Source organism: Cynoglossus semilaevis, chromosome 7, assembly GCF_000523025.1.
Source record: "Cynoglossus semilaevis isolate Cse_v1.0 chromosome 7, Cse_v1.0, whole genome shotgun sequence".
In the NCBI taxonomy this organism is placed as follows: Eukaryota; Metazoa; Chordata; class Actinopteri; order Pleuronectiformes; family Cynoglossidae; genus Cynoglossus; species Cynoglossus semilaevis.
The window spans coordinates 6,214,257-6,273,112 of NC_024313.1; the positions used below are offsets into that span (position 1 = coordinate 6,214,257).

Genomic DNA, 58,856 nt, shown 5'->3' on the forward strand with positions numbered 1-58,856 from the left:
CTGTGCAATCATAGATGTCTGGGAGATATAACTCTGGCGTGCTAGTGTTTCCAGTTTTCATAGACTGTTTATACAGTTACACAGTTTCATTTAAAGAATGAATGTATCAACATACACTGAGTGATGTGTTGATTCGCTGTAAATCAGCACGTGAGGTGAAGCGTATAAAGTCCCAGCTTGTATTGATCTGCATCCTGTTGTGCTAATAAATTAGCTGAGCCGTGTAATGTGGTTAAGTGTGTAGTGGTGGATGTTGTGTCATTTTATGAATTGTTAAACTGTAGGCGCTCACATTCACTCGCCACATTTTCTTCACTGCTGATGTACGTTAAAACCGGTATTTTCTAAATATAATAATCAACGTTAATAAACGTTGGGTTTGAGGAGATGCAGATCATTTCTGAAATCGCTGAAAAGCCGAGCTTATATTTTTAATCCGATAAAGTGGCAGTAATTCAAGATGTTTAAGTCAGTTGTTCCCAAACCTTTTTGGCTTGTGATCCTTTCTTGTTAACATGTTAAAACGCTTCAGTCTGGCTGTTTTAAGGCTTTTTCTTTGCTGCCCCCTTCTGTCCAGGCTCAATGCTAAAGCCCCAGGATGTTTCCTCTCTCCATGGAGAAACTAAAAAAATGTATTTAACTTTATAATCAGAGTTTGGTAAAGTCAAGCCAGTGATTCCTTCATGTGCGTCTTCCACCTGTGTGCTCTTTTAAATCTGAATACAATTCACAGCTAGTTTTACCTCTTTTTTTTCCGTCCTTCTTACCTGTGAATGTATCTGTTCTGCTGATTCTGAAGTAGAAAACCACCGGTATCAAGACGTAGCATTAAATGCAAAATCTGTCAAACCAATTCTGTTTGTTCAGTCTGGCTTCAGTCCTTCAACAAACATTCTGCTACTCAACTTTTTCAATTTATTTTCACATCTAAAACCTTCAAAAGAGGACAGAACATTTGTACAGAAGCTGTTATGAAGTAACAACAGTGAGCACAGTTCAGTGGATGTTTACAGAGAACTGCTCTGTGTTTCCAGTGTGTTGTTGTCCAGTTGTTGTTTGTTTTTTGGCATACAGTCATCCCAAATTGACAAAAAAATGTTTGTCTAGAATTGTGTTACACCTGACTGAGAGTTCTTAAGTGTAATGGCAGTAATTGATAAAGCAGCAACAGGACTCTCAGAACTACTTTGTCAACACAAATTATTTACAGAATATCAATTAGAAAAGCATCGAAGCACATTAATACAATCAAACCCGACTTTTCCCTCACTAGGGCAGTCTCAAAACTGATTTTGCATTGGGTCATGTTGAAAAGAAAATGTCAAGATTCCAGAGGTGAATAAAAAAAACAGACAGTGGTGACATATCTCTAACATATGTTTCTCTGCCATGACTTTTCTCTGATTCTCACAGACTCATTTCGACCCAGAGACACTGAAATATGCTGCACTACAGGCAACTCAATTAAATTAATTAGTACATTTGAACCATGTTGATCCCATATTTGGGAAATTCTTGCAGATATGCTGTTAACAGGCTGCCCCAAGCAGGAACCAAGCGTGTGGTTCCCCTGGGAATCAAACCCAGGACACTCTGCTCGCTGCTTCCGAGGCAGGCATGCTAACCGCTACACTATGGAACTGTTAGTCTATGGGATGAAATAGTATTTCACAACACAGCTGCTTAAAATAGACAGTGGTTAGCCTTGCCTTTTGTTCCGTTGCTTTCTGTTTCATACTGAAAAGGTTGAAAAGACATCACACAGAGACAGTGACAAGGGAAATAGAGTTGAAGGTTCATAGAAAGTAAATGGATTTCCTCGCAGTAGAATTTAATCATATGCCTCTGTGTGGTAGTTTTTTTCTTTGAGGAAGAAAAGTAAAAGATATGATTATAACATTGTATTCATGGCTTTGTAAAAAGTGCATTAGTGAATGTCACAGCACACGTCCCTGGGGTAAGACTGGCGCTCCAGAACGATGGATGATTCGTCCTCCGTATCATCAGCCCCCGTTGAATTAGGCTCCATGTTCACATAGTTCGGGATGTTGAAAGGAGACAGGGAGGCACACTCTCTGTCTGTCTTACTCTCATCCATTATTTCCTTCAGAGATGGGTGTCCTCCAGCTGCCTCGACATCCTCCTCTATGTCATCCATCCCAGAGTAGCTGGTGCCTCCGTTTTGGCTGCAGGTTCCCTGCTGGGCTCCTCCATCTTTGTGGGTCTTCCCCACTCCTGTGGCTCCTGTGTTTCGCTGCGTCCCCTCAGCCTGATCCTCCTCTTTGATGTAGAAATGAAAATACGAGTGGGGTCCCATCAGCAGTGGTCGAGAGAAGGCTTTTTCATTTCTTTGCTGTGACACGGTGAAGTCGACCATGCAGCTGCCAGGTTGTTGACGTTTTTCAGCCGAGTCTGAATTTCTGTTGTAATGAAATTTTAAAAAAGTCTACTGTGATTGATGCAGTGATAAGGAGCAGGACGAGAGTAAAAATAATCACTGTAAGCATCATTGAGTACAGTCTGTTATTACTGGTGTTCACAAGATGAGGGAAAATAGGAAGGGTGCAATTAACATGTTTTTGCCCTATATTTTTTTTACCTCATGCTATTTAATGATACATAATGTTGCTTGTTATTGTCAACCATTTCTACTTTAACCTCCATGTATTTACTCAGTTTATCACAACTGCTCAATTATCACGTTTTGTTTCCCCCCTGCTCCTGTTTCTGTTAATTTGCTAATGCTCGCCACAGTGCTTCATACACGGAAACGGGAAAACGGGAAAACGGGAGCTCCAGCTTCTTCCTGTTGTTACTCACTCTTGATGTGGAGCTCCTGTCTTGGTGAGCAGCGTGAGGACGAAGAACATGAAGATAACAAACACAGCCAGTCCCACCCAAAAGCCGATGACGATAGAGTCTGAAATATATATATATAAAAGGAAGCATTAATAACATGTAAGAAAATAAAGGTCTCTGGAAAAATTCCAATCATCTGACTGAGGTTAGATCCTAAAATTTTGATTGGAAGAAGATCCGGGTTGCCCTCTTATCTGGGATATCCATTTTTATTTGTATAAAAGGTAAAACAGTACAATATTATCCCCTGTTTCTCAGACTTGGATCTTAAAGAGTGAAGACTTTACTCCACTTTTAAACCACTTTAGACTCGGCCCAGTCAGCAAAAACCTTTCTTTTCTGACTTGACTACGACACAGTTTCAGAGCTGGGGAGGGGGTGGGGACAATTGCAGCACAAAGTAAAAATTAAATTTAGGGGTTGGAAGTCCTAGGACCCTGACTTAGTCTGTGATATGACTGTAGATTGAGCCTTAACCAAAGGGTATTATAATTAGCAGGGTAAATTATACAGGACCAGGGCATTTCAAAGACCAGATGTCAAGGCGTCTTAAAGAACCTGTGACACGTTTCTTCTGTTATTCTACAGCATTCCTCACTGTGAACTCCTAGAAGCTTTTTTTGTGGTCACTCATTACAGCTCTTTGTTTGTAATAACAACAGAGCAGCAGTGTTCCAAAGGCCGACTAATGACGCCAAAACATCATTAACTTGGAGGGGTCGGGGGGGGGGGGCATTATGAGTTACATCATGTCATTGTCATTCAAACATGAGTTGTGCAAAACAAAAATAAGGGGCTGCATGTACTGCAGTGGTGACTTGGTGGTTAAGGAAGCAGACTTGGGGCTGGAAGGTTTCAGTTTCGACTCCACCAGCTGACAAGTTACCACCGGGTGATTAAGGTGCTGCCCCCTGCTGACTTAGGTGATGGGTAAAATGCAGAGGTCACATTCCGTTGCGTGTGCAGTGGTGTGTTATAGTTCACTTTTACACATGTGCATATATTTTCATCTTGTTCTGGTAGGTTTTGGTTTTAGCGTTTCCTTATAAAAGATACTTTGGATCAGTGTATGTAAATAATTCTGAGTGATTTTTGTTTGACTCATGTCCTGGACGTAACTGGAAACACTGTTGCAATGTTACTTTTAAAATCTTGAATTGTGATTGTGGTTATTTTCTAGTCTGGTGTCTGGTCTGACAGTAAAACACATTGAACCATCCTTTACACACTGACACTCTGAGTAAATGCTGCTGCAGAATAAATAGTCCATCAATGTACAGACAGCCCAACAGTGCTTGTTATTCCTGAGGTTAGAGGCCGTTCTGTCTGTGATGTCCCTCATGACACCACACATCACTGCCTGCAGCGCTGCATCACTTCACGGACACCGTGCTCCTTAATGCACTGGAGAAAGTTCAGTATATGTTGGAGACTTGGAGAAAAACTGTATTAAAAATAGAAATTAGCAACAGAATAAATATAACACACGGAATCAATGGAGTGGAGTGTGAGGGTTCAATAATAAATGAGTGTAAAATTAGAATTAGACATGACTTATGCACACAGTTGTTCTCTGCCCGGATCTACGATCATACAGATGACACAGGACTTTGTTTTCTAACCTTAAGGAAGAAGAAGAAGAAGAATCACCTTTGACCTCTCTCTCTTTTTTATCAGGGGTTGCCAAGGTGGTCTGAAGTCTGAGTTTCTACACCCTTCCTGATGCACCCCTATCTGAACCTGGAGACTGTGAGGTAAAATCCATGTATTCATATTATCGCAAGTGGCGCCCCCCTGTGGAGGTCCCTGTGGATGGTTGTGGTCATCCTTGTAAAATAAAGGTAAAGATAAAGTAGGTGAGGCCATACGGAGCATTCTCACATAAAGCCTGAAAAAATTTGGTTTACAGAAATAATGAGGCTTGAATTATTTTATATGTAAATGATATATTTTCATGTATTTTCAGTTTATGTCACTGTTCCATTTTAAGACCCCAGTCTACAATCCTATTCATATAAATAGACAACAGCTCATTCACTCAGGGATCATACCATGCTACAATCCTATTCATATAAATAGACAAACAGCTCATTCACTCAGGGATCGTACCATGGATATTCATGCTGTAAGGCAAGCGCACTGACCACTCTTCCACTGTGTGGGCCCCTGTGTCCATAATTGTATAAAATACAAACACCAACATTTGTCCTAAATACATATTTACTTGAACTCGTACCAGAACCTATAGTGACTGAGGTCCCACTCCTCAGCAGGACCAGAATCTGATTCTCACAAGGTCCTAGAAAAACTATCAGTGAGTCATCAGGAGTGTTCTTAAATAGGTACCATAACAAAACACCACACACACAGAGTCACTACGGATTTATCTGCTTACATCTGTGCGCTTTCAGACCCTCAAAAGACACGGGCTCCTCGTCATCGTAATATTCGTACTGCCACACGTAATCGCCGCGTCGTGCGCTGGTTTGGCTCCGGTTGTGAAGGTCGGACATTTCGAATGTATATGCCTCGCTACAGCAGTTTACATCAACCCCGGGGAACACATTTCTGTTGAGACAAAACTACTCCAGGCTGCAGATGGCGCATTAAGTTCTTTTAAAAAAAAATCCAACCCGTAATTCCCTCCAACGACGCGTGTTTCCTGTGCGCAAATGTGGAAATCACTGGATGGAATTCTTGGATGTTCCTGCCCGCGTTCTCCCTGCTGAGCCTCGGAATTTAAAAAAGGGTGATGAGGAGCAGGATGATCGATGGCTTTACTCCCTCCGGTTCCGGCTTTAAATGATGAAAAGTCAGTGAGTTGGCGATGTTCAGTGCGCGTCACCGTCTCCATTCATCTGCACCGAGACTGAGACGTGCGCTCCACACACGCTGGCTATGACCGAGCCTCCAGTGGATGGAGGCTCGTACCCTGACCACGTGACAAAAAAGATAATTAAGACTTCTTTACTTCAGTTTACTCAGAGGAACATACGAACATACATATTTACCACGATTTTCATCGATTAATCGTGATAAATTGATTAGGTAGCACCGAAAATATGATGACAAAATGTTTATCAAATGTTATAACTTTAATGTCAAACAAGTTGTAAGTTTACAGGAATATATTGCATATATATATATATATATACAGTATATATATATAAATATATATATATATATATACTAGTTATTTCATAGTTTTATGACAAAAAACTTTTTGAGTTTTAGATGAAAAATGACTCTATTAAATTGGAACTGTGTTATAAATAAGGTATAAAATTCAATTCAGGCCACGGCCGGTGAAAAATGTGTACAGTGTGATAACACCGTCACTCCTGCAGGGCCCAGTATACAGTACTTAGAGTGAGGAGCATTTACACTATAGATGTGAAAGGTAAGATTTGGAGAAAATGTGCAGCCGACCCGACACAGAGGGTCTGTACCAGTTTCTTGGTTGCATCGAAAATGTGCAGCCGACCCGACACAGAGCGTCTGTACCAGAAACTCGCCTGAAACACGCCACAGAATAATAATAATAATAAATAAAAAAAACAGATGAAGAAGAATTGATCCAGTTAGACGTTTTACGTCACTGTGACTCTGCACTGGCCTTAATTAAGGAGGAGATGAGTTTGAAGTCTGGGTTCCTGAAAGGCTCTCCACAGTCCATAGTTTTTGCCCTGAAGATTCTTCAGATCAATAATGCATAACTAATTGGCACAGGCCAGACACGAGCCTCAGGGATCCTCCGCTCTCCTTCAAAGTGTTGCTTTGTTCTTCTGTGAGGACGCATCGAACACCATATCAGGAGCACAGCACCTAAAATAAAATAAAATAAATAAGTACTTCAGACCCACCATCACCGTCACAAACAGAACCAGTGTGAATATACTGTAGAACAGCAGTGTATAAAACAACTCAAAGACCTACTAACCCTGTTGGGAATGTGATTCCCCTGTGTACCACTAGAGGGGGCTCAAGTGCCACCAGTTGTAGGCGTACCCTACTTTGAAAACCACTGCTTCAGTGAAAACCCAATAAAAAGGTTTTGGCGAAATGAAACAAGTTCTCCAGTTTAATGTTGTAACGCATCATCATTCTGGCTGCTGGCCAAAAGTTTATATTATTTCATTCTCTAAAATATTTTTTTTTTCTGGCTGATGTTCATCCACCAATAGGATTTGTCTTGATTGGTGGCTTCAAGCCTCTGCAGGTTTGTCTCTGGCAGCCAGTATGTGTGTATGAGTGTGTGTTTCGATACTGACTGTAATTTGCATTCAGTATTCACCGCTGGTTAGACTGACAGAGCACACATTACGCAATCATTTAGTTTTAAATATGCATGTAATGGATTAGTTCAGTCCAACTGTTCTGTCGCTCCGAGGAAGGTTAGAAAACCGGGGAAACAGTCGCTCTCTGAGCTTCCACTGATGTGATAATGGAACAGGGTAATGGCTTGACATAAGAGGTCTTCAACAAGGAGCTGGAACAAGCCCTGCTGGTCTGTGGAGGAACTGCAGGGTGTTGTGTTTTTTTTAATGATTATTATTTGAGTGTTTTCCAGCCATTCTCTTTTCTACATAATTAATTGCACTTAATAACACATTTATTTTTAATGGCTCAAAACAACACATCAATTTATGCATAGCAGCTGCGCCGTCATTAGTCATTTCACATTTATACTTCAATTAAAGCCATTAATTGGATTGGCTTGTGTGCCAGAGAGTCATGCAGGTGACAGGTGATCTTGGCTACTGCAGTGGTGTTCTGAATTTGTATCAGTCACAATATTTTTGGCTTAGTATTGAACGCAAAATAACAAGGTTCTGTGTTATTCATGGTACCAGGTCCAGTTGAAGTCAGTTTGGGCGTCCTCAGCCCTGCAGAATGTCGATGACTCCTGCTTCACATTATTAATCCCAGGTTTCAGGATTTGACCCATGGAAGACAGTAGTATTGAGTTTTACTCTAACAGGCAAAAACCTCTGTCCTGCACGTTGGCTGTCGTCAATATGTGATGCTGAGCGCGACCTTTCACTGACTGTCTTCAAACTGTGAATCAAGAATTAACAGAAGTTAGCTTTCAAACCTGCTGCGAAGAACCCGCGAGGAGCTGATGCTGCTGGTGCTGGATGCTGCACTGGTCGACTCCAGAACACATCCACAGTCAGACTCCACAGCCGTCTGCCTAGGGATGGGATTTGTTTGGGTTTTTTTCGTCGGTTTTTAGAAATTATAATACTAGGAAGTCCTTCCAGCAGAGCAGAACTGTCTGAAGAACGTAAGTGTTCAGCTGCTTTGGACCGAGGGGGGAAAGGATTTTATCTGGAGGTGACAAACAGAAACCAGGGCTGTCTCTTTTTACCCTATATTTAAATATCCCTTCAAAGTTAGGTGCTTCCAGTACCAAGGCCACATGGGAAGAAGAGTTCATATTTTAACATGTATTAATCTCCACGCGCTCTTATGCTTCATGTTCATGTTGATGAAGGTGAGGATAAAAAAAACACTGAGTTTCTCTCCATAAACACAAACCGTTTGACTCCTGGTTTTCCCCCCACAGACTTTACCCCCGTGGCTCGTGCTATCTAAATTGATTCTCAGATGTGCTGTGATATTTTTCCGTGGTGAGGAGCCTTTCCTGATCTGGGTTTATCATCCCACACCAGAAGCAAGGTTGATATTAATGCAGAGGGAGGAAAAGAGCAGGCGCTCGTCTGTTGATCTTTTCCTTCCTTTGCTCCTGAAGTCTTTGTCCTCCACGGTCCCTGACTGCAGTGACTGTTAATTAAAGAGGCGGAGAGGTTGAGATAAGGTGTTTAAGGACTGGTCTGAAAAAACCCCAGCAGGGATTTAATAACAGACACTGGAGAACATTTGGCATTTACTGTGTATTGTGTTGTGAAATGTTGACCTTTACAAGTTTACTAGTCGCTTTATTAGTTATCCAGCTTTTTAATGTTAATGCTGTTGATGCACAGCATTTTCTATGATAATATTACTATAATTTTTCACTCCAGCTCATGTTTGTGTCACATTGTGGTATTTGTGTTGGTGCCGTAGTATCATTTAAAAAAAAGAAAAGCTGAAGGAAGTTTGTTTCAGGGCATTGATTTTATTAAATACTCCTTATTAAATGAGAGAAAACATTTGTTGGAGCAACATCTAACACAACACACAGAACACTGGCTAACCTTGTTCCACGACACCCGCGCCTCAAGTTAATGATATTATTTTTAAAAATGATTGAGACCATGTTTTCCTCCCATCCGTTTTCCGTAAATGATCTGAGTGACCCTCTGCACAGGGCTGTCCATTTCAGATTTATCAATTTCATGGCTCAGGTCAAGTAGTACTGGTCAAGCATTTTGTGACATTACTTTTAATTTGTCCTCTGTATCATGTTTATCTCCCCCCACCACCGGGAAACGGTTACCAAGGGAACACTCCAAACTTCTATTAAACCACGATGTGACTCACTCTGACTGAACTTCTGTGAATCGTACCAACTGGAGTCATAGGTAAGTCAGGACTCGCTCACAGAAGCAGCAGCAAAAACATATATTTGTTGAATCAAAAACACTGATGCATTCCTGATATACTGACGGAAAACAAAACAAGCCAAAATAGGTTTATTAATATCCTGAAGATCCGAGGCTCAAAACACACGGTTGACAAATCCCTCAGGCTTCTGTGTTAAACATCTGTATCAAACACCTTGACTAAATGACTGTATTATAAATCCTTTGAGAAGATGCTGTTTCCTTAATTAAAATGTAAATTAAAAAAAAACCCTCATCAGTTGGACTTTTTCTCTTACCTGCGACTGTGTTTCCTGTTAGATAACCTTCATACTTACTCATCAATGCAGCTGCTCAGAGGTCAAGGCTGCTGTGCCCTGGAATACATTGGAGAAATAATCCTGCATGACAACAGTTCGTTCGATGTGTCCGCTTCTAAATGACAAAGTACACGATCAATTTAAACCTAACCTGCCGAGCTCATTGGTCAGGGAAATATCCACTGTTTAATATCCACTGTCATTGGTCAGGGAAATATCCACTGTTTTTGTAAATCTGTATCAAAATCAGATTATTTCTTTTCCCTGATTTGTTACATCAGTAAAAAAGTCCCAGAGAGTTTATAAAGAGATTATGTTAGATTAAAACAATTACACAACACTTAAAGCCTTGGTTGTAGTCGGCTAGAGATAGATGAGGACGGGAATAGTCGAAGGTTGTGCAATAAAGTAGTTCAAATGTATTTAAAATAGAAACTGCTGTTACAGTATCTTCCATAATGGAAATAAAGATTGATAAGATACTCATTAAGTAGACGAAAATGTTTCATTTGGGAAACTGAGTGGCATCCAACTGCAGTATGTTTGTGGAAAGCTGCAGGAGTGTGATAACAGAGGGGGTCGGGAGGGGGGGGTGTTGAAACTGTTTTTTTGTTTGTTTGTTTGTTTTTTCTTGCCTGTGTTGCCATGGAGAGAGAATTGTGTGACATGACTTCAAGATTCAGAGAAGAGACAATCACTTGAGCAGAAGAGGGGGAATTAAATAGTAATAGACAACTGGACATGTTGAAGATGAAGTGAAAGTGGTTTCAGGGAAGGGTTCGTTTAGAAAAAGATGGGATTTGACCCATCAGACACTCCAGCAAGTCCAGCTTTGTGTTTTGGTGTTGACTCTAAAACCCCAGGATTTACTTCCTGTCTAAAGTCAAAGAGCTGGAATCAAACTCCTAACCTCTTAGCTGTGAGGCAGCCCCCAGCCCGCTGTCCTCTAGCTGTTCAGTGATGACGCAGCACCATCAAGCACATCCATTACAGTATGTGCAGGAAGGTAAAGTGAGGGATGTAAAAGGCAGGAAGTGACTGTAATCTGAAGACGATAATGAACGAGAACAAAGACCAATCACAGCTGCTGATGAGTCATGGCGTCATTTTCAACCACACGGACTGATTCACTGCAGGTTTATTATACTTATTTTTAGCAGGATGTAAAGTCAGGGATTTATTTGGTTCCTGAGGAGTCATTTGTCAAGTTTCTCCAAATCTAAATGAATTTTTAATTCACATTTGATCGTGGAAATTAGATTTGGTATATTTGTTTTCCAGCCAATGTATTTGAAAAAAAAAGTGTCACTTGATGACGCTCCCTTACAGTGGTTCCCACTTACATTTGTGTGTACGATGTATTATTATGCGTATTTACAGTGTCCTGTATGTAAAGAACATGAAGGTACACTGTTATGTTTCTTTTAAAACAAATACTTTAATAATGTTTTATCATCACATTCATTTTTTGAATCTCACTCCTGTTTATGATTATTCTATATTTCACCATGAATTCTACACTGGATATAAATAATAAAATCAAAAGGTTTTACAGTATTGGCACATCGAGTATAACACTATTCCCTGTGCTATTATAGAGCAGCATAAAGATCCACACTGCCCCCTACAGGAAAAGCGTGAGAAAAGACAAACCTTTTTCTTCAGTTAAAGTCGTGTTACCCAGATGACAAACTTTTGGACTTTGTCTTTGTATTTCTCTTCTTTTTGGTAAATTTCTTCCGTTTCTTCTTCTTCTGTTTTAATTGCAACAGTTTATGTTGCGTTTGAGGCGCTTTAGGATCTGCAGTTTTGTTGTTATTTGATTTTATTTTAATTTATTTAATAATTAAGTATACTTTCTATTTATGGTTTTCATTCGTCATTGCCATCTTTCAAATGCAATCTGTGCCCCCATCCCCTCTCCCCGACCCCTGGTGTTGGATAAATAAAGGGACTGACGCGTGTCGACCCCTCCCCACACCCCCACGAAGAACACGAGCCTCCTTCGTCAACACGACCCAGCGGGCACAGGCATCAGGGCACGTGTTTCTTCACACCTTGAGTCCAAATGGTTGGAGACAGAGAGTTACTGAAGGGGAGGGGGCTAGAGTTCAACCACTGTTGTTATTATTGTATTTATTTCTGATGGACACAATAAAGCATGAATATACAAAAGGCAGCATCTTAATATTTAAGTTGAAGTTAGTTTAATAATATATCTATATTTATAATATATCTGGGGACAAAGACAAACATATTTTCTGGATCTTTAGGGCTCAATATTCGTTATGTATGATATATATTTATTATTATTATTAATCCAAAATTAGAAACACGTGATATTTAAAGGCCATTTGACATTAATTCGTAGCAAAATCATTTTCTTGTATGAAGTTTTCTGTATATCCAAAATGAAGGAGTAAAGTGACCAAATGCTCGAAGTTTGCCGACGTGTGACTTTGCACCTCACCATCGTGGCGCATGGCGACACTTGGAGACGTGTCCAGGCGCAATTTGGCACCACAGCCCCCCTCCCGGACTGGGCTCTGGTATAAATAGAGATGTTTCCTCCTCTGCAGCCACACATCCTCTCTGGGACTGTACTGACTGACAGCAGGAAAACTAACTTCCACCAGGAATCATGGAAACTCTAACTGCGAACGGATTATCCTCTGTTTTTACTGGAAACAAGGCGGTTACGCAGCAGCGTCGTCTGTGGAGACCGTGGACCGTGGAAGAGGAGAAGAGAAGTGATTCACATCAGGTGGGTTTACACGACTGCTCTGGGCATTTGAAGGTTTTTAAAAATCTGAGTTTAAAAAAAAATCTAACAACTTCCTTCTCTCTGAAATTTCCAGATTCCTTCACTTCAAGGTGACTTTTCTGACGCCAAGTTTTCAAAAACGCTCCAAATCTCTCACCCAGTGAAGTAAGTCTGCTTTATTATTTACCATGAAAGAACACACGATGTCCAGCTGTGATGACCTCGTACTCATCGCTGTTTTCCTCTCTTTTTATAGGCTGTACTGGCCCAAGTCCAAATGCTTCGATTACCTGTACCAGGACGCCGAGATTCTCCTCCGTAACTACCCGGTCCAAGCGACCATCTGCCCGTACGAAGAGGGCAGCAGTGATGAGGAGAGTGATGATGAGGAAGAGGAGGACATGGACAAGGACATGGACATGGACTGTCAGTGAAGACTGACTGCGGACTGTTGTAGCCATTTAAAATCTAAAATATTTGTCTTAATTTATTAATTTCTGTAAATATGTGTATATAGATTATTTGTTTTTATTTCTACACCAAAGAAGAATGTAAATGTTTAAGTTATTAACCTCACATTTCTACCTCTATTTTGTATTTTGCTGAGCTCTGCAATAAAATACGTAAAATATATTTCCTTGTTTTGGGTCCGTTTGGTGTCTGGAGTGAAGTGAAAAACTTTTTTTAAATTTTTGGTGTCTGGAGTGAAGTGAAAAACTTTGATTTCATTTCATTAATTTATTTTTAACTTTAAGAGTCAACTTTCTTAAACTCCATCTGCCTGCTGTTCCCAGGGATAAGTGCAAAGCCATAAACGCAGCATTTCCTGCGCTTTAGCGCCTTCAGTGTGGAAAAACCGTGTCATGTGGAAGGTGCTAACTGAGCACATGTTGATCTGGAGTGTGTCACTGACAGGGGGAGGTTGGTAGAGCAACAAAACCTCCCTAAATGTCAAAAATTCACAATTTTTTTTAAAATATCCAGGATTGAATTGATGGCTAGTCAAAAATTACTAAAAATAATAAAGGGAAATTATCTTAAAAACAGCCAATAATCCAAGGGCACTAACGAAACACAGCCAATAATCCAAGGGCACTAACATGATTATTTCCCTCAAGATATTTATGAGAAAAACAATAAACACAGCCAATAATCCAAGGGCACTAGCGTGATTATTTCCCTTAAGATATTTATGAGAAAAATAATAAAATGCTAAAAAAAAAAAAAAAAAAGTAGCTAAAAGCTAGCCAGAGTAGAAAAGCTAAAGATTGAACTGGTCAGATTTTTTGAAATATCTAAATAAGGAAGAAAAAAGGGGAAACTGATTGTTTGAATGATTATTTCCCTCAAGATATTTATGCCAAAAACAATAAAATGCTAAAACATAAATAGCTAAAAGCTTAACAAGAACTTTGTTGAATTTTAGTTTAGTCAAGTCAAATTATTATTTTTTTAAGTACATTCATCCTGTGAGAGAACGATAAAGCAAACTTTCTGTCAAAAATTGGCTAAAAGTTAGCACAGAAGTCCTTACTGCACAGATGAGGCAGTGTAGATCCAGGACTTGACCAAAGGTGACCTTAAATGACCTGATTTGACCTGGAAAACGGTTTGATTGGTGCAAAATAAAAAATATAAAATCTAACCCAGATACTGAATCATGAAAATAAAACTTAAAACAGCAACAATTAACATTATATCATACAAGTGGAAATGTGTTTCTGTACACACTGCATTGTCTTCACAGCTCAAAGCCTCTAATTTCTGTGATGTCAGTGCGTTGTGCAGTTCTGACCCGTTGACCTCCTCACCTGACCCTGGTGTAGAGCCTCTACCATGGGAACCTGTAGCACCACCTTCAGGTGTTGTTCAGGGTGTAAAGCCTAGACACCTTCATGATGGGAGGACAGTGTGGCCCCAGACTGACAGGGAGGACAGTGAACTGCTGCTGACCTGCTGACCTCCACTGGGCTCACAGATTAAACCGGACTAATTCTCTTCGCTGACGTGGCCACTTTGTATAAAATAATGTATTTACCAAAGAGCAATCAATATCGAAATGTTATGTATTTATCAGACGTGAAGTGAAACCAAACCCTGGTTGTGCCTCACGGGGCAGGGGCAGATTTAATGGTGACTCAGGGTTACATTAAAGTTTTATTTTCAACATCACTGTGACTAAATTATCGTCCAGATTATGTTTCTAAGTTGTAAACAGCTGAATGAAGATCAGATCACCTCTGGACCCTGGTCTGGACTTTCCCAGCGTCTGGGTGACAGGGCTCAGAGTGTGTCACTTACTGAGGTGTGAGTTTTACTCACCTTCAGGGTTGAACATATAACACTTGGTGTGCACTGAGGCCCAGCCTGATGAACTTCTAACCTCTGCTGACCTGTGGTTTGTACATCATTGTTGGAAACAAGATCATGTCCATTAAAAATAATGTTTCTACACAAGTTATGAACTGAGTTACAATATCAGCAAGTAAAAATAAGTCTTCTCAGCTACAAGTTTATAATCACTATACCTCAAAGATACTAGGTGGTTAAGTGTGAAAATACTGGAAGAACAGGTTCAATCCCCTGTTGCCTAATGATATGTTTGTAAGGTGTGATTAGATTAAATTAAATTAGATCAGATTAGATTAGATTAGATTAGACTGGATGTGCTCTTTCTTTTTACTGTTCCACACAGCTCAGTGTAGTAGGAATATAAATAGTGGACGTTCAGAGTACACGCCAAAATATTATAATTATTTAAATTCCACACTAACAACTATTCAACCATTTATTTATTTATCAACAGTAGACCTGACCTGACCATGTGATCTTTGACCGGGGCAGATGGTGTGAACCCAGACACCAGAGGAGGTGGTGGAGTGTGACTTATCTGAGCTGAGCCTCAGCCTGACTCAGTGCCTTCCCACAGTCACACCTCTCCTAGTCACAGTCACAGACCTGGTCGTCAGGGCAACCGAGGTTTTCACTGTTTTATTCATTTCTAAATGGTAACAGTTTTGGAACCAGCATCGTGGTTTGTTTTCTGTATTTGTCAACTCCCCCTGTTGGTTTGTCTCAGTATGTTTGAAATGAAAAGTAAGTAAATTATTAAACATGTCACTTAATCAAACACCTAGTTTTCATTTCCACGCTCCTTGTAATTTAACAGAGGTGTAGATTTTTATATATACCTTTATATTAATATCAGAAACGATTTGGTTGTTTTTGTCTCTTGACTTAAAAGCTGAGCAGAAAAGTTCATTAGTTCACACACGGTGTTACAGTTTGACCCTGGAGGTGAGCAGGATTCACACCTGAGTCAGTGACACTTAACAAGTTGGGTCAAAACCTTGGGAAAGTTCAGACCAGGACTGAAAAGGTTATCAGAGGAATCACCAGGTCATGTATCAGTCTGTGTCTGGATGTTAGGACCGCCTTTAAATAAATAAAACATATATATATATATATAGTTATATTAATAATAATACATCTCGGCCGATCTCGACATATTGTTTTGTGCTTCAAAAAATATCTTCATAGATCCTTAACTACCAGGCCAAATGGAAACAGAGAAAGAAAAAAGAACACATTGATTAGCAACGTAAATCAGATTGTATCACAATAACAGTTATATCTTGAAACGTTCGACGAACGTCCTTTAAGTTTCATATCTGTCGTGTTATTTAATTTGTTTTTTTGTTGTTTTTTTGTTTTTGTTTGTTTTTTTATGGATTCTCCAGCTGTAGTTCAACCTTAAACCAAAGGGGACGCTGTACTCCTGCCTAGGTACTGTACATCTTATCAAAGATAAACACGGTCAAAAGGTAAACACGGACCGGAAATACTATTGGTTTACATCCGTGTTCTTCATGAGCTGATCACTGACGCCAGAGTAAGTAGTGTTTTATGTTATAAAATATATGTAATAAGAATAATGTTTCGTAAACACAATGTGAATTAAATTTTAATTAGTGCACTGACAGATTTTCGTCTTTCAATTTTATCGATAATATAAAATGAATATAAATGTGACCCAAACATTTAGCCTCCGGTGTCTGTTAGTTGTTCACAGTAGTTTTACCTCACGAATATAGCTTCAAATACAATGGAACAGATCAATAAGACGTTTTTTGTTTTGTTTTTTCATTTTAACACGGTTTATTAAGAGACACCTGTTACAAATTTAACGTCACAATAATCACATTTACGACACCAGAGCAGTAGATGGCGTAAGTTAGCCAAATATGGAAAAACACTTTTCGCCTGGCGTCTGAGCATGCAGCTTTGCAAAACGAAGCCACTAGGGGTCAGTGTTGCGTCTATGGAACTACCAGGAACAAGTCCTGGTTTATAATAACTAATAAACGTCAAAGTATTAAATACAGTAAAAAAGATTTCAAAGTAAAAATATAAATCTACACTATCTTATTTTCCTTTTTAAGTGTATTGCATATTTAATTGTTGTTGCCTTTTTAACTCTTAGTAGTAGGCAGTACCTTTGAAGTACAATAGATATTTTAATGTTATTTCTTAAAAAGAAAATTAAATCTTTCAATGTTTACTTTCTCAAACATGTGGGTTTTTTGTTCATTCCAGGAGTAGCTAAAAATAACATCTGTGGACTTTTTTGTCATTTTTCTAATATTTTGACAGTAGAATAACCAGCTAAATAATGCTGTATTTCACAAGAATATTAATCTGTATATTGTAATTTAAATCTATTTATTTACATTAAATTTTAATGTTTTTCTTGCATTTAATCTTATCAGAAAACCTTTAATACTTTAATATGTACTCTTAGTACTGTGTTGGTGTGTCTGTGTGATGCTGCAGCACAAACAGGTGGGATAACAGTGTTAGACGTGAGTCAGTCAGTGAATCCCATAACATGTTTCATCAGTGGAGGCAGAGGCACAGTGTTGCTGCTCCTCCTGCTCCTCCTGCTCCTCCTGCTCCCCGTCGGCACATAAAGATTCCGTCTCAGTCTCAGAGATATAGCTGTTGTGCTTTTCTACTCCTTGTTATCTCAACCCTCCACTTAAATAGTTAGTTTGGTCTCCTCTCTCTGAGATGTGTGCAGTGGAGATAATTACAATTTCAGCAGCGTTTGCCAGGTGATTACCTCATAATCCCCTATTTCATTTGATAAGTCACGCATTGATTTAACTCTGAGTTGGACCTAATGGAGTATCTTTTCCACTGCTGCACTGATTTGTATGCCGGGGCGAAGGACAACGGTGGATTGGAGGCAGAAAAACACAGGCTAGGCCGTCCCTGCTCGTTCTGCTGCCTCTGCGTGAAAGACGAGCAGCGACGGAGTGGGTTTTAATCACAGCCAACTGCATGCAAACAGTAAATGACTGCAATGGCAGATACAGTAACCTGTGGCTGCATTTAAAACAGCTCCTCTCACATAAACAGTCTGTTGGGTTTTTTTCTCTTTCTGTTTCATCACCTCCTCCTGGAGGCAGGGAGGGGAGAGAGTGATGAAAATGCTGGATGAAAGATAAGGCGAAGGCAGACCTGCTTTGTATTCACCTGTCTCTCTGGATCAATAAAGGTAATTTGGGCTGATTCCTCCCTGTAGGCCTCTTAGCAGACAGAAGGGGAAAGGGTCAGCCACTGCTGAGCTGCAGGAGCTGGAATAACTTAGAATCTCACTGCAAATTACAGGCTTGTTTGAGAATCTCTCCTCCTCAGCTAGTCGTCTGCCTCCACCGAAGATACAGTGTAATACAAAGCACACAAAAGGCCTGCAGGTCTACGCAGCACGGAGGGGTGGGAGGGATTCAGTAATATGAAATACCAGAGGGTCAACTCTCCCCCTGTGACACTCCAGAGTATTTGCTGAAGACTTTTGGCAGATTCTTCAACAGAACATTTCAACTTTTTTGATGCATCTGAAGTTGGAATGTGCAGGAATTTAGGACAAAACATATCACCTCCTCCCCATCACAGCCCTCTAGGGGGTGCTATAAACATTGTTCCAATGCCCTAAAGTCTTTACAGCATTGAACATATACCTACCTACAAGAGAGCATAACAAATAAATACATTTAAAAAAATAAATTAACTCATATATAATCTCATAGAATACAATCTGTTGAGATAATAAAATTTTGTTTTTGCCACAGAAAAACTACTTTAAATAAATTTAAATTAGAGCTTGTCAACGGAGGGTTCGTGGCCTGTAGGAGTTCCACAAAACTACTGCAGGGGGTCATGTCATTTTTGGTTGTTTAGTCAATTAAATTATAAAATCACTCTTAGCCTCTCACTTATAGCCTTTAAGATAGAAATATTAATATATGAATATATTATTTAAATATCTCTCACCTTCAGTTTGGGGTCCTTGGCCTGGAGAGAAAGTCAAGACCCTTGCTCATAATTATTTGTTAAAATCTGAAGAATATTTTGTTTATAGTGCAGCAAATATGTTATAAGTAAAAAGGCGGCGTTACCACTGTGTTTGAGTGGAAGCAGAAATTGTCAGACTGATGAAAACAAACAAATGAAACTTGTTTCTCAGTAATTTGATAGATGTGACCATTCCTCTCTCTGACTAACAGCCCACTTTCTCTCCTCCAAATCCTCTAAATTACAATTGACACTCCAGCCTCCATTCTTTACTTCCTCGTCGCCTCAGTCCTCGGTAAACAGAAATCTGCCTGCTACCTGCTAATTACATCTTTCTGCAGAGGAAAACAATCCAAATTGTTCATTTTGCACCATTCAGTGTTATTTCCTCGCTGCCACCTTGAAGAGTCACAATCTCATTCCCTTCTGCTGAATGAAGAGATTTTCAGCAGCAGCACATCAGAGGCTTCCAGTAGATCGGAGCCATGCTATGGTAATCACATGCTAATCACAGTTAACACCAGCGCAGGGTCCTATACTCTAGATTAATGCATCCCTCGCATATTCACGTTTCCATTAGCATAAATCAGGTTCACCCTGCCTTTGTAATTAGTGTTTTCATGTGAATGATAATAAGATATGGTGATTAGGTCAGAAGTAGGAGAATGGAAATGACTTCAGCAGTTCCGCGCATGTTGGACTTTGAATGAGCTTCCTGCAGAAACAATTAATCCTGTTCAAAGATAATGGAAGTTTGATGAAGGAGCCGGGAAGGAAAAATGAAACTATTAAAAACGTGGGGTTTTTTCTTTTTTCATCTGCAGGACACTTGATATTTTCTCTGTTGTCTTGACTGTTGAATCACACCGAGGTCCACAGGCTTCAACACAGTCAAATTTGACAAAACTGCACTTTAAAAAATGTGCGTGCGTTTCTAAAAAAAAAAAGGAAGAAAGAAAAGCACTAATGCATAAAATCTGTTATTTGGTGGAGTCTTCTTAAACGCATCAATATTTCAAAAAGCTTTTAGGATTTAATACTTTGCTGGATTTAGATTTGTATTTTTTAGGGTCAAGAATCTTGACCAGGTAACTGGCTATGAACTGCATTTTGCTCAGTTCCTACACTCATTTGCTGTGTTTTACAGTTTTTACACCAACTGTAGACAAACAGTTGTGTTGACAAATCAAATCTTCTTCTGTTCCAGATGGCTGGCAGTGAACTACAATTTCCACAGCCGCTTAATTTATTATTTGTTGATTATTTTGTGCTTTATAGCTTTTAATACCTCCTGTTAATTAAAGCGTTATTTCAAAAATCAAAATGATTTATTTTCGAGGGTCAGACATCGGATCTTATAAATGTAACACAGCTCAGAACTCAGTCAGAAATACAATAATATCATTTGTCAAAGATGTGTAGACGTCTGAGACACATGTCTGAGACATATTTTAACACGTTTTAGTGATTACAATCTGTCCATTTTTTTTAACTTAACAACAGTTGTACAAACTCGACAGGTTGTGAACTGCTGTGAAAGACGACCCTTTGACCTTTTACTGTTTTTTTACTTTAGTTTTTACTTGTGCCTGAGCCACTGGACAAACGGTGACACTGCAGTTTGTTTCCTGTCACCATGGGGTTTTGGAGGATGATGTTAAGTTTGACTGGACTGACATCCAGTAGCTACAGCCTCTGCATCTTTTCCAGTTTGTCCTGTTAGCTTTAGCCGCCTCGTTCCAACTTTATTACTAAATTTTATGGATGTTTTAACAGTAGATTCTTTAAGTTGAAACCAGCGTACCATCTTGACTGGAAACAGTAGTTTTGACTTGTGATTTGTGCACATGCAGGTGCAGGACACACCTGTGTTAAACAGAGAACACACTCTTCAACACTGGATGGAAACCAGCGTTTGGAGTTCACTCCCTCTGTTGGCTTTGTTTCCCCGGGGACTTCACCTCACGCGCTGACAACCCTGACAGAGAGAATTCCAACCAGACTGGTGACCCCGCATGACGGACGACATCCTCCATGCCTATAACCAACCGATGAGACCGAGAGGCTGAAGCAGCGATCAGGAATGTGAGGTGAGTGGAGGGGAGGGGGAGACGGGGTTGCAGGGGTGGAGGGCTGGGAATAAAAGTCGGGAAAACTCACAAGAAAAAAGCCAACGTGGAGTAAAATGGAATTAGATTACATTTAAACTGCAAAAAAAAATCCTTCATTTGTTTGTTTTCTGTAAAGTGCTGAATGCACAAACTACCCCCCCACCCCACTCCCCCATTTCCAGCAGACAGTCCTATTTCCAGGTTAATTTACGAGGCCTGACCTGTGAGTCGAACACTCCCACCTCCAAACCCCTCCGTTCCAGGGGTATCTTCACCCCACTTTGAACTTCTTGGTCACCATCGCAGCTTCCACAGAACCACAAACATGAAAACTGATATTCATGACGAAAAACTTTTGGTTTTCCTCTCGTTTTTTCCTGCTTAGGGACAAGGTCAGGGCGAGGGTAGAGACCTGTTTGTTTCTTTCCTGGGAACGTTTCATATCAGTCGTGAAGATATAAGGGAGCGGTTAACACCAGTGTGTCATGTGTCCACGAGCCAGGGCAAGTCTAAAGTGTGGGTCTGGGGCCGATCATGGCACCTTGAATTTTTTGATGTGGTCCTTGGTTTTTACTTGAATCTTTTTATTTCATGTCATTCGGGTCGACATTTTAAAACAAATATCTGTGTTGCTTCTGATTTTCTTGGTTTTTATAAATATGTTTTCTCAGACTTAAGAGTGTGTATTTGTGTGTGCAACATTGTTGAACCAATTTTTTTTCTTCTCCAGTGACTTGACCCCACCTGACCTCTAATACACTCCTGTCCTTTTTTGTACTTTTACAGACAGTGTTAAACATTCTTTCATCTGCCATACTGCCAACTATCAAGTTTTTTATACATTACACTCTCCCCTTCTATGGGAACAGTTTAAATGAGGAGTTGCATCAAGAACTAAAACATTATTCTTCTGTCCTGCAGTGGCACTAATACACTCATCAAGTATATTTGCCTGGTGTGTGTGTCGACTGTTGTGGGCTTCATCCCTCTAACCCCGCTTTGATCCCTCCATTGAAGGGACCCAGACGTGGCCCTCTCCTCTCTGCGTCCCCTCGGCTTGTGCCTGCCTGGATTGCTGGGGATAGAGCGTGGCACGACGGCACCCCGACATGACACTCAGCAGAATGAGGCTATTGACGAGGCGACAGATTGGCTTTGAGTGTACCTGATGGTGATCCCCCCCCCGTCCCCCCACTTCTGCCTGCTGCTCCCTCTTCTCTCTCCCTCTCTTAACCAACCAAAGACAATCCCCCGTCTCCTATCTTTCTAATACAAATTGCCAATGTGTATCTGTATCCAAAAGGAGAGCTGATGTTGAGTGTGCTCCTTTTCTTCGTCAGGATTAGGCCCTGGTTTTCCCCTCTGAGCCCACTTTGGGTGATGGGGCTGATGGCGTTGGCTTAGGGGCTGCCTGGCAGAGATGGGGTGGCAGTTGGTCATGAGAGCAATAACTGGAAATGGGAAGATAAACAGTCACAGAAACAGTAGTGAATCACTGTGTTCCTTTGTCAGTGGTGATGTCAGTACTGATGGAGTGTGGGACTGGGTGGTGTTACGCCTGGAGCCTGCTGGTGGTCCGACCCCTGCAGCCCTGTGGACCCCTGAAAAAGTTTGCTGTGTTATAACATGAAGGTTTAGCTTTTAGCAGCAGTCTTGTCTAATTATTAGCTAACATTTAGCAGTTATTGGGTTTATTGTCAAAACAAAAAAAATGATTTTTGTGCAGCCTCATTTTATTTTTATTTTAAGACTTGTAAAGCTGTTTGTAAAATGCGTTCAGTGAACTGTAGATGTCTTTGGCTTCCTTCATGTCTTTATTTGCTTTTTTTTAGCTCTCCTCTGAATATTCTGGGATTTCTTTGAAATAGAGTTTTCGGAGTAAAATTCTAGTTTGAGAAGTCATGTGTTTGGATTGTGATCCAGTTCAACTGGAGTCTTTACAAACAGAACCAGTGAATGATCAGATTTAATAAAAGCTCTGCTGGCTAATGTTCACTCCCCCCCACACCCACCCCTCCCTTGATGGAACTTCTTTGAGACACTTTGTTGATGTCTTTCTGCTGTAGGATGCTCTGTGTGTGTGTGTGTGTGTGTGAGGGTGTGTGTTTGTGGAGGGCAGCGTTTCATCATTAGCTGAGCACGGGGTCATGTGTCTTTAATAGGTGTTCTCAGGTGTTGGTTCTGTCGTCTGCAGCTACGGCGATGTTTGCTGTTGGGAATCAAATCCTGGCTCTTCCCTTCCCCCATCGCCCTCCCTCTGCCCTGCTCCTGTCCCTCTGCAGCCCAGCTAATACCAGGCTCATTACAGCGCCATCGATCGCACCTCGCTGCACACCAAAGGGCAAAGAAGTCTCCTCTCGCTCCGTCCTCCCTCCTTCTCTTTTGTCATCCTCCTCTTCCTCTTTTACCCTTTTGTAATCCGCTCTCTTCTCTGAGTGCCCTTTCCTCCGCCGACATCTTGTGTTCCGCTATTTCCTGTCTGTTGATTGGCTTTGTGCCACAGAGAAGGAGATGGACATTTAAAAAAAAATGTTTTCTTCCTGGTGAATGTTACAGCAATTCAGCAGAACTAAGAAATGAGGAAATTATAAAAAAAAACCAACAACAAAGAAACGTGGACGTATACAGCTGCAGAGAACCACTGCCTTCCACAACATTTTCTCCCGTTCCTCTCTCTTCCTCCCTCCTTCCTCCCTCTCTATCCTGAGGTTTGGTGTCCTGTAAAAGAAAACCCAATTCATTATCCAAATCACCGTGACTGTATTGTGAAGGCTGTAGTGTCAACAACCTCTGAGGGACTTTGAAGGAACGGAGAGGTGTAACGTGATAGTTTCAGTGGATGTCGTCAGATCTGATCCCTGCTCACAGATGGCCGTGTGTTTTCTACATTCTAACATCAAGTGTTGGGGCTAAAACTTAAGGAGAGAAACTGGGGTTTAAAAGTTTCAGATTAGTTACATCCTCAGGATACTGTGAACGTCTACGTCGCTGTTGATATTTCATACTATAGGTTTTATATATCAGGTAAAAGACCCCCCCCCCCCAAAAAAAAAAAAAAAACGCCTTCACTAACCCTACAAAAAATGGGGAAAGATTATCGCTGGTTCACTTTTATATGTTTGACCTGAGGACACTTTTAGATTAGATAGAACTTCATTAATCTGTCGGAAATTCCCTTTAGGAATTTTTATTTTATTTTGTTTTTAGATTAGATATAATTTATAATCTTTCAAAATTGTAAAATTGTAAATTGTAGCCCTGGACTAATTAACTAAATAAATAACAAGAAATGAAATTAACTATCCAGTTACCTAAGAAAATAAGTAATGGAGTAAAGTTATTCAAAAATGTATCAAAAATAGCAAAAAAAGAATTACCCTTTGATTTTTAAAAACAACTGAATATTTGCATGGAGCCTTTGAATTAGCTATTATATAAAAATAGCATGAAAATGAATATTAAATATACTGTATATGATATAAAATCTATGTTAAAGTTGATGTTGGTGAAGTTAACCACACACCTGTTTTTGTCGTGCGTTTTTAAAGTGCTTTCATGTCTTGCAGCGAAGCACTTCCTCTTTGTTTTGACAGAATTTATTTGAATTTCTGCAGCTACAGTAACTCAGCCACGGGGTCGTGCGTCCTCTGACCTCCGACCTCACAAACTGTACGCCAGGTTTAACCATAATTGTTTGCATACCGTCATACAGCATACTTCTCCGCTCTCAGCGCGGTTACATATATATTTGTAGCCCTCCGGGCGAGTCAGCCACTGTCACTGTACACTTTGATACTCTGTGGAGTGCCAGCGCCACAGAGGTGCTGCTGGGTCTCCTGTTGTTAGCCAGGTTGGCTACCTCTGACCCCCCGCTACCTCTACATCTTTGTTTCACGGCTGACAGAAGGAGTGCCAGAGCTCCTCCAGCTCGGGTGATTTATGACCAGCAGCTGCCTTTGCAGCACACGGCCCACACAGCTGGGTGTCAGATGTGGGCTCCCTGTAAGCAGAAACATATCTGGCAACCCAACATCAGTCGAGAGCTGTGGACTGAGTGGAGAGGGAGGAGGGGGAGGGGGAGGGAGGTGAAAGTGAAAGAAGAGCAAAGAGGGAGAGGGAGGTAAGACAGATCATGGGAGAGAAATGTATGAAAGAGAAAGAGTGAAAGAAAGTTTTTTTTTAAATTTACAGTTGGCTTCTAAAGCTGCCTTAATATTTTTATTCAATTTTTCAATTTATTACTTTCCTTTTTATTTTCCTTAATTTAAAAAACATAAAAAATTGTTGTTTATAAAATTTAAGACTTAACACAAGTAACTATTTTTTAAGAAAAGCTCCAAATTAATAAGAGGTTTGTCAGTTTTAAGTGAGGCAAATGAAGTCGTCAAAATATAGCTAAAGGTTAGCCCCGAAGTAGCTCACTGTCAGCAAAACTATTATATAAAAAAAAAACCTAAAAATTATATCCATAATTTGTTTCTGTGTTGCAGAAATGGCAAATGGCCAAAAAAAGAAACTGCTAAAGGGTAAGGGACAGTTGAAGGTAGAATAGAACACGTTCTCAAACGTTCTACAGAGGCCTCAGCACCGAGCCTGGCTGAGAGAAGGTGAATGTTCTCCTCGACTCCTGACGTGTGTTTGGAGGCCATTGATTTGGACGCAGCAGCTCAGCTCTGGATTGATCTCTGCTGGTGTGGAGAAAACAAAATGTTTGGATTATGTCATAAGCCAATTAGCTGCAAGGAGACTTCTCTCCCCCTTTGCGCAATATTGACCCGCAGTCTGTGGCTGCAGCTTTATTGTCTGGGGGAGGGCGCTCCATAAAAGATCAATAACAGGCGAGTGATTGGATTATGGGCCAATCAATGCATTGTACTAATATATCAGCAGAGTGATTACAGAGCACTGGCTAATCGGGGGCCTTAGAGAGCTGTAATGACATCACACTCCTGCTGAGGAAAGTCTGCGTGTGTGTGTGTGTGTGTGTGTGCAGGTTGTTGTATTGTAGGGAGATGATTGGTTGGTTCTTCGGTCGCAGCCCAGGTCATTTGTCCTTGGGCCAAGAAAGTTTTAATAAATAGGAAATGTGTCCAATAAGCACAAAATATGGCAGTAGAAGAAAGAAAAGATGTTGTCAGAAAAAGCAGATGAGCAGGAAGTGAGCTGAAAAAAATAAGCTTGCACTTTACTGTTAAAATAGAAACAAAACGTTCATAAAGAAATTGCTAATTAGCAAAGAATGTGCAAGAGTTGCTAAGATTAGCCTAGAATAAAATTATTTTTAATGGTAAAACTAGCCAGTAATCAAAAACAACATGTGAGCAAAAAAACTTAAAAATGTAATTAGCATCAATAATCAGCTAAAAGTGAAGAAAAGTCACTTCAAATGAAATTAAGCTAAAGTTCAAACCCAAACAGCTGCGTTAGCAGAATGATCAGTGGCTTGTTCACAGTTAGCACAGCTAGCTAAAGTTAGCTAAACGTACTGTATGGCCTTAATTGCTGTAAATGTGTGTGTCCTGGCTGCGTCAGTGCAGGTGCACGTCACATGTGCACACACTGCACGAGTGTGTGTTTACACTGCAGGAGGTCGTGTTGTGAGGAGATGATGGGCTGATTTCTCTGGTTCTTCAAAAAGATCTGAGAAGTGCTACCAGATGGAGCTCAGAAGAGGTCAGGGTCACGTGATCGCTGCTGTAACGCGGCGACAGGACTGTAGTACTGGTCAACATGTGTTCAAACTCTGTCTCAGATTAAATTAAAGCTTTTTTTTTTGCTGGTATTTTAGACTGTTGTTTTATGCAATATCTCTTTCCTCTGTTTGTGGGGGAAAAATTCAGGCCAGATGTTTCACAACACTAACAGTTTCGTAATCTCTGCTTCTGATTTTCACATTCTGGTGTCGTCCTGAGACACAGAAGTCTGATATTTCATATTCTCTCGTGTTTTGACTTGGACAATATTCTTAAATGTCTTCATTGGTTGATGTCGTACGTTGAAACCAGCTTTGAAACTGTTCTGTAACAATTGTTCCCTGGCAGTTGATTTTCTATTAGGGATGTCCAAAATCTGGCCCTTGGGCCACTGGGGTCCAGGGAAAGGTTTTTTATGGCCAATGATTTCTAGCTCGTCTTGTCTTTATATGTCTGTCTTTCAGTCGACCTTTGTCTGTGGATAGCTTCTAGGCACCACTGAATATTTATTTTTGTTTATATTTACTATGTTTGTGTAAAACATGTAAAACATATACTGTTAGTAAAATGGATAAAGGATGAAATTAGAAAGAATTACAAGCACATATACTGTTAGTAAAATGGATAAAGAATGAAATTAGAAAGAATTACAAAAAGTTCTAAATATGTATGTAAAAAACCAAACAATATTATTAAAACATCAGTGCTCTGAGAATGAGGTCAGAATTAGTTGCGACATGAAGAAATGATGCATTGTCCGTCTTTATCATTAATATTAATAACTAGGTGTTATTTCCTGTTACTTACACCTAGTAAAGTGGCAGCGGACTTTCAGCAGCGCCGGTGTGACCGGGTGGTGCTGATACTGAGACTTCATCATCAGGAAACCACAGCAAACAGCAGGCAGCTGCTGAAGTCGCCCATTGTCTGCGACACTGAGAGGGAAAACGTGACTGGCAGCCTAATCTTGTTAAGCACTTAGCACCAGAATGCCAGAAACTAATGGCGTAATGATGATGATGAACCTTTTCATGAGTAATTACGGCTGTGCAACACGTGTCAGGTTGGTTACTGTAATTGAGTGTGTGGTAGCCAACAGTCTAACTTCTTCCGTTCATTTAAATAACGCTGTCGTTCTGTTACGGAATTCGCCCACCAAACACTAAAAAAAAGTCTTTAGTGAAGGAGAAAGAAATCAGTGGCAGAAGAATCAGATGTGGTTAAACTCCTCAAATCCCCTTTTAAGGTGTCTTTGTTTGGTCACTTCTTAGCTGCTTTGTCTGCTCAAATACGGAGCAGAGATGGGATTTGGCCCTGCAGCCTTCCACGGCGGAGCTTTTCTGGAGTTCACTGTTTGCCCAAGAGTTTAGGAGGCTTCTGTGTGACAAATTGTAAAAGGACTTTTTAGTCCACACATGGAAAAGCTGCAGCTTAGGAAGACGGATGAGGGAGAGAAAGGACGGAGCTGTAGATGTGTTGAAAAGCTACAAGGAATAAGCAGGCAGATATTTCCATCTTCAAATCTAAACTTTGCTCCTACGATTCACTAAAGCCCCTGCAAAATAATTAGTTTTGGCAAAGGCTGATGGGAAAACGTCCAGCCAGGGGATAATTAAAAGTTAAACAGGCAAATACTAGACTAAGCATGCTATTGGTTAGCCAGGAATACATTCACATAACAATGACTGCATAGAGTAATTGAGAAGATACTCAAAGAATAGTTAATATGTTAATACTTTAGCCAAAAATAGAGAAAAATGGCTAAACAACATTAGCCAAAACAATAATAATACATTATAAGTAAAGAATCGACTGAACATTTGACCAAATATAAGCTATAAGATAATGTAATGGGAGAAAAGTTTAATTAGCCAAAAAGAAAAAAAAACATTCATAGTAGAATAAAAATCACATGCCGAGCTCGCTAAAAATATGAAGGGTGTTTTAATTATCGTTCCTAAAGGGATTAAAAACTGTTGATGAGGCTAAAACTTTTAAAAAAAAAAGTCGATCTAGTGTTCAGAAAACCATAACTAACTTTTAAAGTCGATCTAGTGTTCAGAAAACCATAGCTACTAACTTTTAGGTTTGAGTTAGCAGAAGAATAAAGAAACAATACTTTTGGTGCTACAAGTGATAAAAATTCAACCAAAGAACATTTTACATTTAAAGACGTTCAACATTTAATTAAAAACATTTCAATGTGATTGGTTAATATAATCAGGTCAATATAATCTTCTCTGTACCACCGGACTTCAAAAGTGTTCCAAGGTATTGTTGTATAGATGATTTTCCGACTGCACCGCCTCTGAGCTGTTCCTCTGTTGTCAGTTTTGTTTAAGTGTCCCTCCTGTCTCTGAGGACTTGTCTTTTACCCGTCAGTCCTGTCCTGAACACTAATCACCGCTCAGAGCTGAGGGGGAGCTCGCAGCGTCAGCTTGTTAGCCCCTCGTCCTGCTCCTCTGCCACGTCCCCAGCCTTTGACATCCACACGGCCACTTAATTCCCCTCTATTATGTCCTTATGTTTCTATAGCCCGCTAATGAGACAAGGACGGGGAGTATCAGGTTGTGTCCACTGGTGCGTTCCATCCTGGCGTGTGTTGAATGTGTGCGAATGCTTTTGCTGCTCGCACACTCGGAGCCATCTGTCCATCACAGCGTGTAATAACAGAATCATGACCGTGGAGATCAGGCTCCCAGCAGGGAGCCTTGTATTCATGGAGCTGAGTCGGACACGCCCGGCTCATCCCCCCTTATCTGCTGCTTTATGTCAAGCCCAAAACCTCCACGTACGTCTGCTTCCATCCCGGCGCGGGCCTGGGCCCCAGCCTCTGTGTGGACGGCGGGGTCAGGGGTTTCTGGTTGGAGGTGAGGTTCAGACGGTGGGACCAGCTGATGGCGCCATCTGGACGAGTGACCCCACATAATTAGTTATTAATTCTTCTCCAGGGTGGAGTAGGGGAGTGAGTGATGGTGGTGGTTACACAGCTTATTAACACTGATGCTGGATCAGGACTGTATGACGGTGTTGGAACATTTAAAAAAAATCTTAATTTGTATCTTGAATCAAGGGATTGAAATGGAGCCAAAAAGAGACTGAAATCCATATTTCAAAGAAAAAGGAATAGAATTTGGACATAATTAAAATGATTGGATTGACAAGTATGAAGTGATATTTTATTAATTTTGATTAAATTATTTTCCCCTTTACTACCATAAAAATATCCTAACCCTTTTTTTATATGGATTTGGACAAATCATTTGTGAAGCCCCTTTACTACCATAAAAATATCCTTACCCTTTTTTTATATGGACTTGGATGAATCATTTGTGAAGTGTCCTCAGTGACATGACATTTTTGTGCTGTCATCATGGTGGAGCAGAGCCTCCATGTTGACCTTCTGGGGTAAAATAGTTGAACTGTAGTTTATTGTCATTGTGTAAAAGACTGATAGGAAAATGACACTGCAGTATCCAGTGCTGAGCTCTGTTGTGTGGAGCTGCAGTGTGGCCTTCAGGGACTGTGGTGGTACAGTGTCAGCAGCAGCAGCAGCAGCAGCAGCAGCAGCAGCCCCTCCTGCTGCCCCTGCAGGGGAATCTCCTCATTGGCATGCAGGCGGTGACTTGGATCTGTGGAGCACCAGCGACGTCTCTCTAGGGACTCTTGTCTTCACACTTCCCTCTCTTCTTCGTCCTCCTTGTGGCCCTGCTCCTCCTCTCTCCCTCTCTTTCCCCACAGCTGTCCCTCTGTCTGTGGGCTGCAGGGATGGTTGGAGAGGAGGAGCAGAGGAGCCGGGCTGACACTTCAGGAAGACGCCTGAGAAACGGGGTTTCAAAACGGAAGACTTGGATTTGTCTCCTGAGAGTCGGAGAATGAACTGTATCTCTGTGGCATCTGGTTAGTTTGGTGGTCGCTGCGGAGATGTTTTAACAAAGGGAGGGAGGGAGGGGTGCAAATGTTGTCCACAGAGGGGCAGATTCATCACTGTAATAACACTCGGGGGGTAATTCTGACAGACAGGACGGGGAAAGAGATCAGGTTTCCTGTCTTTTACATCACTTTCTTTGACGGCCTTAGTTTCCCAAAGGGAATTCTTTCTCTTCGTCCAAAATGGCCACAAAAAAAAATTTAGCTACAATTGCATAAAATAATTACAGTCTGGTCCACGATTTGCACAATAAAAAAAGCTAAGAGTTAGCCACAAAATAGCTTGGTTAAAAAAAGTCAAAGGATGAAAAAACAACTTTTGTCACAGTGGTGTAATACCTGCCATACTCTGATGGAGGCGCATAAAACACTTTTTAGGAAATGAGTGGAGGGCCACAGGCCACGGTGTGGCCCCGGGCCGTACGTTGGACACACTGGTTCCTTCAGACATATGTCTCACTGTTACTGTTTAGAAACAATCTCTAACCAAGTGTGAAACTCAGAGCAGATCTTGGCAAATGGAGGAAGGAAGGATGTAAACAAACAAACAAACAAACAAACAAACAAACAAACACAGAGAACTGGTTGGCAACTGCTAGTGTTCGGCAGAAACATTGGACAGAAGAATGGCAGAGGATTGTGGGAGGAAAAAGACCAGGATGCTGCAGCTTGGTGGATTTTTTTTTTTTTTTTGTGTGTGTGTGAAAGCGGTGAAAGGAGCTGTGATAGCAGCCAAACTCAAGCTGTGGGCAAATCAAGTGTGAAATCAGGAACAAAGGGATTCACAGGATTGGGAGGCATTAGATTCACACTGTCTGAGCCCTACTGGGGTAGGTGGCGTGTGTGTGTGTGTGTGTGTCCTGGTATAGCTATACTTATGGGGACTTGTTTTAAAAGAATGGTATGGTTTTGTGGAGACTTTGTTTGTGGGGACATTTTCAGTGATTCATTTTTGTTGTTGTTATTAATGTCAGGTTAGAGCTGAGTCAAGGATGAAGATTAGTCTTGGACCTGGAGTAGTTGAGGTGAAGACGACGGGCTGGGGAATACGTTATGTTGATGTTAGGACCTCACAAAACACAAGAACCAGAGTGCGTGTGTGTGTGTGTGTGTGTGAGACGGGGGATCAGGATATCGTACTCGCAGTCTTCCTAATAGCCTCGTTTCTGAGAGATTAGTCCATTTTAAATCAAAGCGAATTCCTGTTAAGGTTTTATTGAAGTGATGACACGTTTGGTGTAATGTTTGATTTAACATGCAAATATCCATTACACAAACAATCCTCATTCTCACAGCCGAGGTCTTCAACAGGGGGCCCGCGTCCACCCGGTGGTCCCTGGAGGTGCTGCATGAGGGTCGTGAAAGTTAAGACTGATTCGATTTTCTTTTCAAATATATTGAACGCACATTTGAAATGAATGTGAGAACAGAGTTGTTTTAAAATCATTTAGAACAAAATAACAAGGCACAGGCCTGAACACTATAATAAAATATTGATCAGCCATTACTGTAGTTTATTCCTAAAATTACAGTCAAATGTATTCACTTTTAACCATGTCAATTATAAAGTTATGTTATTTCAACTCCACGAGTTTTTTTCTAAAAATATCACATTCTCATTATTTGAAAAGAAAAATCTAAATCATAATTATTGTAACTATCATTCATTTAATTTTATTCATTTATTTTTAATATTTATAACTTTTATTTAAATACAGAGGTTTCTGTTTTTAGCCGCTGTGCCATGGACAAAAACTTTATTTTCTTCTTTTTCTCCTGAGAATGACCTCAGTTTCCAAGCTCAGCCAATCAGATCGACCACATGACCCCAATATCCTGCTCCACCCAATCAGAACATCTAAAGGTGCAGGTGGTGCAGTGAGGTGTCCCTCAGTGACCCAGGTTAATGATTTCCTCCAGGGTTTTAAATGTTTCTCTGTGAAAGATTCGGAGGTCAGGGTCTGGACTCTGACTCTTCTCCTTAAAGATTCAAGTTAAAAAAAACATAGAGCCAGCATTTGTGTGTTTAAAAAAAAAGGAAAATAAAAAATAACAATAAAAATATATATTAAATTAACATAACATTAATTTAAACTTCTTCATATAAATTCAGGATTTCTTTATGAGAAATTTAGAAATCTAAGTCATCAGGATTCTAAATGGATTTATAATTATAATAGATAATAATTAATTAAAATAATTTAATATAAAATAAATAATTTAAATAATTTAGTTTTTATATTTCTACCCTTTCTTTGCCGCAGATTTAAATATACAAACTTTTTGTATTTTTTTTTTGAAGTGAAAGTCAAAACACTAAAACAAAGTTTTTATCAATTTTGGTCCTGGTTTTGTCAGGTTTTTCATGGCTGCACAGCTCAGAAATTTTCTGTTCTCCAGTTTCTGTCTTTATTTGGAGGAAACTAAATCCTGGAGGTCCTTCGCGGGGTGGGGGGTGTTGGGGGTGGGTAAGATGGAGTGGGATTTTTACAATGCACAATTATACAATGTCAGCTCGCACTCAAAGAGGCCATAAAGTATGCAGGAACAGAAAACATGTTGAAACATTTTCCCCTGGTCTCCTCTGAAGCCGTTTTATAAGGATGACTCTTCACTGAGTGCCAGCTTGAATTATGGAGCCGCTGCAGCAGAGAACACTTTCACTCATGTATGAATATGCAGTTCTGCCTCAAACCTGGGCCTGAAATCAATCAAGCAGACATCGGGGAGGGTCGTTCCGAGCCTCAACACCTGCGTTCTCCTTTTCTGTGGTCGTTGGTGAGGCTACGGTCCACCCCTCCGTCACTGATGTGGTACAATCCTTCCTTCCCTCATCGTCTACCTCTTTATATACACTACACTGGGGTTGGATCTTTAACTTCAGTGCCCTGGGCTGAGAGGCTGATTTAAATCATAATCTCTTTCACCCAGTAATACCTTGAACTAAGCAGCTTTTGTAAATACTTTGTAAATCATTTTGAAGCTAGCTTTATACCTTCCCATATCGAGAAATGTTAATGAAAAGAGAAAGTACGAACAGAGGGCAGACTCCAGTGGGTGAAAGACTTTGAAATTTCAGTCAAAATCTCTCTTCGATCAAATAACCAAGCTGTAATTTCACTCCGTGGCAGGTTCCAATAAAGACTTTCTGGGAGTAAAACAATGATGAAAACATCTGTTCATACAAATACATCACTGTTTTATTCCCAGCTGGATTTATTCTCTTGTGTAACTTCTTGGCGCCGAAAAAATAAATCAAGCGAACTGGCAGCTGTAGTTGGCGATGCGTTTTCTTCTAAATCAACTGCACTAAACGAAGTTTTGACTTTTTGACTCTTCGAGCGAAGTATTTTGGGCTTAATTGTGCGTACAGCTGTGAATCCTGGTCTGACGTTTGACAGCAGGGGCCGCTATAACGCTCTCTTCAGGATCTATGTCATTCTTCCTTCTCTGCTATTTTTTTTTTATGATAATTTCTTTTCAGCTCCTTAATGGACTGTTTCTTTTTATATAGGAGTGAGGTGGGACAAAAAGCATCTTGTGAGGATGGGTGAGGCGGGTGAGAGCGAGGTTGTTTATGCAAGTGTGCAAACTCTGGGCAAAACGCCCAGAGTTTGGCTGCATATTCAGCAGACTCTGCATGTGAAAGCCTCCGGGCTAAAGCCCCAGTGTTTAAAGAGGAAAAAATAGGCCTGTTATTATTGAAGTATCTCAGCAATAAAGACACACACACACACACACACCCTTCTTAAACTCCAATGATGTCAAAAGCACAACGGTGCTGTAGCGCTACCTCCTGGACTGACAGCATCAGTGATATCTGGCACAGCATCAAATGCTCCTGTCGTGTAGTGACTGATGGCAATAATCTGCTTCCAGGTTCCAGACTCTGTCCAGGTCCAGGTCCAGGTCCAGGGATCTGTGAGCTCAGATGGGGTCTGTACATGTGAATTACCGGCACACATTAAAAAACATGGCAGAAGAATTGCCTCTGAGCCGAGGTCAGGGCAGCAGAACGTGCGAGTTCAACTGCTGCGGCAGACGGAACGTGTTGCTGCAAGTCCATTTAGAATATGTCAGCTGAGCAGGCACAGTGGTCGGCTGTTGTAGTCATTTCTTACACGAGAGGTTTGTGATTAGGTCCTTCTTGAATGCTCTCATTGTACGATGGGCCTGAAAAGCATGAGCTATTTTAATAGTTGTCTGGCTGGAGCGGAGTGTAGATTTTTCAAACCGTTCGCTTGGTTTGCTTAAGAAAAATGAAGGCTGAGGTTTTTCTGCTAATTTAAATGTCATATATATAATATTTTCTGCTAATTTAAATGTCATATATAATATTTTAATAATAAAATCTTAGGTTTTAATGTCAGTGAGACCTTTGATCCATGAATCCTGTCATGTGTTTGTCCATACTCTCACTGATCTCTATTAGCTCAGTTTCTATTTGTCAGTGTTTTTGATTGTGCCATTTTTGGTGCTCGGATCATAACAATAATGTAGTGTTACATTCATTTATTATAATAATTCTCTCTAAGGTTAATTAGTCTTTAATTTTCATTAATTCATTCACTTGTGACAGTTTCAGTCGTCGGTTCTTTCCTTTGATGTGTTGTGAAGTGTTTGTTGTCGTCTGTGCTGGAACCGTTCTTCATCACATCTTTGTGTGGTTTGTCATCAGTGCTTTCACAGTGTGTACGTTTCTATGCAACAGTTGAAGGAAAAAAACTCCAAATGACCCAAATTGTTTGCAACAGTATTCAGATTTAAGTCTTTTTTTTTTAAACCAATTAATAAATAATCTTGCCGCTCCTGGTCCAAAAACTCATTGTGTCATATTTACATCATAAATTAAATATGAAACTAAAGACATTCAACAGAATTTTAGACACATTTGTATCAAATACTTTAAACCTCCCGGCCGTCAAGACTGGTCAAAAACAGAGACATTTTTTTCTTTTTTTTTTCTTCATCAGATCAAACTCTACAGATGCTAAAATGTTGGAGAACGCCTGAGGAAAACAGGAGAAACAAATCTCTGATATGTAAACGAGTTCATTCAATCCCCACAGTTCAAGTGTTTAAATTAAAGGCAGGTGACGAAAACAGACAAATGATTGTTATAATATCAATTTTGGACATCATACATATTCAAATGTTAAAAGTTTTCAATTTCATTAATTTACACTTTTACATATTAGAGGTATTTTTTCCCTGTTTTCCCACTTGATTTCTCTCTACTCTAATGTTTCTGTCGTAAACACGTGCAGCCTCATTTGTTGGCACCAGTCAAGTTTCCATTTGAACAAAGAAATGACGCACACAGATAAAAGCCCACTGACAAATAAATACCTAGAAACACTGACATCGTCCACTTTCCTGTTCTCTCACTTCAGGAGTCGAACATTATGCATTTTTCTCTCTGCAGCAGAGTTTTTTTGTTTTTGTTTTTTTTTTTTTTTAGGTCAAGGGTCAACGGAACAACACTTTTTCTTTACTGCCTCTGGAAATTGTGTCCAGGACAGATTAACTCACTTGGGCAATGACGCGTGGGACAATTGGAACAGAAACCCTCGTCTGATGATTAACCAGGAAGGGAACTGGGCCCAGTGTTGTTAAAATAGCACAGTATTCTGATGAGAACCGCTGTTCCATGGTCCTGAACCAAGCATTTGTTCTTGAACTCTAGTCTTTTAGAGTCTTGGAAAATTGTCCTCTGATGACAGAGGGGGGACGACGTTGGGGAACGCAGGCCTCAGGAAAACTTGAGCTCAGTTTTGTGTTTTCCTAGCGAGGACCTGACCAGTGTCAGGTGAGAGCACGACATCACTTCCTGTAACATCCTCACTCTGTCTTGACCAGGTGTCGTCAGCTCCCGTTGGTGATGATGACAGAGGTGGCTTTGTGTCCCTGCATCTGCTCCGCCTGCATCCTGACGTGAGACGCCACGTCATACTGGACGCCTCCGCAGGCGAGTCCAGAGTAACTCCGCAAGTTCCCCGGGTCGTACAGGTGCTCCAGGGAGTAGCCCGTCAAAGCGTAGGCCGTCTGTCTCTCCAGCTGCAGCCTGTCCTGGGTGGGGTACACGAGCGGACTCCCCTGTGGCTGCGCCGGGTGAGGCGACAGTTCAGTCTGCATGTAGTCTTTGGTGAGCGACCTGGAGATTCCGTCGGAGCTGGGGCTGCTGAGTCGAGACAGAGAAGCCGGGCTGGTGGTGTTCTCGTCAGTGTCGTGTGGGCCTGGAACTTTAATGATGTCTTTGTGATGCAGGCGCTCAGTGGGGAGGTCGATGCTGGGGGCCCCCGGTCCTCGACACACAACGCTGGGCATGTTGAGCTGGGGGTGGTGGGGCAGCGAGGAAGTGCCGAAGCACGGGCTGTGAGCTTTGGCGAGTCCTGAAACGTCCGCGGGTGTCTTGTGTTGTTGCAGACGGCTCTCCTCCTCTTTGATCATCTGCTGGGTGGCACGGATCAATGTCTCCATCTTGCTGGGCTCTCGGGGGCTGGTACGGAAATTGTCGTTGTGGTAACGATCCCCGGAATCGCTGGTGGAGCCACCTCCGTCAGGAGAACTCACCACACTGTCTTCTTCCCACTGGCCCCTCCCTGTAAGAAGAATCGAACCGTGTCAGGAGAGTGAAATCTTAAAATCTTTAACAACAAACCACAGGAGGAGTTCAGCTGCTGGAGTTAACACAGAGATGACATAGAACTTCAAAGGCACCAGAAGCATCTGATGATAAAGGTGTCTCACAGAAAACGAAGTTAAACTTAGAACATAATAAATACAGCCATCATTTCGACTTTCATCTGAAATAAAAAGAACAAGAAACAAACTGGTCAGGGTAATCGCTGCGTGAACAACATTAAAGCAGCTGCAGGAATTTATGGCAGGGACTGTGGTTGCTCCTCACATGTGGGAACAATCTCCCATGTTCTTCATATGTTTGGACTATGGACACAGTTTGGAACAAACATTCAAGCCCAGCTACAAAAAAAAAAAAAAAAAAAAAAAAAAAAAAAGGGCACATTTTGATCTGATGAAGCCACGGTCAAACAGTTTGGCCAAAACTACAAAAGGTTGAAAAACAAATCTGCACATTGACAAATAAAATAAAAAAATAAATTTAGAAAATCACCACTGCTTCATGCTGCTGCCACCAGGGTGTGTCATGGTGGAGGTAGGAACATCCTCTGGGGCTGTTTCTATCGCTAGTTTGGAGGCTTCAAGAGACCAGAAACATTTTCCTGAGTTCAGGTTCTTGGCTTCAGCAGAAGAACTGGAGGATTTGAAATGCCCCGGTCAAAGAGCGGTGTTGGGGCAGCCAGGAAAGGGCAGTGCAGACGGAGGGAACCTCAGTACTTCAATGACAAATAGTTGTTGGGTGTGTTCATGATTTTGTGTCACTGTTTTGCGTCCCAAAAAAAAGAAGAAATAAGTGTGTGTAGATTTCATAACCAGTGTGTGACCTCTCTCATTTTTGGGAGAATAAACCTAAAACATGTTATAACTATCCATGTTTCTGTTTTAAAAATACACACGGTGGAGTCCTGGTTGATTAGACTGAATATTGCGGCGGCAGCGGCGGCAGAGTCGGGGTGGGTTCCCCCTTTTTGAGGATGTGAAAAGTGAAATAACTTGGCTTTCAATTGCAGGCAATTTTTGAACAGATGGTAGCAATCGGCACCCTGGCAAGAGACGCCGTAAACAACTTAGTGTGTCCCATAATAACATTTGAAATGCAGCTACCAGGAGATGCAGCTTTCAAAGACAGATGGTTGTGGTTTCAACCCCAACACCTCACCGTGAATGGCTGCGTGGTAGGATGTGAGTTCGTAGCCCTCGCTGTTGTCCGGTGGCGGTTTGGGCAGGGAGAGGACGGAGCGCGTGGCGTCCCACCACACCTCTCGTCCAGACTGAGGGGTTCCGAGGAAATAGCGGCCACTCTGGCATCGGACGCGGTCGCAGGTGGTGGTGTGGGGGTGTGTCTGAGCGTGGGCCAGGTCCTCGTCGGACAGACCAAAGTTGTAGCAGAGAGGGCCTGCGTCTGGATACAGTCTGTAGGCACAGGATGCCTCCGTGGCTTCGGCAGAATCCATCAGCTGAGGAGAAGCCGAGTCTGTCACGGGGCTGCCCCCCCACTGGCTGTCCTGGTCGGACTCGGGGTTGAACGCAGAGAACTGCTGGACAGAAACAAAACCACCAGAGTTTTGACGGTCAGGGTTGTATTAGGTTTCACTGATTTAGCTCAGCAGAGGATTCTGTTCATTACCTGTGGGTAGGGCGACACCCGGGTTTTTGACTTGGTCTGGGTCAGACGTGCCTTGGTGCTCTTTTTGTCCTCCGTGTGACTGTTGGCGTACGGGAAGGCGGGCTTGGTGGGGCTCATTTGGTCCAAAGACAGCTGCATTCCCTTGTACTCTGTGTCCCTTTAGAGACAAACACAACAGAATATGAAATGCGATGGAAACAAACATTTTTTTAAACCTGTATTTATCCCATTTGTGACTTTTTCAGTCAGGCCCGCGGCTAGAAAACCACCCATCTAAGAATGCTACATTTGTCGGTCCACAGTGAAGTCCGCAGAAAACAAAACGTCAACAAGTATCGGTTGAATTTTTGTGTAATTTTCTCCTTGGACCTCGATGAAGTGAACTGACTTTAATCAACCCTGACAGCGTGATTAGTCGCAGTCTGCAGTTCGTGAACACCAGCCCCCGAAGAACTTTGTTTAGCAACTGTTAGCATGCTAACCTGTAAAAAAACTGAGAAAATAACATCCACTAAATTTGGAAAAGCAGTAATGTTCTACATCCACTAAATTTGGAAAAGCAGTAATTTTCTAGTAAGTAAATAAAGTAAATAAAACCTAGGTCAAAGTAAAATGTGTGACCTATCCACTGTTGAAAGTCTTCGTGGTCAAGTTTGTTTAAAAATGTGTGACCTATCCACTGTTGAACGTCTTCGTGGTCAAGTTTGTTTATCGATTTGGGACGAAAGGTTTAGTTTAGAACAAACTAACCTGCCCACTGCTGACGGATATATGAACTACATCAGATATTCTGAGGCGTACCTCAAGGGGCCTTTAACCCATACATTTGAACTGTGCCACAGACTGACCTTAGCTCCGTACCATGATGTTTTGTTACTTATTACCAAAAAGCCATTCTTGGCACCATTTTTCTTCCTTTCACAGTTTGGGTTGTCATAGTACTACAACAGGCCACATCATTTGTAACTGCAGATGTCTTTGTCACTGCTGAATACATCAGTAAATATAACGTAAACACATTTTGTCTCCCAGCTTTCAGGTCTATGAGAAGCGACAATGAGTTTCCAGATAAATACCTGAAGTTAAACTTGGAGACAGTTAATCATTCTCCTCTACCAAACAAGCACGGGCAGGACGTGGCCAGAGAGGCGCTGTGAGTCACGGTGCACACAGACACGTGCACGTGCATGCACTACATCTCCACTGCGGCTGTATTCAGTAGATACATTTGAAAGAAATAAACAAACAGCTCGTGTGAATGCCAACGCCACACTTTAACCCACGGTCCTGCGGCTGAACCCCGTCCAAGTGACGGTGTCTGGGGAGAGACGCGGCTCCTGTGTCAAGTGTTCAGCAAACATGAGCCTGTTCTGAACTTATCACATCAACAGTGTGTAATAGCAGCCGCCTGGCCCCTCCCTGACCCTGCCACCGGCCGGCCTCTTTAATATGACTCAAAAATATGACCCATTCTTTATGTACAACAGCTCGGGGTTGGGGGTGAGGGTGTGGGGGGGGCTTTGTTTGGACAGTCACTACACTCTGGAGTGTTATTTGCTCTTGCAGGTAGAGTCGCCGCGGCGGCTCCTGCATCCTATCTGGGCCCGGGCTGACTTACGTCTGAGCCAATAACGTCGGGCCGTTGTGCAAACTCAGCTGTGTTAGCTGAATTCCACCTCAGGGTCAATGTCAGAGCACCTCATGTCTGAAATGCGCCACCAGCAGGCTGCCTCCAAACATGATTTATTAATGGATTTTTGTTTGGCTTAAACACAGTCAGGGGTGAAGGTGTGAATTCTTGCTGTCTTGTCTTTTTTTTTTTTTTGTCAGTTTGTCGGAGCTTCTTCATGTTTTTTTTTATGCTGATTTCATCTTTAAATTTTGGTTTCTTTTTTTAATGTTGTTCCTTTGTTTTGTCCCTACTGCAGTGAAGAAAAAAAAATCAATATCTAGAATGCTGCCATATCCATACGCACATGTACTACAGACACACACACACACACACTTCGACAAAGACTGAGTGACATTTGGATCAAACCAAACCTAACAAGGAAAACACAACATGTGAGATGGCTATTGATTCAGAGTTCAGCGTCTGATAGATTCAGCTTTCCTCCGCCTGCGGATCGATTGTGATAGTAGAGGTTTTTGATGGGGTTGGACCTCCGTGTTTGTCTTGCTGTCTCCCAGGGTCTCGCTGAGCTCTGCGGCTCTCCTAACACACCGCCGCAGCAGTATTTGGTGGATTTGTACAGAGACGCAGCGAGGGATAAAGGGACGGATTTCTCCTAGAAACTGAAAAGGCATCGTAGCTAAGACGTTGGCTTTGAGCGTGAAATGTTAGCGTGTAGCGTCGGTTCGTTGGTGAAGCCGACACGTGTTATTTTGTGGTTAGAACGTTAAGGGTTTCATTACAAAATAGGCCTTTTGTGACCACAGAGGTACAGACTTTTAGTCATGTTCAGGCCACTGAAATGGGTCTGTAGTTTGGAAAAGAAAATAAAGTTTACACCACAAAGGTCTCAAACCTTCACCATCCAAATTTGATCAGATTTGCAGCAATATTAATTTTTCATATAAATAGAATTACAATAATGAAGTTTGAATCCTTAAAAACCTAACTTCCTGTTGCATTAGTTCCATTGGATTTTTTGCCTTTGTTCCTGTTCGTTGATAACAGAAATCAAAAGACATTTTATTTTATCATTTTAAATGAAAGAAGGAAATGTTAAGTTTGAAGATTTTCTTCCTAAATATCTAACAATTTTTCTGACTAAAATGTACTCACACTTTGCTGCCGTGCCGTGATAAACTGATCAAAACTGACCAAAACAGGAAATCAAATTACAAAAATATAACTCAGTGCCCCTTACTTTGAGAACCTGTGCTTTAAGTTAATGTGTGGATTGATGGATTTTGAATATAGATATTTTAATATTACAAGACTCCAACAAGCTGACTTCCTGTTGGTTTTTTTCATCTGCTGTGACCTGATCTGCCTTCACAAGAAATAAAACCAGGACAAATGGTTGCTGAACGAGTTTCCCGTTGTGTCTGATTTATAAGGCTGTTTTTCTTGGGTTCCCCCTTCTATAAAAACTGGATCTCCCAGAAGTGAGACTCCAGTGTATAATTTCAAATCTTCTAAATGCATGCATGACTCATCCATTTTATCCGGGCTGAAGACAGACTCACGTGAGGACATAGTTGACGCTGACGATGCAGTGAGGTCTGGAGGAGCGGCTGTTGTGGACGATGGTGGCGTAACTCTGCACCCAGACCCAGCCCCCGTGTTTGGCCAGGAAACGATAGTACTTGGTGGTGACTTGGCCTTTTACCAGCACTGGAGGAGGTAAAAAAAGATGAGGTTAGAGTATTGAGCAACAGGTGTGTTTGGTTGGTCTGTGATTGTCTGTATGTGCAGCGGCAGCAGCAGCAGCAGCAGCTTGTCTTCCTACATAGTTACAGTCTGAATAAAGTAGAATACAGAGAGGTTTGGTTCTCACAGAGGTGGTGAGCACAGCGGAGGTGGAAGATGTCGCAGCTGTGGACGTGATGGTACAGAGTTTTCTCGATCAGGTCCTGGGGCTCGTACCCTGTCAGCTCCGCTACCCTGGAGAGGAATTAAGAAGCAATATTACGGTTCCTGCAATAATTCACATTTATTCCACAGAGAAGAGCTTAGTGTGTTTAGCAGGCAGTGGCCTTTGTCTGGTTTCAATCATTTTGGTGCAGCTAAAGGATTAAATGATGTGGGAATAAAAAGGGAACATTAAATCAAAACAGCTAAATTTAGTGTCATGTGTTCAGACCTGTGCGCGCGTGTGTGTGTGTGTGTGTGTGTGTACCTGGAGTCCAGGAAGATGAGCTTCATGTCCAGACTGGCTCTGAACATGAACATGTTGCTGTGCAGCTTGATCTCTGTCACAGCGCTGGGGGGCAGAGAGTGGCCCACGGCCACCAGACCCACGTTCTGGTAACAGCCCTCAAACGGTGACATGTCCAAACTGTACTGACGGATCTTCAGGTACCCACTGCAGTGGATCACCTGGGGGCAGGCGGGGCAGAGCAGAGCTTTTTAGGACCCAGACGAGACGCAACCCCATGTTTGACACACTTCAAAACAATATTTCAAATACAGAATAATTCGCAACCCCATGTTTGACACACTTCAAAAGAATATTTCAAATACAGAATAATTCCTTTTCATTATATTTTTGCTACATTTGTGAAAACAAATCCACAATTGTTTCAACATGTGGTCTGTGAATTTGAATGTATCAGACAGGTTCATGTGTTGTTGTTTTTTTGTAGATGGTAAACATAAAAACACAGACACATGAATTAGTTTTATTATTTGAATAGTTCAGTAATTAACAGAAAAATAACACGCCAAATTTAGTCTTAAAAATCACGGTATATACAGATCACCCTCCCTGTTCCATCTCCAGATCAGTTTTGAGGTCTAGCCCCCCGGGGTGTTGTGAATTTTTTGGTCATTCAGACTTTAATTAAAAATGTTTAGCAGTTCTTATTTATGAATATATTTATTTTAAATTTTAATATTGAATATATTGAAAATCCCAAGGATTTTCCATATAAAAAGAATGTATGAACTGGCCTTAAAAGTGAATAAAATAATGTATATACTTTACCTTGTACCCACCACTGGTGAGGCCTGCGTTCCTTTTGGCCAGAACACATTTCATGCGTAAAAAAAAGGAACGCTCCATTTCATATTCTGGAAAAGAAACGAACTTTACGTAAGTGACGGGTACAACAAATCAGGAAACAATAAAATAAAAACAACGCGACGTCTCGTATATGAAGTTAAACACCGCCGTGACCGAATATTAAATTATTATTTTTTATTAATTAATACAGAAAATGCAAAATACTTTCGTTTTTAACGTGCAAAATCGTAGTAAAACAATAACAAACAATAACTGAATGAACGTGCACTTGTAAGGATCTGTGTTTTTTTATTTATTTATTTATTATTTTACCTTGAACGAAGTGATAAGGCTGGTGTGGAGTGAGAACAGCCGTCACCTCGTCATGATCAGCCGGATGAACGTACTCATAAATACTGTTTCCGGTCAACTCTACCTGTAAATGTACAAGTTCCGCATTCATTTATACAAAATAAGTAAAACAAAAAAAAAAAAAAACGGCGACAAAAAATATTAAAGACGAACCTGAGACAGTCCTAAATGGACCGAGGCTGTTTCTGAGATGTACATGATCTTCCCGTCAGGAGCCACGACGAAGATGAACCCGTCCAACGTCTGGGAAATGGATCACAGAGACAAGAGTTCGATTAGCTCGGATGACAATTCGTCCCGGTCCTGGATTAGATGTAGATTACACACAAACACGGAAGTACCTGCAGTAAGTGAGACCCGAGCTCTCGACCAATGTTGTCCAAAGACCTGGTTCGACTGGCGTGGCCCCAGGCCTCACCCAGACCTGACGGATGGAACCAAACCATATATTTGTTATTTAGTTTAATTTGATTTATTTAATATACTCTGACGACAAAACATTGAGTATGGATTATAAAATATATTTTAAATTTAAATCGTTGTTCTGTACGTACAATAAAACGAAAAACAAAAACTGCGAGTTTTAAAAACAATGTTTTCTTTATAAAATGTCTTGGCAGCGACCCCTAAAGGTCAGGAGTTAAAAGCAGAGGTTACAGTTGCGCTAAATATTTTTAAATATCAAAATATCAAATATTTTTCTTCTCGTGTTTTTTTTAATATTCTAGATCAGAAATATTTAATATTTTCAGACCAATGACCTCAAACTGATGGAGACTTTCTTCTATGTATATATATTTTTTTTTATTTATAGAGCGCATTTCATTTATATAATCATTTAATATAATGTATTTGTCTTTAACATTTTATTCATAGCATCAAACAAGGTGATGTATCATAAAGTTCCAGTGCCACAGTCACAGGTACAATCAGTTCTACACGTGATCCGTGTCCTGAACTCTACATTATTTTTAGCTGTACCTCAGAGCAAAGAGGTAAAGGCCTGATAACCATGAGAGGATGATCTGGTATAACAATACTACAAATAACAACAACAAGTGTTATATTTTTTCTTGAATACTTCAAATTCTGAAAAGAAAGGTCGATTTATATATACATATTTATATATACATATATACATATATATATACATATACGTTGGGCTCATATATATTTAAAATGGTTGTAATTTAACCACATTAGCTAATAGGTTTATACAGTATATTGTATACATACATACATATATATATATTGTTTGTTTGTTCTGTTCATGCCTCAGGCTGCAGCCTGACCCGACTGACAGTATATGTCTGACTATAAAGATGTAGGATTATGGCGTGATTTTGGGAAAAGCATTGTGGCTCTGTAACGTCGTGCTGTGTGTGTGTGTGTGTGTGTGTGTGTGTGTGTCTCCTGCTTACATGGCTTTAGGTGATTAGAAGCCTTGCAGGGCCTTTTTGTAAATAATTGCTACATCTTGTTCTGAGTCACGCAGACAGTGAAACCTGCAGCCCCCCTCCTCCTTCTGGAGACGCTGAATTTATAAAACACCTTTCGCACTCACGTACTTTAGTTCCATGGGTGAGCTTTTTCTCCTGTAATACGGTATTCGTATGACGTCGGCTCCTCTCCAGGACTGGAGCAATAGTATGAAGTATTTATTTGTATTTTTCTGTTTTCTTCTAAAATATTTTAAAAAACGGGATTGCCAATGGACCGGGGTTTTTTTCTATAATTCTCGGATTAAAGTCACAAAATAAAAGATAAATTTATAGCATTCATAAAATAATAATCTTTTTATTTCTATTAGGTATCACCATCTTTTTATGTTCAAGTCACTAAAAACATCCTTGAATTTGATTAAGGTGAGAGTCGTTGAACGTGTACGGATTAAAGTTACATTTAATCTCGTCATAATTTTAGGAAAAAGGTCAAAATTGTAGGATTAGGAACAGAACTAAATCCGCAGTCTAAAATTAAGGTCATAATTTCGATTTTTTAGATCAACGTTAACATCATAGTTGTGATTTTAATCCAAGTATTTTGGGATTGAGATTGAGATTGAAAAATATAGAATCACTTTGTAAATTAATGTCAGCTGTGTCATTATTATTGGCACCAAGAAAACTCTGATGTTGAGATCCAAATTCCAATTTTTTTCTCCATGAATCACGTTTCCATTCAGGGGTCACACTTTCTTCCTATTAGAGCCGTTATTTTTAGTATCAGAACTTGATGTTTATCTAAACATGATTGTTATTTGTTCCCACTATAATAAATAATAAAAGGCCTCGACTTTAATTTCAAGAGGTTTTTCTTTTTAAATAAACAGCAGTTGATCAACTACACACTGTAGACAAAGCTTATTACTATTATAAAACGAACGAAAACGTATTTTTTTACGTGTTAGATTTATAATTGTATTTTTACAATTATAAAAATTATGATTAGAAAGTATATATGTGTATATATGTATAATGAAATCTTTTTTTTTTTTTAAACTATGTGTATATATGTATAATGAAATCTTAAAAAAAATACCGGAAAATTAATGCTAAAAGTAAACAATCCTGCACATATGGCGTGTGTGTGTTTTTGTGTGTGTTTGTGTTGAAACGTGGCGTGGGTCCACACACACACTCACCCTGCGGGAACACGATCCTCATCTTGAGGTAACTGGTCGTCAGCCTGATGATGGAGGCCTTGTCCAGCTGGGAGGTGATGGCCGACGGCAGAGGCAACATCTTGGCCAGTTCGTAAAACTCGCTGTTCTCCTTTTCCCGTCTAGTCCTTGCTGCAGTTTTAGATTTCTCCTTCATTTTCTCCATGATGGAGGATGCTGACGCTGCTGCTGCTGCTGCTGCTTTTTCTGCTGCTGCTGCTGACGCTCGTTGATGGCGCTGCGTTCACGTCCTCACTTCAGATCTTGATTCCTCCGTGTCGTCTCTCCTCTTCTGCATGTTTTCTAAACCCGGATTAAAGCGTCACTTGTAGCATGTGTGTGTTTATAATCTGTACAGGTTGAATCCAAAGTGTGTGGATCAATAATCCCGGCGGTGGCGGATGTGTTAATTTATATCCTGATGTTGGTCAGTGGTTCTTCAGCTGTTTGGACTCAAACATCCTCGGTTTTTCAGCCATGACGTGAGACCCTGAGGACAGTAGGAGAAAAGATATGTATCACCGGGATTACCGTTGGATTATAATCTAGAATGCTGCAGATTAGTACTATAATTTTAATTCTAAATGATGTTGTTTTTTCTTTTCCTGATCCAGGCCTCAGTCATTTAAAAAAAAAATCCTGATAACGCAAAACACAAAATGAAACAATGAAAAATACAAACAGGCTTAAAAACAAATCAATCAGTTACATGAGTTCATACTAAAGTTAAAACGTTGCCGTAGTATTATTTTATTTTATTAAATAAACAAAATGGTGTTTTTTATTTCACCTTTAAAAAAAAATCAATCAGTGTTTAAACTTTGAACCAAACTCAAAGTTACGTTTTTGTCGGAATTTGATTTTACTGCTAAATGACAGTTATCAGTGACATGAAAACTAATATATGACAACTATATGAATTATGTTTAACTATATTAACTATATTTTTTAAATTTTGATTCACAATTACATGTTAAAAAATAGAGAAATTATATATATATATATTTATTTAAATTATACACTTTTAAATAAAAGTCAAATTTTTCTTTTACTCTAAATGACAGATTTCACAGTAAAGAGTGACGTTGACTATGAATCAACATGTATGTATATATATATACATACATGTTGAAGATGTAAACATATTTTTATTCAAAGGTAAAATCACAACTAAAATCCAATTCAATTCAATATTTTTATTCAAAGGTAAAATCACAACTACAATTCAATTCTTGACCTTAAAATTAAAAAGTAAAATAAAAATATAACTATAGTAATAATGGTGTATTTTAGAATCTTTGTATGATTTTGTATCTTTGATTCTATTGGATGGATGGAGTTCATACGTTTATTCGACTCTATTTGAATTATAAGTGTTATTATTTTGAATTATCTTTTCTAAAACACGTATCATTTCTAACGATGACATTTTAAAATATTACTTTTCCTCAAACGTTCGTTTCCATTTGTGTAAAAACAGAAGAAAAAAATAATAAATCATGTAAACACTCAGCAACAGTCTCTCTCTCTCTCTCTCTCTGTCTCTCTCACTCTCTCTTACACACACACACACACACATAAACACACACTCACAGAAACAAATCTCCACACAACACATAAACACACACACACACACACACCGTCTTTTTTCCCTGAAGTGTGGATCGATGCCGTGGCCTCAGGTTCTCGGCAGCCTGCTGGGAATTTCACCTGTCCTGACGCGGGTTCACCAGTCCTCCCAGTGTCTCAAGTTTTTGGTCACAGCTCCTCCTGGATTCGCACCTGGAGAAACCGAACGCGGCCCCGGGGCCGTGCGCTGCATACACCTCCCCAAATTAGAAGGACGCGCGCAACGAGTGGCATTCGTGCCCAACAAGGCTCTTCTTCTTCTTCTCAACTGTCTCAACGTCCCTCTCAGGAGCAGAGCTGGACACGCCCTCTGTGCGAGTCCAGCTGCGCTGTGATTGGACGGAGGCCCGTGCTCCCGTGTCCTGATTGGGTAGCCAGCAGGCGGCGTCACTCCGGATAGTCACGGCACTTGGATGTGTTCCTGTGTTTTCTGTCATTAGCTCGGAGATCACAAATCACAGTTAGATTTGAAATCTGCATAAAATAGCAGGTGAATCAGGCCGCGCTGAGTCTGGAGCATCTTTTTTTAGACAAAAATAATTCTGAAAAAAAAAAACACATTTGTTGCATTATTTCAATGATGTAAAATCCTCAGCGCTTTTCTTTTCTGCTGGTCCACAATGTTAGAAAAGCACACATTAATGTACGGAGGGCTTTAAAAAATCCCTCCAAATACAACCGTCATTTTCTGAACTATAGCACAAACCATTTTTTCTTTAGCCCAGTGATGCTATAACCTCTTGTAAACAGAGGTTTATTTCTGGGTTGCGTTTTTTAAAGACGAGCGTTTAGTTTAGTTTGAGGGAAACAACTGAAGCTCACGAGGCACGTTTGAAGAACTGGAAAAAGAAAAAGAAAATCTCAGAAAGACAACTAGTAAAGATCCTTAAAACATTTCAAAGAACTTAATCAATTAATTCGGTCTGAAATTTTATTTTAAAAAAACATTCTAAGAGACACTGCCATGGACCACAGACGGCTCTGGGGAGTGTGTCTAAAATTAGAATCACGTCGTATTTTATTTACATTTTATGTAAAGGTAAACTATACCGAATTGATCCGAAAAATCAATTAACCAATAACAGCGTGTGATTTGTCTCTTATTGTGAATGTATTGCCTACAGCTCGAGGTAAAACTTGAAAAGTAATCGATTTTACAGGCAAATTTCGAATAAACAAAGAAACCCTGTTGGTCCTTTACATATTCCAGCCTCCTACACATCCAAATAATAACTATAAAGGAGTGTGATCTTTATTGTGATCAACAGATGCGGAATTGACCGAGTTCATTCTGTTTTTCTTCAACTTGACTAACGTCCTCCCGATCTTTATTTCTTTTTTTTTTGTGTGTGTGTGTGTGTCGCAAAATCCCAACGTACAGCATTTTACAGCATCCGGCGGAGAAGGCAGCCATGGATACGAGCGTCCAGTGTTCCTGGCTGTGGGTTTTTTTTTTCTTTTTTCTTTTCTGTGTCTACATCCGTCCAACGCGTTTGTGTAAGGATTAATTTCCAGGGTATGAATGAAATGGAAGCGCCTCGGCGCATGTAGTTTTTTAATTAGGCAACAGGCGCTCAGGTGGAGGAGGAGCAGAGAGGAGCGGAGGAGCGGGCGCGGCGACGGGGGCGCGGACGCACGGCCACGAGCGCACTGCGCTCATAATTACCGCTTAAATTGATGCTGCATCCTGCGGTAATTGGAGATTCTCCTGCTGCCTGGGAACAGTGTGTTTGTGTTTGTGTGTATGTGTGTGTGTGTGTGGGGGGGGGTCATAGCCATACATTTGGAGACATTTGTCTTTGGGAAAGTACTGTTGAGGGGACACTGTCCTGTTAGGGGATTTTAAAGGAGTCATTTTCAAGATTTATTTTTGTAGGATTGAGATTCAGACGTGAGTGAGGATGGTGTTCTATGGGTTCATGTGTCTCTCTCTCTCTCTTGTTTTGTCTAAATATAGAAGTCACTTTGATCAAAAGGTTCTAGTTTGTCTCATTCTTTTCGGTTTGTGTCTCCTTTTCCCAGGTTGATTTTTTTTAAAAAACGATTATATTATTATGTTGCATTCTTCTGCTTCTGTAACATATTATTGTCTTTTTATCTGCGCACCTGACAAACCCAGTGGCCGCAGATCAGAACTGCAGCTCCTTCCTCTCAACAGTGCAGACTCACTGCTCCTTGTGGGAGATTGTGAAATTCTCTGAACACAGTTCCAACAAGCAGGTAGAAGATTTACCCTGCTGGACCTCCTGTTAGGCACAGGCTGTCACAACTGGGTTGAAGTTGACCCTTCCACCCTCGGTGTGTCACCACAGCTGCTGCAGCCTCAAACATCCTTACAGCTCCATGTTGTTATATTTGTGATTAATTATATTTCTTTCTCTGCGTGAAGCAGCAAACGTTTGTGAAAAATGATTTTTTTTTTTTTAAATAGCCTATGGTGACAAACGTTTGTGAAAAATGATTTTTTTTAAATAAACGTTTGTGAAAAATGATTTTTTTTTAAAAAAAAGCCTATGGTGGAAGTGTTTGATTTGTAAATGTATATGTGATCCCTCTATAGTCTGGCTGTTATAGCACTGAGCTCCTGTAGTACAAAGGTGTACACTGTGATCTATGTTAGAGTCATAGCATTGCATCATTAGCAAAATAAAATGAATTAGGAGTGGCTAATAAACTGCTCGTTCGAGATGACCCCGGCCTTCAGTTCTTCTTCTTTAGAGCACTGTCACTGATGTTCACCTCATGTAAAATGTAAATTGTAAACCGTAGATAATTCTTAGGCGCATTGCTGCCACCTATGGGCCGGTGTGTGTGTCATTGTATGTTTTGAAGTCAGCCTTAAATGATCATAGATTTGTTTCCTCACATCTTCCTGCTTTTCATTTTCTCTACTCTCTGACAGTGTACTACTAGTATACAGTCAAACAAAAAAATGTCCTCTGTGTTTTTGGGAGTGAGATGTGGTGGAAGAGATGTGGTGTTTGTAAATTGACAGTAAATTCAGATTGGTATGGTAACCAGAGGGGACAGAAGAAGAAGAAGAAGAAGAGAGGAGGAGACAGAATAAGCTGAGAGTCACATTTTTTAAAAATGTGTTAGTGAAAGATTTAGCAGGACGAGTGAGAAGCGATGAGAGTGAGGCACCATGTGGCGCTCACTCTGTGCTCTGAGATTGAAACAGTCGGGCATATGTAAACAGGCTGCATGTTTGACCAAGATTTTCCCAGTTGTGTTTTCTGTTGGCCATTACTGGCTCTTTGTGTTTTCCCTAAAAGACTGAATGTTTTTAGTGCGTCCTGCCTTCTTTACCTGTTGTTTTTTTCCACCAGCCTTTTTTTGACAGATTCAAGGATCGTCGGTTGGAAAATTTTACACCATTTTCTGGTTTTCCCCATTAACGTGCACTCGTTTTTTCCTTTTCAATTTCGTCTCCCCCGTCTCTCTTTCTGCCAGACCCTTCACTGAGCCCATCTGCTGTGTGCGAGTGTTAATTAAGCACGCCGCCGTTTCCTCTGTGCGTGCAGCGTTTAAAGGTGCTGGGAGTACACCAGTCGGCCCGGCATGTTCATCAAAATGCTAATTCAGCCCAAATTAAAGTTGTGATTAACATTACACAGTTTCCTGTGCGAACAAATTGATCGTTGCTTGAGCTTTTTCACTCCCGCACTCACTCTCTCTAGGTGATGAGTGTCTGGGGAAAAAAGGGAGAGCATATGAAAAGTGGTGTTCTGGCCATTAGACAGTAGACAGCAAGCACTTCTAATTGTTGAAAAGAAAACGATTATGTCAGTAAACATTTATGAGGAGTTCATTGTCTTAATCACCAGTTTGAGGTCGTTTAAGGCAGAACATGATGTCCTATTTAGAGGAAATTGTCGATAAAGCCGCGCTGCACGGCCTGTTCTAGTTGATAAAAAAAAAAAAGCCAAAAAAAGCCACTGAGTCAGAGTAAAAGGAAATAGGAAGTAAAAGCTAAATGTTGACCAAAACAATACTGGAACAAACCAGGAGACTAACTTTAAGTTAAAGGCATAAAAGCAGCAGAATGATCAGGAAGATATTGGCATCAAAGATTGAAAGACAATTTTTGTTTTTAAAATCCTTGGTTAGTTTTTACTTTTCTAAGTAAAAGAAATCTGTAATTTTCTTTGTGCTACTCCAGACCAGTCTGTATTTGTGTCTGTCGATGTTTACATCCTGAATCTGTGCATCTGTTTGGGCCTCATCTCAGTGTGTACATATGCCAGGAACCAATAAGCTGTGACACTGATGCTGTGGCACAATTCCAACTATATTTACCCTGCTCTCCAGCTGTCTCCGCGCCTCCTCTCCACGATAATAACAAGGAAGTAAAGCCCTGAGAGGTCGGAGAAAACCCCGCCAAAATAAAACTCCAGAATCACACTGTGTTGGTTTTTTTCTTTCTTTCTTTTTGTCTGCTGCTATTTGGTTTGCATATGTGACACTCTCAAAAACGGAACGTTTTGATCCCACACAGTGGGATTTACAGTCTTTGTTTCTTCTATGAATCAAACCCAGGACTCTGGTCTCTATTTGCATGGCAGGCGTGGTAACATCTACACTATGGAACCACTAAGCTAACTATTAGCATCTATTTTGAAATTATTTTACTTGTAAATAATAAGAACAGGAATAAGAAAAAGCAGTAAATAAACACAGTGCATTTACGATGAAGCAGTAAATAAACACAGTGCATTTACAATGCTTTTTCTTTTTGTCATTTTTTAAAATGATTTCATCACCAGCTCACATGATTCAGTTATTATTGTCATTTTTGAGTGAACCAACGTTTTTTTGGAAAAAAGAGAATTTATATTTATGCAGTGTTCTTTTTTTCAAAAAGCAAAAAACCCCCCAGTAAAGCAGAGCTATATGTACATTAGTGGGGGTTTTTTTCAAATAAAACTGCAACAGCTTGACATCCCCAATGGGTGAATAACATTAAAAAGCCTATTTGGTTTACACACTGTACTTACACAGACACACACACACATACAGGGATAAACTTGTGGTGGTAATGAAAGCCCCTGACGTTCATCACTCTGTCTTAAGCAGTGGTTATTGAGGCATTAAATATGTCTACACAGGGCTCAGTGACGGCAGCTCAGATCAGTCTTCTCCTCTCAGGGCCTCTGTTTGCATACAGACAGCCTGGGGGATTGGAGACGTGCGTGGAATGGAGGCCCGGCGTCGTAACCTGGGCGCCCACGACTCTGATGTTAGTGCCATTATGGGATGTCACTGTGGGAGAACGGCGGCTCTTCAGCGGGATTACTGAGATTCTTGCTGAAATTGAGCGGAATTGGAAATGTGGTCGACGGCTCCTCGCTCTCTCCTTAGTGACCGGTGCACAGGGAGACAGAGAGAGAGAGAGGGAGAGAGAGAGACATGCACTGAGTCACTGGCTGCTGAGGCCTGTTTGAACACATGCAAATGAGTATTTAGGGACAACATTTAGTCACAACAGGAACTCTGATGCACAAACACTGACGATCGTATGGCCTCTATTTGATCAAATCTAAAATATGTCGTCTTTTCCTTTCTCTTTCTTCTTTTAAATCTTTGCACAGTTTGACAAAATGCAAAGCAGCGCCAGGGAATGGCTCAGCAGCCTCTGTTGTCTGTGTTGAAAAAAAAATAAGGTGGTCAGGTCTGTTTTTTTTAAGAGCACATGCAAAACAAAGAAACAAATATATATTTATATACAGAAACAAAACATTTGAATAGCATGAAAATGAAGTGACCCAGTAAACAGAGGTAAATGCTGACTTGTCTAGAAATAAACCCTAACAATTGGCGCTTAACTATTTATTTTTCACCCCAGCCGAACTTACTTTTGAAACTACTCCATGACCTTTTAATTCATTTCCAAAATGTGACAATTGTCTTGGAAATCCAGGATTTGAACCGTGGTGTCTTGCACACACAGTGGTTATCTGGAGGAGAGTTTCTGTCATGGACTGGTGGATGAAACTATTCTATTTATATATTTTTTTAAAATGCTGTCGCTCTGTTACAAAAGGTCATAGTATGAAGTCAATTTTAATGTTTTTTTTGTCTAATTTGTAAGATATTTTTTTAACCCCTCACACCATCCAACTTCCACCCAACCCTTCCTCCTCTCACACCAACCCCCCACCCACCCCTTAGCTGTGACCTCAGTGAGAGTGAACATTAATACCCTGAGCCGCTGGACCCAGGGTCAGTCAGAGGTCAGTGGCCTGTGATTCAGGCACAGAGTGAGATCGCTGTTCCATGCTGAAGGTTCAACCCCGACATGACAGCAGCTCTTCTACATACTTACAGAGTCTGGCTGTAAACTGATGGACAGAGGCAGGACCTTTAACTGGTCTTTTATTTAAAGGCCTCATTCTCAACACCAATGTAACCATGTTAAATGCCACAATATGTATATATATATAAAACAGAAGAACATAAGCAAAACTCCCCTTGATACATATATGCATTTTGCAAATGCTTTAATCCAGAGTGACTAACAAGAGGATTACATTGACTTTAACCTGCCGAGTTTCCTTGCAAAATGTCATCAATGAAATGAAAAAAGGCTCTAACCTGTCATGTCCTAATGATTAACTGAACCAGTTCCAAAACCATTTACCTCTTTATTATCCACATACTGTATATATTTACACCTAACATTATTTCTTATTCCCACTTTGTTTTGTTTATTCTTTTGAACCACCAAGTCAAAAGCACTGTCTGAAAACTGGCCCCTTTCTTGTCTCTGTCAGAAAACTGTGAGCCTCAAACTTCTTCATGGAACTCACAGTATTCATTATGTAGTTCTTTATAGTTTATGTCCCAAACTGAGGCTTGCATCCAACAAACGTACAGTATATTCTCATGGATCCAACAACAGACTTTGGGCACCTACTGCTAGATTTAGTACTGACTTAATGCTATATTTTGGCACCTTTAGGAGTGTCGGAGAGCAGAGCAGAGCAGAGCAGAGCTGAGCGCCGTGTGCCCCCTCCAGCAGTGCTGCCCTGGTGCAATATTCAACCTGGCATTCACCCCAACTGTGGGGAGCCACAGATGTTAGATATGACTAACCAGCCAGTGTGGAGAGCAGGCACGCACGTCAGGCTGTGCCAGGACCGACCAGACTGGATGGTGGACTACGGCCTCTGTACTGACATTTACAACAGAGTGTGAGAGAAGGCTCAGAAATGATTGACAGCAGCTCACACAGAGGTTGAAATGTTGTAAATAATTAGTAGAAGAGGACACAGCTGTTTTGTCAAATACACACACATTGAGATGTGTCCCTTCACCTGTCAGTGAAACAAACGTAGGGGACAAGTTGACCAGGATTCACACTGGCAGCTGAGGTTGATCATGAACCACTTCTCCACTGACTGTCTATGACCTGGAGCAGAGGTTCTTAAACTTGTGTCCTTCTTTTCAACACTGAACTGTTGTCTAGCGCCCATCCTCTCGCACTCTTCCAGTCCCCCCCCCCCCATACATTCACAGCTTTGGCTTCACACCACCACTGAATTTCTTTCACACTCTATATACCTACAAAACTTCTAATCAAACAGAAGGAAATTAAATAGTTTCATCCTTACTGCACCCTCCCTGCAACCGCTCCACACCCCGTAGGAGGACCTGCCCCTCATTTTGCAAACCACCAGATAAGTAGAATTCAGACAAACGTTAAAAAAACAAAAAAAGAATTGGAGTTTATTTGTTTTTCCAAGGAAATGCTGCTGTTAAATTCCTAGTTCGTATCAAAGCACTTGGGAAAAACGTGATATAATAAAGAGGAGACAAACAGAGGAAGACTAATGACAGCAACCTTTTTTTTTCCTTCTTACTGCACAACAGTTCTATCTCACAAAACAGACCAGGAAGTGTAGGATATATCAGCAACCTGCGGGCCATACAGGATTTATACGACCTTTTAGCCTTTTCGCGGTGAGCTTACAAACCCCCCTTACCCCCCCGCAACAATTAGGTTGTTCATATATCACATTCTTGCCTTTGCAGAGCCCAGATAAAACCCGAGCGGGCTTCAGGACATCTCATTCGCATTGGGAACGGTCTGGAAGATGCTTTACAAGATGGATTTATACGTGGCCCGCGCTGCTGGGCCGTGATTGAATGTCTGTGTGCATGTGTTGAGCCGACTCTGTGTGGATCTGTCAGGGGACTCATAAGGCAGGTTTGAAGTAGGCATGAGGTAGAAGCAGCAGGAGGATCTGAGTGTGTGTGTGTGTGTGTGTGCATGTGCTGTACTTTATGGTGAAAGAACGTGTTAGTAGTGACGGAGACAGATGTGACCGCTTCCCCCTTTAAAGGCAGAGGGTAAAAAAATGACAGGGACAAGACCTGGAGATCAGGACTGAGCAGAGTCTCCAGACACACAGGGAACAAGTGGAAAAAGTACAAAATGGACAAATACTGAAAGACACCAAAGTGAAGACAGAGTAATTTAACCACATTCTGTGACATGCTGTGTTACACAAAAGAGAAAGTTAAATAAAAAAGTGTATATTGTTTTTGTAGGTATTCGGCTTATTAAGCATTTCAAAACATTTCAAGAATGGAAGGTATAACAAAAAATAATGCCACCAACAACAAGAAGGCCTTTAAAGACTACACGTGGATTCCTTGTTGTGGTCATAGTGTACGCTCCACCCTGCAGCCATTGATATCAACAGGGAATGGGGTGCAGCATAGTGTACGCTCCACCCTGCAGCCATCACAGCCGTTGATATCAACAGGACACCCTGCAGCCATTGATATCAACAGGGCATTTTCAAGGTTTCATAAAACAATATCTGCCTTCAACCGATCACCAAAACTTTCACGTCAACTCACCAAAAAACAGAGAGGACATCTCACTCCAAGAACAAAGGCTTGTGCGTTATGAACTCACTCATTGGAAATCATCACAGGACATCAGCAAACTGTGTGTGCAGTGCTGGCAGAGGACAGGGAGAAGTGGCATCTGATGCCCAAAGACCCTGTCATTACAATTTTAGAGACCCTGAAAGAAGTCCTCGGAACACACAGGACCTTCACTAATGCCACTAGTGGAGAGCAGCATACCACCCTCTCATCTGTCTTCCCACTGACATGGAAAATTCCCACATCTGTCAATAATGAAGAGAAAGACTCAGTTCCTGCTGGGGAAATGAAGAGTGTTTGTTTCAGGTAAGGATGAAGTCAAACGACGTCTTCTGGACCAGGTAGGAAGACACGCTGAGCCTAACAGGAGTCACAGCCATGTGCCAGACCCGGACAGGCCAATCTGCCAAAAGAAGAAGGGTGACTTGAGATGACTGCCTTCAAGTATCCAGGGAGAGAAAAAGGCGATGGTGCCATCTCAGCTCCTGGAGTACTCCTGTCACAAAGTGATAAGCTGAAAGATGAGTATCAGGTATATGACAAAATACCAGAAATCATTGCTGAGCAAATCAAGTACCCTACCTCAGCTCTCTGACTTTACCAGAAAGTATATGTGCATTGCTGGATCAGTTTGTGCTTCTCAGAGAGTTTTCAGTACTTCTGGCTTGATTGTCAGCCCGTCAGAGAGTTTTCAGTACTTCTGGCTTGGTTGTCAGCATAACACAGTTGAGACTGAGCCAAGAAAACATTGATATGTTAGTGCTCATTTAAAAAAACAAGGAACAAACAAAGAAGTGACCATAAGACTTATGACCGTGTTGGAACCTGGCATCTCCACAAGGTGGATGCACAAAATAACAATAACAACACATGTGGTTATTTTTTCTGTTCTTTAAAATGTGGTTATTCATAAAAAAATGTTAATATCCCTCATGGATACCAAAAATTGACTGTATACAATAAAAACTGTTAAAAGTTTTAGTATTATATACTGGGAGGCTACAGGCCACTACTGTTCTTTTTTAATGTAAAGTTAACCCTTGGTAGCTGGTACTGCAATTTAAATTCTGTGGAGTTTTAATAAAATGTATAATAATTTAATTTATAATTAGTTCTTCATTGTAAGAGTAAACCTTGTTCTGATACTTCATTATTGCACTAGTATTGCCTTATTGTCCTACAATGTGTTTAACCTCTTCATTTAACTTAGCGGCCGTGAAGTAAACAGCGCGACTGTTAATCAGTCTCCCATCGGTGATTCTGTGAGCGATTCTCAGGTCTGTTTAAGAACGCCGTTTACACGCACTTATCCAGAATTGGCACAGCCGTGTGTTTTCATCCTCGCTCGGCGTACGCGCAACTAAATATCCTTAGAAAAGCGGATAAATTAAGTCAAACCGCGCTACCTCAGTTATCCTGGATATCGTTATTCCACTTTTGTGCAACACCCACCAGGTAATCTCATGCTAACGTTTACGTTACAGCATCACTACCGAAAACTACTACGAAAACTGTTTAGTAATGTTAACGTTCACTGACTTTTATAACGTTACGTCATGTCTTCAGTTTACATAAACAACCATACTTACACCTAAGTCTACTGCCACTTAACTCAAATTAAATTAGTTTATATATTAGCAATATACTATTTATCGTGGCCGGTGGTCGCTGCCATTTTTCCCGCCTCTTGATGATTGTTGTTGCTGCGTCTGTTTTGCTTCTGGATAACGCCATTGGTCACACGACGTCTTCCCTGGTGATGCGTTTACTGGCTGTCGTTGTTAAAGGATCT

At 40.8% G+C, this 58,856-nt stretch overlaps 4 protein-coding genes and 2 long non-coding RNA genes across 14 annotated transcripts in view; 4 read left to right on the plus strand and 2 right to left on the minus strand.

The window, feature by feature from the left end:
- LOC107988785 (uncharacterized) overlaps nucleotides 1-4,898 on the plus strand; it is a 10,026-nt gene extending 5,128 nt beyond the window's left edge. Inside the window, exon 4 of the long non-coding RNA XR_001760267.2 lies at nucleotides 4,537-4,898. This is a non-coding gene — a long non-coding RNA (uncharacterized LOC107988785). The remainder of the gene's footprint in view (nucleotides 1-4,536) is intronic.
- On the minus strand, nucleotides 20-6,324 carry LOC103380944 (melanocortin-2 receptor accessory protein 2A-like). The gene is made up of 3 exons (XM_008313090.3): nucleotides 5,255-6,324; nucleotides 2,821-2,920; nucleotides 20-2,420 (listed from the first exon to the last, which is right to left on the minus strand). Exons 1-3 carry the CDS (start codon nucleotides 5,370-5,372, stop codon nucleotides 1,928-1,930), a joined length of 711 nt encoding a protein of 236 aa, XP_008311312.1. The 5' UTR covers nucleotides 5,373-6,324; the 3' UTR covers nucleotides 20-1,927.
- A 1,675-nt stretch (nucleotides 6,325-7,999) lies between these two features.
- Nucleotides 8,000-13,100, plus strand: ripply2 (ripply transcriptional repressor 2). 3 transcript variants are annotated; one of them, XM_025056627.1, is made up of 4 exons: nucleotides 8,000-9,386; nucleotides 11,658-12,470; nucleotides 12,565-12,635; nucleotides 12,727-13,100. In XM_025056627.1, exons 2-4 carry the CDS (start codon nucleotides 12,348-12,350, stop codon nucleotides 12,902-12,904), a joined length of 372 nt encoding a protein of 123 aa, XP_024912395.1. In that variant the 5' UTR covers nucleotides 8,000-9,386; nucleotides 11,658-12,347; the 3' UTR covers nucleotides 12,905-13,100. The 3 variants fall into 3 exon arrangements, with proteins under 3 accessions (XP_024912395.1, XP_024912396.1, XP_008311302.1); XM_025056628.1 differs by having other exon boundaries at nucleotides 12,124-12,470; XM_008313080.3 differs by having other exon boundaries at nucleotides 12,286-12,470.
- A 3,182-nt stretch (nucleotides 13,101-16,282) lies between these two features.
- On the plus strand, nucleotides 16,283-47,025 carry LOC112487225 (uncharacterized). Of its 5 annotated transcripts, none has more exons than XR_003050125.1 (3): nucleotides 16,283-16,362; nucleotides 20,681-20,917; nucleotides 46,896-47,025. It is a non-coding gene; the product is annotated as an uncharacterized LOC112487225 (long non-coding RNA). The 5 variants fall into 5 exon arrangements; XR_003050124.1 differs by lacking the exon at nucleotides 46,896-47,025 and adding an exon at nucleotides 36,421-36,595; XR_003050127.1 differs by lacking the exon at nucleotides 46,896-47,025 and adding an exon at nucleotides 35,587-35,597.
- Nucleotides 35,018-46,902, minus strand: LOC103380934 (single-minded homolog 1-like). 2 transcript variants are annotated; one of them, XM_008313079.3, is made up of 11 exons: nucleotides 46,520-46,902; nucleotides 44,217-44,299; nucleotides 44,029-44,118; nucleotides 43,837-43,939; nucleotides 43,486-43,571; nucleotides 42,679-42,878; nucleotides 42,337-42,443; nucleotides 42,026-42,173; nucleotides 38,831-38,987; nucleotides 38,363-38,741; nucleotides 35,018-37,163 (listed from the first exon to the last, which is right to left on the minus strand). In XM_008313079.3, the coding sequence occupies exons 1-11, from the start codon at nucleotides 46,701-46,703 to the stop codon at nucleotides 36,427-36,429; spliced, it is 2,274 nt and encodes a 757-aa protein (XP_008311301.2). In that variant the 5' UTR covers nucleotides 46,704-46,902; the 3' UTR covers nucleotides 35,018-36,426. The 2 variants fall into 2 exon arrangements, with proteins under 2 accessions (XP_008311301.2, XP_016889354.2); XM_017033865.2 differs by having other exon boundaries at nucleotides 36,427-37,163; nucleotides 38,363-38,738.
- An 11,151-nt stretch (nucleotides 47,026-58,176) lies between the features above and the next one.
- Nucleotides 58,177-58,856, plus strand: part of LOC103380932 (uncharacterized) — a 27,210-nt gene continuing 26,530 nt past the window's right edge. The window contains exon 1 of one of the 2 annotated variants that reach the window (XM_025057020.1): nucleotides 58,177-58,519. The gene's annotated coding sequence lies outside the window, so the exon portion shown is untranslated. The remainder of the gene's footprint in view (nucleotides 58,520-58,856) is intronic. The other variant, XM_025057019.1, reaches the window with a different exon arrangement.

Excerpts from the sequence above, each read along its gene's own strand:
- LOC103380944 (XM_008313090.3), bottom strand. The coding sequence starts at position 5,372 with ATGTCCGACCTTCACAACCGGAGCCAAACCAGCGCACGACGCGGCGAT. Across the intron at positions 2,921-5,254 it reads GGGTCTGAAAGCGCACAGAT|ACTCTATCGTCATCGGCTTT; the intron begins GTAAGCAGATAA and ends TATATATTTCAG. Across the intron at positions 2,421-2,820 it reads ACAGGAGCTCCACATCAAGA|AAATTCAGACTCGGCTGAAA; the intron begins GTGAGTAACAAC and ends TCATTACAACAG.
- ripply2 (XM_025056627.1), top strand. The coding sequence starts at position 12,348 with ATGGAAACTCTAACTGCGAACGGATTATCCTCTGTTTTTACTGGAAAC. Across the intron at positions 12,471-12,564 it reads AGAGAAGTGATTCACATCAG|ATTCCTTCACTTCAAGGTGA; the intron begins GTGGGTTTACAC and ends TGAAATTTCCAG. Across the intron at positions 12,636-12,726 it reads CAAATCTCTCACCCAGTGAA|GCTGTACTGGCCCAAGTCCA; the intron begins GTAAGTCTGCTT and ends CTCTTTTTATAG.
- LOC103380934 (XM_008313079.3), bottom strand. The coding sequence starts at position 46,703 with ATGGAGAAAATGAAGGAGAAATCTAAAACTGCAGCAAGGACTAGACGG. Across the intron at positions 42,174-42,336 it reads CCGCTGTGCTCACCACCTCT|TGCTGGTAAAAGGCCAAGTC; the intron begins GTGAGAACCAAA and ends TACCTCCTCCAG. Across the intron at positions 37,164-38,362 it reads CTACCACGCAGCCATTCACG|GGAGGGGCCAGTGGGAAGAA; the intron begins GTGAGGTGTTGG and ends TTCTTCTTACAG.